This window comes from Juglans microcarpa x Juglans regia, chromosome 6D (assembly GCF_004785595.1).
Source record: "Juglans microcarpa x Juglans regia isolate MS1-56 chromosome 6D, Jm3101_v1.0, whole genome shotgun sequence".
Classification (NCBI taxonomy): Eukaryota; Viridiplantae; Streptophyta; class Magnoliopsida; order Fagales; family Juglandaceae; genus Juglans; species Juglans microcarpa x Juglans regia.
Genome location: NC_054604.1, coordinates 24275497 through 24347585, shown reverse-complemented (window position 1 = coordinate 24347585; position 72089 = coordinate 24275497). Strand labels below are relative to the sequence as shown.

At 36.0% G+C, this 72089-nt stretch overlaps 2 protein-coding genes across 3 annotated transcripts; both read right to left on the bottom strand.

The window, feature by feature from the left end:
• Positions 1–10612: 10612 nt before the first annotated feature.
• Positions 10613–13422, bottom strand: LOC121234053 (protein LOL1). The gene is made up of 6 exons (XM_041129858.1): positions 13267–13422; positions 13024–13178; positions 12220–12333; positions 11936–12049; positions 11711–11820; positions 10613–10968 (listed from the first exon to the last, which is right to left on the bottom strand). Exons 2-6 carry the CDS (start codon positions 13082–13084, stop codon positions 10930–10932), a joined length of 438 nt encoding a protein of 145 aa, XP_040985792.1. The 5' UTR covers positions 13085–13178; positions 13267–13422; the 3' UTR covers positions 10613–10929.
• Positions 13423–33103: 19681 nt separating this feature from the next.
• Positions 33104–42015, bottom strand: LOC121235252 (eyes absent homolog). 2 transcript variants are annotated; one of them, XM_041131581.1, is made up of 6 exons: positions 41860–42015; positions 41090–41343; positions 40718–40885; positions 36311–36404; positions 34889–35083; positions 33104–33664 (listed from the first exon to the last, which is right to left on the bottom strand). In XM_041131581.1, exons 2-6 carry the CDS (start codon positions 41333–41335, stop codon positions 33405–33407), a joined length of 963 nt encoding a protein of 320 aa, XP_040987515.1. In that variant the 5' UTR covers positions 41336–41343; positions 41860–42015; the 3' UTR covers positions 33104–33404. The 2 variants fall into 2 exon arrangements, with proteins under 2 accessions (XP_040987515.1, XP_040987516.1); XM_041131582.1 differs by lacking the exon at positions 40718–40885.
• Positions 42016–72089: the final 30074 nt, after the last annotated feature.

Sequence of the window (72089 nt, the reverse complement as noted above, 5' to 3'; positions counted from 1 at the left end):
TATAGTTTGAGCAGGACAGTAGCTTCCTGTACGTTTGAGATGCAAGAAATCATCATTCCAATTCAAACTTATTTGAAGCAGCATCATTAAGAGCACCAGAAACAATAGCAACAACTTGATAGGGTATGTTCAGTGTCTTATAGAAATCCTTGGAGTTTTTAATCATTTCCTCATGCATTGTCTAGGATTTATTGTTATCTGGGCAATAATGAAAATGCTAAAAAATTCCCAGCACCTCTTCATCATTGCATGTAGATCTCCATCTTCATTAAGTGCTACCCCATCACCTTCTAGATTATAATATGCTGAAAAATTCTACACACTACACTACCATTGCATTTTTGTTCTACTAAGTAAGATGTGACACATTTATCACTATTGAATGATCATTTATTGGATGCTTCTTTATCATCCAATGACGATGAATGTGTCACATCTTACGTAGTAGTATGAAAGTGTGGTGTATAACATTACTTTAAGCGACTAAGGATCTTTATCCTTAACCCCAATATGCTAAGCCCCAATTTGCCCTTTTCATCAACCACGTCGGTGACAAGATGATAAGCCTTTTCCCTCACTCAAGTCTTTGTAATGGTGTGCCTTATAACGACACCACTAGGGTCAAACTCCCATCAGGTGCCCAAAAATTTGAGGACGCCCCTAAAACTAAAGCTGTGACCATTTTCCCCTAAGTTCCCCACACTATCATCCCCTCTAGAAATGCCACGAAACCAGACCAATAATAAGCAAATGCATGCTCGTGGAGTGCAGATCCTTGAAGACCATTTCATACAATATTGAAATCTAAGTTACTGTCCCCAGGGTTGAGCACCAAGCGCTATGTGAGCTTTGATTCCGAAGACTCTGTTATGTCTTCAATTTTCGCCTTCTTTGCTTCATGTCTGTAATCTTCTATTTCCACCAAACCCAAATCAATAAAGAAGATATAACCACTTTCATATACCTTAGTCTCAATCACGGTTTGCTCATCCTTCAAGAAAATATCATTGTATATCAACTCTTGTTGCTCCAATTGGTAGATCTCTCTCTTGTAAGCATATTCAATAATTAACTTCACGTCAGAGATTGTGTAAAAGGGCTGAATCAAGATCTATAACTCTTTATTATCTAGCAAGGACTTCATAGTTAGTATTCTTTCTCTTGGAACCCTAAGAATTTTGTTCTTAATGACAACATGATAATTATCAAATAGAGTTGTAATTCGGTGTTATTTAGATCGGTCATTTTGGGATCGACTTCTCCAATACTAATATGTAATACACCCCAATTGTTTGATAGAAATGCACAAATAATAGCTCACTTCGAGGAGAGCACTTCCGTATGAATAAGAAGAAGAAGATACGAGTGATGAAGAGAAAAGTTCTATTATCATTCCAAAATGTCCCACACAAAATAATGTTTGGGTACATATACCCTCATGAGAATTCTACAGAAGAGACTAAGTAAGGCCATGGGCTCTCAAGTCCACCTAAGCATATAAACATAAAGCAAACAAACATGAAAGGAAATACAGACAACTGGGCCAACGTTTGGCCTAGCCCATTTAAGGAAATGCAACAAAAGAAATAGAGAAATGCTTTTTGAACTTAAAGAAAACGTACACTTAAAATCCCACATGTGATAGCAAACGGAAAAGTGATAGCTGCCTTAAAACTCTACACGTGAAACCCCACACGTTTTATTAAAAGAAATGGAAAAGTAAGAAATGAAAGCAAACTGAAAAAAGTTAAAAAGAAATGAAGAGGACCCGTCGCCTCCAACCAACGCGCCTCTTCAATCGCCTCCAACCTCCAGTGCGTATTTTCAATTGCCTCCAAGCTAGCACTTATCTTCAACAAACTGCTGTCTGCGAACAATCTATTTTTCTCTTTTTGGATTTCAATCTCTCCACTCATAAACATATATACCGATGGTAAGAATTTTTTCTCTCTCATGGTCTAGGCATTTATTTAAATTAATTTGTTAAATTGAGCAAGTCAGGAAGAGGGTTTTTGTTTGTGGGGTTTATCTGAATTGATTTAAACAATGCTATTGTTGTTCTTGTTGGTGTTGGTGATTGTTAATTTTTAATAACAAATCTGAAAGGAGGCTTTTATATGTAGGGTTTTTTCTTTGTCCCAACTTTTACAAGATGTATTTAGTAGTGTATTTTATGGATTTTTATACATTATTAGTGCTACGAACCTTTGTGCATTTTATTTTTATCAAAGACTAATTACCTTTTGGTAGATTGTTGTATTTTTTTATGTTATTAGTAGTATGAAAAGTTATTTGTAATCACTTGAAAATATGTGATTTGTTGTTCTATTTGAAATCTCTCGCGTAGTATATTTATATTGAATATTTGGTTATGTAGAGAACTTGACCATTGACCAAGTGATAAACATGAATGGTAATGTTGGTGATGTAAATACTAACACAGAATGAAATGAAAAGGTGGAAGAACTAATGGTTGGAATGACCTTTTCATCCAAAAATGAAGTCAGATTATACTATACAAAATATGCTAGATCGATGGGTTTTGGGATGTCAAAACGAAGCTCTACACCTAGAGATGATGAAAGATTAAAATACTTCACGCTAGTTTGCTTATAACAACGCCAAACAAAATCTACAAGTTCTAATCCCCTCATGTCAATATCAATTGAGAGAGTGGGATGTAAGACAAAGATTAATGCAACTCTCTGTCTCGATGGAAAATATGTACTTTGTATTGTTGTGCTTGAACATGTACATGAATTGAGTCAAAAAAAAAAATCTAGATTTTTTAGATGCAACAAGAAAACCGATTCAACTACAAAAAGAAGGCTGGAAAATCTAGACAAGTTTGGTATAAGCGTTAGTAAAAATTTTAAGTCTTTGATAGTTGAAGTTGGTGGGTATAAGAACCTTACATTTGGAGAAAAAAATTATCGCAATTAAATTGATAAAGCAAGGTAGCTTCGACTTGGTGAAGGAGGTGCCGAATCAATTCGAAATTACTTTGTGAGAATGTAAAAGAAGAATGATCGTTTTTATTATGTAATAGATGTAGATGATGATTGTCGTCTCATAAATGTATTTTGGGCAGATGCACGAAGTAGGGTTGCATACGAATACCTTGGAGACGTAATTACATTCGATACAACCTACTTGACCAACGTTTATAAAATGCCTTTTGCTTCTTTTGTAGGAGTCAATCATCATGGACAATTCATTCTTCTTAGATGTGGGTTAATATCGAGTGAAGACAAAAGCACTTTCACTTGATTATTTCAATCATGGTTAGATTGTATGGGTGACCAAGCTCCAAAAACAATAATTATGGATAAAGATAAAGCAATGCAAATTGCAATTGCTATAAGGATAGTCCTTCCAATATCTCGGCACCGATTTTGTCTATGGCATATCATGAAGAAGTTACCAGAAAAAATTTGCCTCCCACTCTCAATATGAAGTAATTAAGGCTTGGATACATAATTGTGTTTACGACTCTTTGATGTCTGAGGAATTTGAAGAAAAATGGGAGGTGATGCTTGGCACCTTAAATCTACATGATAATGATTGGTTGGATTGGTTGTATAGGGAGAGGCGTAAGTGGGTGCCCGCATATGTGAAAAATACATTTTGGGCTGGGATGTTGACAACACAACAAAGCAAAAGTATGAACGCATTCTTCGATGATTATGTTAACTCAAAGACCTCTCTAAAGCAATTTGTTAAGCAATATGATAATGCTTTAAAAAGAAAAGCCGAGAATGAGACAGTAGCAGACTTTAGCTCCTTCCATACCCAATATCCATGTATAATCCCACTACTCTATTGAAAAGCAATTTCAATCATTGTACACTAACACAAAGTTCAAAGAAGTTCAAGATGAGTTTCGCGAGTTTTTATATTGTCGATCTTTTTTAGTCAATTGTGAAGATCTAGTCCACACTTATAAGGTTACTGATGAAGTCAAAGTGGCGGATGACTATATTAAATGAGTGGTGTTTTGGGTTTCATACAATGAGAATGATTTTGTTGTTGAATACAATTGTAGATTGTTTGAATTTTGGGGAATAATGTGTAGGCATGCCTTGTGTGTCCTTAAAATGCTTGACAAGACTTTGTTGCCCTCAAAATATATTCTTGATCGCGGGAGAAAGGACTTGAAAAAGAGATATATTCTATTAAAGTATAGTTATGAGGATTTAGTGGATAATCCTAAAGTAAAAATATATGATAGAGTCACAAAAGCATTTTCTGAAATTGCATTGTCGGCATCGGAAAGTGAGGAAAGTTGCAACAGATTAATGGGACGTTTGGATATGTTGAAAGTTGACTTTGTACGTAGTGGAAATCAATGCAATGGCAACACAATGTCTCATGACTTTGTTGATGCATGCCTCAGTGATTTGTGGGGAAGGAATAAAGTGCTAAACCTATTAGTTGTCCGAAGTAAGGGTAGGCCCCCATCTAAGTGAAAAGCCTCCACCATGGAAAAGGCTATTAATAAATCAAAGGAAAAAAAAATAGGCTAGCTTTCATTATATTTCATTTTATATAGACTAATATAATCTATTTGGTTTATAACTTTGTGTGCCTATGCATTCTAAACCGAAGCCTGCTAAGGAAGCAAAACTTTACGCACCTTCAATGCAACATTCAATGTATCAAACATAGCATCAATTAAGTCTTTCTAGAGTATGTTTTAAGATCAATATTTTTTAGTTTTAGGATCACTATTATTTAGTTTTATGATTACTATCAAGATGTCATTGTTCTTTATTTTTAGGATCACTATATTTGGAGTCAAGCGAGTACACATCTTGGTGCACCTTTTGCCATACAAGATGATAAACAACATAGATGTAGTGAAGATGTAAATCTTAATATTGGCAAACACTTTAGTCAAATGTGAAGACGTGGATTGTTTTTGCTCATAACATGAGACTAATATTAATATTACCTTATTTTCAAGTTGGCCCACTCATTTTGGTACTTATTTTATCTTGTGTGTTTTGTAATATTTGCAGGTTGGCCTCATGATTTTGGAAGTCAAGGAGGTGGACACTTGAATACATAATGATGCCCTTGTTATGTAGTAAAAAATATTGGATATGTAATTGTCATGCTATGTATTCTAAGTGGAGGTTATTGCAATTATTAGTGTGTCATGTACTCAACAATTGCACTTATTTTTGGGTGATTTAGTGTGTTGAGGATTGATTTTGTGTACTAAGAATTTAGATTGCTGCTATTATTAGTACGTTATGTATTGATTTTAAAGGGCTCCAATTATACTATTGACTAATTCCTTTACAATATAAACTCAAATCTGGTTCAACTGTAATTTTTTTTTTTATTGTTATTGAATAGAATAGATTCTTAAAATTTACTCAATTTCCCACTTATCATTTTTTCTGATAAAGATATAACCAAGTCTAATAATTCTATTTTAGCCTCATTTAAAAATTTAAGAAAATCTGAAATTTCATTTTGCTGAATTTTGTTTTTTTCATTTTCGTCATATTTCCAGTGAAATTTGAAATTTTACTTTGCTAAAATTTTTCTTCATTTTCTTTGTCAGGAGAGGCGTTGCTGGGTGGGACGATGGGTTATGACATTTTCTTCATGTTTCCTTTTGTACGTTTTTGTTTAGGAAAAATTTGATTATAAGTAGATTTGTACACCAATACGCGCATCAATGCTGAGGTAAAAAAGTAGACTTTAATGAAACGATCTCTTTCTTTTTCTTTTTTAATTAACACTTGATAAAATAATTCGCGTCAATATTAATATATAGATTGATCCACAAATTTATTTGTACATAGAAGAGCTTTTTTGTTTATTTTACTTTTCCATTTCTGATATTTTTCTTTACTTTCAAATTTTTTACTTTACGGTTTACTTTTTACCTCAATCAATTGCACTCGCATGTTGTACGTTTTTCTTAAATTTTCTTTTAAGTACGCGTAGCAGCACATAGTCTATGACCTTTTGAGCCAGTCAAAGTCAGAGAGCCCAGCCCAACTAACTTCTAGATCTAATAAAACGAGATAGTGCCAGTTAACATTTAAGCCCAAGTTGATTGGATTTGTTACATTATTATTTCTAGGGTAAAGGAAGAATGCAAAAAAAAAAAAAAAAAAAAAAAAACTCCCCCGGGCCCCCACCTTCTAAAAAAAAAAAAAAAATTCACGGAAAAAGAAATGATAGCTGCTATGTAAGGGTTGTATAATTATTTTAAAAAAATAAATAAATACGAAATTTATATAAAAAAATTAATTTTTTAATAATAAATCTCGCTTTTTTTTTTTAAACATTGTCGTAGCATTACTTAAAAAAAAAAGTTTATTTCCATCTTTTCTTTCGTTAAATTATTTCTGGCATGCAAGCTATGCGGTACTAACAAAAGGTTCAGAAAATTTGTGTTGCTCATGACGACAGAAATCCCAGTTTCTCATTAATATTTTTGTGTTTTTCCCCTGCATGCATCTTTCCATGTTTGATCTGTCTTCAAGCTCAATTCTTAATCAACAGATATATATCTTCAGCACAATGGTTCAAAACACAACTATCCATTAAGTAAAAGAAAACAGATTCGTCTGTTGATCTGTTCATTTTCCTCTTCTTCTTGGTATTACTGTTATCAGAAATGCTTTTCAGTTGCAGGTCTATTGTTGATAACTTGTCCAATTACTAATGCAAGGTAGATAACAAAAATGAATAACTTAATGTCAATATAAAGGACAAGATCAAGGCTAAACTGTTTTGTCTGAACTCAAAAGTATATCAACTTGTCCTGGGGCCACAAGATTGTAATTGACACAGATATTTTAAAATGACAACAGTTTCTACCTTTTCTTATAGCAGCTCCACATAATTAAAAACTGTTTGGCTAAGTTGTGATAAGAGAGGCTCTAGATGGTATTTTATCAGGATTACTTGATGAGTGGTTCTGTCCGGAGGACATCAGGGAGTATGGTTTTGAATGGTTGCATGAGGAAATTAGGATGTGTCCTCTGAGGATTTGTTTGTGGAGTTCAAGCTGGGCCTACCATGCTGCTGAGTTTGAGGGTAAAGATGCAGAAAACATGGCACTACTTCCTAAGAGGTACCATGTTAAAGTTGACACTTTATTTGTATTTAAATATGCTATTTGGTTGTCTACTTCAGAATGGTGTATATTTGTCTTATACAGAATCATTTAGCATAGTTGTAATAATAATCCTCACCTTTGTGGGGGCACTGAAATGCAGACAAAAATAGCTGAGCTGGTTCTCTCTTACCACATACTGAAAAATCTAGCATTATTAACTATCTAGATGCCACTAAAATGCATTGAGACAGAGATTTCAACTGAAACAGAAATTGATCATGGTTGATCTTTTATTCTTACTGAATCTCAAAAACATGGAATATATGACAACTGCGAAGCCCAAAAATTTGAAAACTTAAACTTCGACAGCAAATTTGATTGCCTCAGTATACCCTGATGAAGAAATTTGCTTTTTTTAACTCTCTTTTTGGTTTATACTACATTTTCATAGTTTACGGCTGATCTGTAAATGAATCACTTGTCTGTTCACACGAAGGTAACTATCTATCTTTGTAAACTCTAGATGGTGGAAAGAAATTGTTATAGCTAATTTGAAGATGGGCGTGAAGTCATTTCATAGCTTGCCTCAGAAAAACAATAGAAAATATTGATAGGAACATCCTTGTGGTTTGCTTCAAAGTGAAAATGACACTAGTATCTTCAGGTTCATCTTATTTTGAGAAGTGCAGCTCTTATATGGTTCCTATAGAAGATGTTAGGCAAATCTGGTTTATACAGCAAACAGACATAACGTATTAGTATACAAAGAAACCCGAACTGGTTATCCTGCAGAAAAGTAGGGAGCCTAGAAAAAGCTACTCTAACCTAGTTCAAATGGAGCTATAAGGTTAGTTACACATATAGATCACTGCCATGCAACACTCCCTGATGCCTCAAATGGTTGTTGTCCGAATCCGAATCCTAATCGGTGATCTTCTAGGAGTTATCTTCAAACATGTTGGTTGAAGTACGCAGCCACATATGATGGCTAATACAACTGAAAGATGGAGAAAGACATTTCTGAGTAACACGGGAAAAAAAAAAAAAAAAAAAAAAAAATCCGGGTTTATGCAAACCGTTGCACATCGGATCTCCTGATAAGATGGTTAGCATCAAACAGGGCTTCATGCACAGAAGTCGCAAGGGATGGTCAGCATCTAACGAGCTTGTAAAAATTGAAGCTGGGTCTAAGTATGCCTCACCAATGGCACTGAAAATGTGGAACTTTTTGCCTGTATTCACAATCTTCCTAGGACAGAAAGGTGGTTCAAGGAATATGACTTGACGTGCCTGGACCAGCAGATGTCAGAAATTGCGTTTAGCCCTTACAAGTTACACATCTAAGCTAGGACCCGAAACTTTGTAAATTGAAGCTAGGCTTAAGCATGCTTCACCAATGGCCTAAGTATGCTTCGCCATTGATGGTCCATGGAACTAGTTGATGTGCCCTGGACCAGCAGATGTCAGAAGTTATTGACATTATAACGTTGATGATAGAGCAAGTCATAGGGAAAATTTCTCCTTGATATCATGCTCCATAAGATCTCAGAAATGAAATTGGATATGAAAGCAATGGTGGAAACCAGATAATATGGAACTCTATAGTTGTTTTCAACTTTTATGGTTGCGCTATAAATAGATACTCATTCAAAAGTAGATGGTGGATTAACCACCACAAGGTATGTCTCGCGAATATGATATCAGTTTTCTTGTTACGTCAAGAAAACAACTAAAGAGAAAAGGTGTTTAGATCCAGTGGACTGCATAATGTAACAAGCAAGAGGTCTAGTGCTAAGTTTCTATTGATGGCGACATGATAGTTATCGTTCAAAAGAAGTTTGCTGAAGGGGTGAATTCCAAGTTAGAATAGTACTTGAACGCTTCAAAGGAAATTATATCTAGACCAAAATGTACGATTTGCAGCTAACTTATGTGAGCTTTACGATCATGTATAATAGAAGGAAAGTTTTTAATTCTCATCAAAACAGTTTTTATTCTATAAAGTGACATTATATATAGAAAATGACTGAAAGCAAAGTGTAGATGGAGATACAGAATGATCATGTCATGTTGTGGTGGGATATGTTTATATGTCAAAGAACCAGTACACTTTCCTTTGTGAGACCTGGATAATTGCATATTTGGAGACAAAATGAGAGGGTCTCAATTAAGATATATCCTTATCATGTGCTACAAAAGAAGAATCATTGCACATCAACAAATACTGACATGTTTCAAGATGCAGGCAGATTTGAAAGAATAGAAAATAAGGTGTGGCTAAGAGCATTGGCATTAGTTTCATCAAATTTATCTCTAGAATTTGATGAAAAGTACATGTTTTTCATAAATCCAAAATCTCCATAGCCATAACCCCACATTAGATTAACCATTAGATTAGTCAAAATAATAATATAATATTATTTTTTAATAATAATATTCTTAATTTATTTTTTTCATATTTTACAATTACACTAACTATATGTTTATTAACAATTTAATTTGATACTTCAAGTATTATTTCTTAACTTAAATATATTGTGGCTCAAAATTTGGAAACAATAATTTAAGTAAATAAAATAATGGTTATAGAGTGTGACCAGTTAGTCTTCAAATTTAGAGATGAACTTAAATGTATTGTAGCTCAAAGTTGAAGATTTTAGTGTATGCTGAATCCAATGCAATGATTTTAAACATAAATTTATCAAATTTTAAATATGACACTCATTTTATGAGTCCAATACCAATGCTCTAAGGTCTCGTCCCCTTATTATTAGCCCCTTATTAGAATACTTTTATAGTTGCAAGGTCTCGTCCCCTTATTAGTAGCTCCTTTGCAACTTATTCAACAAGAAAAACTCTAGACATAAGCTTCACACCCTATACACCCACTTAAAAATATGTCATTTTACTTTTTTACCCCCCACGTAATGAAAATGATTCCAGACATGTTTGTAAGTAAAATAAGATAAAAAAGTAAAATGACATATTTTTAAGTAAATGTGCAGAGTGTGAGGCTTATGGGTAGCATAGCTCATTCAACAAATTGAATACAGCTTGGCTTATTTTAATGGTGAGAGTAAGCTGATACGTGAAAATATGGTGAAATATGCTAGGTATTTTTTTTTTTTTTTTCCTTTTGATTCTCTTAGATAAGTATGACTTTGGATTTAAACCTCATGTTGGATGAGTGCTATTCTTTACCTCATTGGGAAAGCTTTCTTTCTTTATCTTGGCAAAAAGCTATGCTCTTAAATGTTTTCTTGCACATCAGGTTTCAAATCCACCATACGAAAAATTAATGTCATGTTGTCTTTATTCAAAGATTCTTTTTGGGTTCTTTGATCCTATAATCCTTGTGAAGTTACTGATGAAAGTCATGGCCATTCACCACCACCCATTTAATAACAACCTGCTTCTCCAGACAATCCTCACGCTCACCTCAATAATGTTTCTGAAATATCTCCTTGCTTCCCAACACAATTTGCATCGAGTGTTAAGTTCACAAACCAAAAAGCAAAAAGCATCTGATGTAAAAATTTTCTCGTGTACTATGATGTCATTCATTCATACACACATGTCAAGGTAAAACCAAAATAACGTTCATATATATATCTGAACAGTTTCAAAAGCACTCAAAAAGTCTTCTTATAGAATAGTTTTCATACATCCAACCTGCCCATACTTTATTCATAAAAGACTTCACGCCAGGAAAAAATAACTCTATACAAAGTGATTAGGGGGAAAATCCACTGCTTGCTGAAAGATGCACTGATGGGGAATTTTATTATATGCAAAACCAAAGTTGTAGACTTTCTAATATCCACTTTAGTTGTGTGGAAATTTTAATTGTGGAATTTCTGTTCCGTTGTGCTTGCTGAGGCCTGCATCATCCATGACGTCACACTTAAGGAAATATGAATACACAGAAAGGGGAAGGTTTTACAACTATATAGTTCTCATGCTCCTGATATTTTACATAATATATCTCTCATCTCCCATTGTCAGAGGCAAAAAAAAAAACAGGAATTTATTACCCCTTTACATATTCAATATGAACTACATCCGTTAATATCCTCACTTTTTGAAGAATGAACTGCTTGGAATTTCTGTGAGGTGCCAGATATCAGACACACATGCTTGTAATTCTCAACATCATATAGTGAATAGTAGTGAAAAAGTATTTAGGAGTGAAGAAGTGAGGTATTCTGAGGTATAGTGAAGAGTAGTGAATAGTCAATATAGTGAGGTATTTTGAATGTGAATAGTAGTGAAAAAGTAATGATAAAATATTGAATAATAGTAAATAGTAGTAAAAAGTAGGTTAAAATAATAATAAAATAATGAATAGTAGTGAGGTTTTCTCCGAGAATTCCTTGACACCCAAACTAGCTTGGGGAAGGGGGGGGGGGGGGGGGGGTGGCGGGGAATTATTATTCTATATGCATGCCTTGAAGCTGTATGTATTTAGGAATATCTATAGGATTTATTCATCAACCTTAAACAGCTGTTAAATCCCAATTTCCTGATCATCATAAGTCTGGTTTTAGTTTGAGTCACATACATTAGCAAGAAACTCTTTAGTTCAATAAAAGTGTACACCGTGTAAAAGAAATGCATACTGACCCCAACCGATGTCACAAAATTGCAGACAGCACATTTCACAGATCGTGCTCCATATTGGTACATTAATAGCATCCTGCAGTTGCCACAATTGACGTGTGCCACCTGGTTTGCTGTTTCAATACATGGCGTTGCTTTCCCAATTAGCAGTTGCTCATTTGGTAAGGTTTGTGGAGGAAAGAAGATGAATTAATTTCGCGAAACAGTTTATGCAGTCAATAGTTTTACCTTCCAAGGCTAGATTGACAGTGTGACAACAAGAACACTGTACGCTTGTTGCTCCACGGATGTACATAAGCAATGTATGGCACCCTCCACAAACCAATTGGGCCATTTCCGTGCCTGTGAAAGAGTCAAACAAACAGAAAGTGAGTCTTCTTTGGCGTTCTTGACCTTGTCTACTTGCTTAGCTTAGCCCAATTGAGATTAAAGAGACTCAGAACTATACTGAACTTTTAATTGATATAAATATCAGAGCTATATGAGCCAAGAACTCATAGAAAGAAACATACCTGGAGGTGGCACAGCTGTGACTGCATTGCAAACAGCACAGCATACAGAAGTTGCTCCCACCGGATACAGTAAAAGGTTTCGACATCCAGAGCAAACAAGCTGGCTCTGTGCACCTGATGGTCAGCGAAAGTATAGACTATCTCAGAAGTAATAAATAATAGAAGCATGGCAACTTTGTACTAATGCAAAAAACCAAAAATTTTCAGCATCGATGCTGCCCAGAAGAGTAGTTGCTTCGATGATGAACGAGCATGACAGGAGACTAGAATAAATTCAAGTAACTAGCAACTATTGTTAATTTAAGAAGTTCACCATGTTCAATATTTTCAGTTCTAAATGTTATAGCTTCTGATTTGACTGACCCCTCAATATTTTCAGAAGAGTAGTTGCTTCGATGATGAACGAGCATGGCAGGAGACTAGAATAGATTTAAGTAACTAGCAACTATTGTTAATTTAAGAAGTTCACCATGTTCAATATTTTCAGTTCTAAATGTTACAGCTTCTGATTTGACTGACCCCTCAAATAATGTATTCTTCTAATGAACAGCATGGATTTTTCTTCTTTGAACCTATATTCGGAACCAATGGACTATTGAGTCCATCAATTTACAGACAAGAAAGGGAATGAGGGAAAAGAAAAAGAAAAAGAAATGGAACAATCTAATCTTACCACAACTGGCTCAACACCATGTAGTGGAAAGATGCCTAGATTTCTAAACCATTCTCTTAATCTTTAGCAACGAAAAGAAAGAGATTCTACACTTTTAAAAGCTCAATCTAGTGCAGAACTGAGTGAGATACCATTTGCAGGTGGTGTATATGGCGCTGGAGGTGTAGGATATGGTGCAAGCGGAACTGGCATTATAAAATCTGAGAGTTAATTCTTTCCCTTGCAATCTCTCAGTAGTTCACAGCCTGAGACATGCAGAATACTCTCATCCTCCCATTCTTATGTGCTGGATATAGAAAAAGAAAAGAAAATAGAGAGCACCGGAAAGAATGCTACGAATGTAAGATCTAACGAAAAGATCTGCCAAAACACACCTTAAATTGCCGAGGATATAAGTAGACATTGGAGTACAGTGAGAAAAGATGGTGTTAAAAAGAGATTTTTTACCGTCTTTTCCTTCTCACTTCATTGCAAAGACAAACATTATTGCCTCTTTGCTTTTTTTCTCTCTTTAAGATATAGATGCGGTGATTAACTTCCATTCCGTTGGTGGCATATCAAGATCAACTTTGTCTCAAACTCTGGGCCCCCCGTCTCGCTTTGCTATTAGTGGTAATACAATACTGCATGTGAATGCATGATGCAACCAGCCACACGCTCCTTCCTCACGGGAATTGGACGGTTCACAATAACCCACGTTAGGCAGCAAACAGCAATCGGGGCCGTATGCAAGACACCAGTCTCACTCTGCTTGCTCAGAAATATAGATTGTGCGGTCAGCCCTCTTTGGCTGGTGGTCCTGTTTGCTTTGCATTATTATGAGCTTCACTCACATATCGGTTTGATATCCGACCCATGATTCATTGCTGCATTTACCTCAGCGCCATTCTAGAGTTAACTTTGACGCTGTCAATACCCCACATTTTTGCATGCATGCATGTAAGAGTACATCAATAATGCAGCACTCTCAGACTAAGGTTGGTGTTGGGCCAAAGAGAAGGTCAATATATGCAATTGACATCGATTTCAAGTTGCTTACATGGCTGGTCATCAATTTTCAGGTTTGTATGGCCCGACATGCTTAGCTAATCTCGGACAGTATACAGTATGCATAGGTGTGCTATTGGGGTATATTTCTCTCCCCAAGTGTTGAGACAGCTCAGCTCATGATTGTTCCCTTTTGAATTCGTGGCTCGAATTTTATCCCAAGGACAAACAAGCACAGAATGAGCGCAAAAAAAAAAAAAAAAAAAAAAAAAATCAAATTCTGTCATTTGATCATGGTTTTGTGTCAACACGTAATCGGTTCTCTTTGATCTGATTTTGTACATTTTTTATAATCGAACTAGTATACATTAGTTTTGAAATTTAATAACCGATACTGGACCAATTCACTACCGAAACCGAAATTTTTAATTTTTTTGATTTTGGTTTTGGTCCGATCCAGTCTAATCTTTACTGTTTTGGTCCGATTTTTCCGATTTTATGGATTATCAATGTTAGTAATAATGTGATATTTACTATATTAAACTATTAGTCTATTTATATTATAATATAAATACATTATATATATATCAAAAGTAAGTTTATAATAATAATTTAATATTAATATTTATGTTTAAGATTAAAATTTTATGTTATATTAATAAGCAATTTAGCATATAATATTATATATATAATACAATAAAAAATTATATATAATATAAAAAATTATATATATATATATATTGGTTTGGTTCGGTTTAAATCGATTTTTAAAATATGAAAATGGGTACCATATTAGTTTAGGACCAATTTTGATTCTTAAGAACCAGTACCGGTTCGATCTGGTTCAACTGATTTTCTGTGCTTTTTTTTTTTTTTTTTTTTTTTTTTACACCCCTAAACACACCATGTTAAAGGTGGTTGAATTTACACACTCCATCCCTGAAATGAGATTTACACTTACGCTTTTTTGATGAAATGAAATTTCCAAGAGTCTGGAGGGGCCATGGCTGGTTCGTACACATGGACCCTTTTATCATTGTGTATGATTTCTTAAGTTTTAAAGCCAGGTGTAAGCAAATTTGTTGGATCACTAATAGGAAGATTTCCTATTAGGTCTGGTTTTGATAGAAAGACATTTCTATCTTTTTTTTTTTTTTTGTAAGAAAAAGGAGGACAAATTTATTGCAAGATCCTCGCTAAGGCGGAGCAACTATCATTTACACTAGAAAATAAGCAATAAAATTACACGCGTAAATAAAGAAATTCCCAATAATCAGTGCGCAAAAGATCACGTAACTTTTCGGTTCCAATATCTAATCTAGAAAATACCCAAATATTGTTTTTAGCACCCTCCTTGGCAAGGAAATCTACAACCATATTTTCTTCTCTATAAATATGACTTATATTGTTCTTCAAGGATTGAAACAAGACGTTTATTTCTTCCCAAAAATCTCACATATGCCAAAACTGACACATTTCACTTCGAATCCATCCCACCACCATAGAAGAGTCTGATTCCACCATGAGTTCGTTGATTCCCATTTGTTAAGCCATTCTTAAGCCATCAAGTAGTGCACGAACTTCCGCAATAGTGTTAGAAGCCACTCCATAGTGATGTGCAAACCGAGCCAAAACCCTACCATTAGAGTCCCGAATTATGCCCCTCCACCTGCTGCTCCAGGATTTCCAATTGAGCTCCCATCTACATTGAGCTTTAAGCACCCTCTTCTTAGTTTCGACCAAGCCACAACCTTTGGGATTTTTTGAACAATCGGTGATAGAGAACAATTTAATTCCTGGAATATTTTCAAGTCTTCCATCTGCATTTTCTTGAACTTCCGATCTTGAGAAAAAATGTCAAGCAAGGCACCTTTAACCCACAGAACAACCGCACGCCACTCAGGGTTTTTATCTTCCATTCTCACATCGCATCTTGTCCTCCATAATGCCTTGGTAATCAAAATAGGAAGTAAGCCAGACCAGCTTGAGATACTTCTATCTCATTCAATCTCATCTTAATATCTAAACATTACAAATACAAACACTTTTCAATTTTCAATTTTCAATTTTCAATTTTTTCATCTAACTAATTATTACAACTTTTTCAAACTTTTAAATAAATAAAAAAAAAAACTCAATTTTTTCAAATCTCAAAACAAAAATTATATTCTAACAATATTTTAACTTTATAATATTTTTATTCAACTTTTTCTCTCTCCTTTCCCAAAATTCCATACAACATTTTAACTCAAACTAATTCTAACTCATTTCGTCTCAGCTCAAATATCTCACTACTATTCACAAATCATCTCATCTCATCTCATCTCATTTCATCTCAACTCAACTCACTATCCAAATCAGGCTTAGGCTTGGCTATGTTTGGCTGTTAAGACCATCTCAAACTTTTTTACTACTATTTACAGACAGCTTATTACTATTCATAAATTATCCATATTATTACACTACTATTCATAAATTATTTCATTATTATTTACAAATAATATGAGATATACTTAATATCGTAACAATTATTACCATATTTTTTTTGTAAAACATATAATTAAATTGATAGAAAACGAGATAGTGACCAACCTATAAATAAACTGACAAATACAAATGCAATAAAAATAAATAAAACGACATGGAACAATAACTGGGTTGTTTAGATTCAAACCCTCCATTCACCACCTCACGGAGAAAGTCTACAGAGTTCATTGGGTTGTTTAGATTTTAAAATTGATCTCAACTCATCTAATCATTACAACTTTTCTAAATTCTTAAATAAAATATAATAAACAATTCAATTTTTTCAAATCTCAAAATAAAAATAATATTAAAAAATAATATTCTAACAATATTTTATTTAACTTTTAAGATCTCGTTTAGATTTAGAAAGTGTTTCATCTCATCTCATCATCATTACAACTTCTTCAAATTCTCACACAAAATATACTAAACAATTCAAAATTTTTAAATCTCAATTCAATTTTTTCAATTCTCAAAATAATAATAATATTAAAAATTAATATTCTAACAATATTTTTTTAACTTTTATTTTTTATCTAAAATCATCTCATCTCATCTCTGCATCAAACCATCACATCTCAATTCTACACACCATCCAAACCTTGTCCGGAGGAAATCTTGATAAAAGTTTGTCATACCTCCCTGCATTTTAAGATTTTGTTGAAATTGTTATTGGTGCACAAATTCCCATTATATTTTCATTACTACAAACAACAGCTACTTGGGCATGTAGATGCCCGTATTTGAGCGCCCAATAAGCAGGAATATTGTTCTTCTTCTTAGACTATCATCTTTAATCACATTTATTGATATTGAAGAAAATAAAATATCTCAAACTCAATATGATCCATCAAGCCCGGCCCCAAAGAGTGATCTTATAAAAGAGAGAGAGAGAGGAGGAGAAGTGGGACAAAGGTGGGGGAAAGTAAAGTGACATAAAGAGGGAGAGAGGTCACATAAAGTAAGGATGAGAAGAGGATAAAGAGGGATGAAACCAAACGAGAAAATATGACTTTTGGACGATTTCAGCTTCAGCTTCTTTAACCTCACGGCGAGAGCTCTAAAGGGATCTCTTCCAGAAAATAAATCTCAGACTTCTATTGACATTGAGGATGAAAGATCATGGATTCATGAGAGACTGTAAAACAATCATATTATAGTGGATTTATCCTCCAAACGATCTGTAGATTTAGGTCCAGTGTCGAACCATGTAAATCTGTATTTTTCTGTCTCTTTTATTTTTCTTGTATTTATTTCCTCTTCACTGTCATGGATATACATAAGGATGCTGTACAGCTGCACTGAACTACTGACAGGGCTCCAAACCACGCCGATCAAGGCCCAAATCATCACATTCGATTGGGAATTAGGGTTGCACAGAAATTGATGGGACTGGCCATCACTAATGGGGATTGGCCATCGCCAATGCGGTTCGGCCACCGAAGTCCAGAACCGGTCGAAACAGGCAAAGAACTAGTCGGCCGACAGTATAAAAATAAGGAAACCAAAGCCAACCAATTCAGTTTCTATCTAAAGAACCAAACCCAAACCATCGAACCGACCAATTATATATATTTTATATTATACGTATATAAAATGACGCCGCTTCACTTAGTGAAACAACATCATTTTAGTTTCGAATTTTATAAAAAAAAAATTTAGATGAAACAGTGTCGTTTCGACCTTGAATTAATAACCCCCCATCTTCTTCTTCCCCGTCTTCTTCTTCCCTCCGATTTTTTCCATTGCAAGTTCGCTTCTTCCCACCGAAGGCACAGTCCGTCGCTCCCCTCCTCCTTCACAAAGACACTGATGGCAAACCGACGAACCACACTGATTCACGCCGAGACCGAATCTGCCAATTTTCTACCCCAAATTCACCGGTTTGGCGCCTTTCCAAAACTAGTCGGTGCGGCGTCTGTTTTGGACCCAAATTGTAGCTTTATTGGGAATGACTATTTCTCTCCTTTCGGCATGTTGTGCAAATTTTAGCATCAACATTTGGAGTCATTTATGGGATGTGACTTTTTTTCTACCTCCAAAGTGGGAGAAGGATGATTTTCTGGCATGTGCAATAATCTTCAAATGAGTAGATAAAATTTTTCCACTAAGTATTCTCGGCCTTTCGACTTTTATTTTTATAAACAACACTATTGTGAAAAATTGGCCAAGTAAACCTTTCCTCACCCAGGCGGTTAAGTGCACTGTGCACTTAAGTGCTTTTTATGCACCCAACATGTAAGGTCGGGAACCCGAGCTCCTTGACCACTTAAGTTGCAAGTGTTTAGTGCACTTTGAGTGCTCCGTGCAAAAAGAGAGGGGAGAACATGGGTGAGTAATGTGCACTTAAATGCACTATGCACATGCACATACACGTCCCAAGTCCCTAGCACCGTTCACCTACACGTGTTAGGCATATCATTGTGCATGTCCTAGTTGTGCATGGCATGCACAGTGCCATGCATAGTGTACAACGAGTACATGTTGTCGTGCACCTGGGAGGCTCGCGGCAGCCCACCGCTAGTCCATTTGATCCTCCAATGGCCACCACGTGGACCGTTGGCAGTTTTTGTCTACACCATGTCACCCCAAGTCCACAAGGGTCGTGCACAATGCACCTAACGGGTGCACGTTGTTGTGTACCCAGGAGGCTTAAGGCAGCCCCGCTGTGAGCCCCTTTAGCAGGACCAGAGGCCACCACGTGGTCCTCTAGTGATTTCCGTCCACCCCTGAGGCAATCTCATGATAGGGGGGGATGTGCATGCCAGAACAACTGACATATGGCCTAAGGCTCGCAACGCCCAGCTGTGAGTTCATGAAGCACCCAATGGCCACCAGCGAGGTCTTTAACGTTGTCTGTCTCCGATGCAACATCTCCCTTCCGAAACAGCCACGCCAATGGGAGCTCCCGTGGCAACCACCCGGGCATGGGAGCTTGGATACACCTCTCCTTAGCCACTGCTCGGCTTTTCAGCCACTACTACAACACCCAACTCCTCAGGCGCTACTCGGACACCTAGCTCCTCGGCCACTACTCAGCTCTTCAGCCACTGTTGGAACACTCGGCTCCTCGGACACCTAGCTCCTTAGCCACTGCTCGGACACACAGCTCCTCAACCACCGCTCGACCACTCAAAGTCCCTTGACCATAGAGAAGAAGCCTGACTCATCGCAGGCACCCTCCACTGCGCGCTAGCAATAAACAGTCTTAGCCAAAAAAAAAAAAAAAAAGAGAGAGAGAGAGAGAAAAGAAGAAAAATCAGCAATGGACAAACTTAGTCAAGTGAAAATTAGAAATAACGGCCTCATCTCTCTAGTGTCAGCACACCCCTAGAATAGACCTTGTCGAAACTCACCTGTGCAACACGGGGCACTGGATACACAACCCTGCTCAAAATCGCGGGCACCCTAGATGTAACGCCCCAGTCCCGAATGAGTCGGAGAGTTACCTTTTAACACTTAAAATCATATTTCATTGTACAAATGTAAACTCCAATTTCCTCATTTACTCATATACCTCATTGTTTCAAATCATCTACTCTAAAATAAATAACTACGATTACGAAAAAATCTCAAAATAAAAGTCAACTTCCCAAAGTACTAAGTCAATAGAGAAAAACGAAACTATTCCATAAAATTCTCCAATATCAAGTACCCTCTTTGTATATAATAGACTATGCTCACAAAGCCTTATCCATGCTTCCTATTCTTGGACCTCCTCTAAAGTATCCAAAATATCTGAAAAAAATGTTGTGGAGATAAAGGGGTGAGTTATCAACAACTCAGTAAGCAGATGACATATGCTAGCATGCAAACATGAGCATTTACAAAGTACAGCATGCAAAACAAAATATTTTTCAGAGTTATCATGCAGAAAAAAACATGTTTTCAAAAGTAACAGAGCGATGGTTTTAAGACAAGTAAAACCCATCGTACTTTGACATAACATAAATTGAGTATCATCATCACATCAAAACAGAGTATCTTACAGAGCAGAGACCATGTTTCACCCCGTGGTAGGGTTGTGCTAACCCCGGTGGCCAACCCGGGTAGAGACAGAGGTGAAATCTTTTCCTTATTCTTCTTGGAGCCCTGAGTGTGCACACAAGAAAGACTACAATAAAATCACTTTGTTTCCAAAGTGGGTGCACCCAGAGACAGAGAAGTTGGTACCAACCCAAATAAAGCAAAACATAACAGAGCAGAGCAGAGACAAAGTCAGATACAAAAAATCAGTACACCATGCCAAAGGTTTTCATATGTTATATCAAAATAATACAGAGTACCAAAACAAAATCAGATCATTTGCACATACTGAAAACAAAAGCCAGAACATCTTTCTAAATAAATACACAATTTTTTCAAATTCTCAATATCGCTCTTTTTCAAACATCAGAGACCACATGACAGAATTTAGCTCATGTCTACACCATGCATGTCAGAAAATATTTTTCATTTTTCACACAGATTTCATGAATAATGCAAATAAGCGACCGAGGTTGGTTTTTGTTTTCTTAAGTTCCCATTACATCACAAAATATGTAAGTTTTCAGAAAGTCAACCCCAGTCTTATTAACTCATATAAAACCTAGCATAGGAACCCCGCTTACTTGAACTTCTTAGCTTTTCAGAATTTCTCCACAGCAATAGTAAACGAAAATCAATCGTCACCTATAAAATAGTCACGTACTCCCATAAATATCCAAATTTAACACAATTTTTCAATGCTTACAACTGAAACGCTAAGTAATCTATTTTCCTAAAAAAGCTAAATTTCACAAAACCCTAAAATATCCTAAATTTAATACCACCAGCATATAATGTAATAGGAAATCGTAAATTTCTTTAAGCAATTGTAGTTCATAAAATATAGTTAATAATATTTTTAAAAATCATTGCAAACTACTAATCATATCTAATTTAAAACCATACAAAGTTTATTTCATATAATAGGCTTAAAGTGCTTAAAAAAAATAAAAGATTAAAATACTTACAGTTTACTACCAAAAATCAAATTGTAAGAATATTTAGTAATTAAACTGGAATCCGTAAATGTAAATTCTCATGCTTCAAACAAGACCCACTTACAAAAGTTTAATATGAAAACGGTCCAATATAAAACCATCTAAATGAAAAGGGCGTTTTGGAAAAATAAAAACACCAACATGCATGCTTGTTGGGTACGACTGGAAACAAGAAAACAAAGTGGGACAAACTAAAAGGAATGCTTGGATCAAAACTGAGTAACACAGAGGCATACTCACCGGGGGAAGAAGAAAGGCGCGATGGGACAGTGAGCTGGACAGGTATCGACGGTGGTGAGCACGGCGGCCTGGCACGTGAGGGGTGGAGGTCGTGCACGATGGTGCAACCATGGACGGAGGATCTGAGCACGACGTCGGTAGTGGTCAGAAGATCGACTGTGTCTTGAGCCCTCATCGATCAACTGTGAATGGCCGAGCATGGGGACACTTGGAGCAACGACTGGTGGTTCGAGATAGGGCTCATGGTGATTGGGTGGTTGATCGAGTGTGGCAAGGGCTGCACCGTGCGACGCTTGTGGTGGCTGGGTAGCTTGTGGTGGGTTTGCTTGACACAAGGAGTTGCCGTTTAAGGTGGAACTGGTGGTGGGTTGCTCTGTTTTTGGCATAGCAAAACAGAGGAAGTTGCTGGGTAGTTGGGATGCTGTGGTTGGGCTGTTTTCATGGTATTTCTGACCTGAGGCAGTGCCTTGGGAGGTGGTTGAGGAGGAAAGTTGTTGTCTGATTCACGAAGCAGGGATAGACGCGTGACAGTGCTGATTCCTATTTGACGATGATCTTGACTGGTTCAGTCGAGGCCGACGAGTGCATGGGATAGGCTTCGTTGAGGACACCAAGGTGTTGGGCCGTGGGGGCTGACCCGTGGTGGTTGGATGGTAGAGTCTCCAGGTGCCTCGCGACTTGGTGCGGAGAAAATAGATAAATAAAGAGAGTTTGAGAGGATAGAAAAAGAAACAGAAAAGCACTGCAAGTAGAAGACAATAAAAATAGGTGGGAGAGACTCGAGTGCTGGACGGAAACGAAAATAAAAGAAGAGAACTCAAAAAGGGGAAGGAAGTTCAAACTTCAAACTACCTAGATCACGTGGAAATAATGAAGATTGGGTGGAGAAATCTTCGGAAGTGCAGAAACTAAAATTAAAAAACGGTCGAGAAGATAAAATGAGATAAGCTCACTGCAAACAACGTCGTGGGGTAGGAGAGGTTACTCAGCTGCATGAAAACAGGAGAGAAAAAAAAAAACAAGAGACTCCAATGGAACAGCCTTGGGTTTAATTGGCCCGGGTGCTACACTAGACCTTCATCATTGCCAAAGCATGGTTGCCCATCGGCCTCGTCGGCGCACCTCAAACCTTCGCCATACTCTAGCAAAGCGATTCAAGTTTGCAAATCTCGCGTTTGTGATTTAGATTATCTGCACTAACCGGTTTGGTTTTTCCTAGCATGGTCAAGCATTTCTGTCAAACAAAAGATAGGTCACACTTCCCCGAGAGTCAACATGCGAGTTTAGTCTTTCGAGTCCGACCTCCCTCATGGCAAAATCACAGCGGGTCCAGCCTTTCAACTACTCGACCTTATTCATTTCCCATTGAGAGTCAACAGGTGAATTTAGCCATTCGACTGCCCAACCTCCCTCACAACAAAATCATGGTGGGTCCAGCCTTTTGACTGCTCGACCTTATTCATTTCCAGTTGAGAGTCAACAGGCGGGTCCATTCGACTGCTTAAACACCCAGAAGGCGAAATCATGGCTGATCCAGCCTTTCGACTACCCAATCTTATTCATTTACTAGTGAGAGTCAACAGGAAGGACCAACCATTCAACTGCCCGACCACCCTTACGGCAAAATCACACGCAACCTTGCTAAGTTCCTGGTTGAGAGTCAACAGGCAAATCCAGCCACTCAACTATTTGACCTCCCTCACCTAGACAACAACACCAAAACAACATCTTTTCCAGCAAACACCGAGTGTTTACACTCGTGCCATAACCGCCGTCAGCGGGTTATCTCAGGGAACAAACTTCCGAACTCCATAACCGCCTCCCATGGGTCACCTTTGGGAACGAGTTGATGGGCTCAGTAACTGCCTAAGATGGACCCAATGGATCGACGGGCTCCCTGACCACTTAGTGTGGGTTACTATAAACAAACTCTAACATCAATACCAAAATGGAAACTGTTGTGGAATTTTAAATATACTTGCAAGTGCATGAACCATACCGAAGTATAGTTTAGCATGACAAGGTCGAACCCATAGGGACTTGTAAAATGTAGGAAACCAATTAAATATAAACCAAATAAATTCTAATCTAGTTTAGAAAGATGAGTTGTAAAATAAAACAAGAAATTAAGAACTAAACAATCAATTAATCAAAGCTAGGCCTGTAAATGAACCAGTCTGTTCGATAGACCGCTCGGTTAAATTCGAATTGAACTCGACTCTTGAAAAAAAAGATCGTTCGTGAAAGCAGATACCCGCTTGAATTGTAAATGACACGTTCCTGACAAAACGCAACTCGACTCGGCTAAGGCTTGCTCGTTTATGCTCAAGTCGACTCGTTAGCTTGACTCGATTAAAACTCAGTCATATATTGATAAATATATGCATACACTTATGTATATATACATACACATGTATATATGTAGTAACTAATAATATAAGCATACCACTTTTATACTTAAATATATAATATGTAATCTAATTACTTATGTCTATATAGTGAATATACTTCATAAGTATATTTTGTAATTTGTATAATAATTAGTCGATAAAATTTAATAATTTCATATACTAGTATGTGGAAACCATATATGAAATAGATATATGCTATCATATTAAGTGTATGTATTAATAATATATGCAAGCATATAATATATTGTTATTTTGGATAAATATCAACTAGTTAGATATTAATTATTTATAAATTTTTTAAAATTTTATAATTCAATAAAAGTTCTACTTGTTGGTTATATAAATTCAATATTAGATTTTTTTATTAATTATTAAATCTTATTCAAAAAATAAAAAAAATAAACAATTCGAACTCGAGATCGAGCTCGGCTCAACTCAAACTCATTTATGGAACGAGCTCGAGCTCGAGCTCGAGTTAAGAATTTAGCTTATCGAGTCAAGTTCGAACAAAGAATAAAAAAAATCTTGAGGTCGAGTATTTTGAGTCGAGCCGAGCTTGGCAAGCTAAAAATCGGCTCGGCTCGGCTCGGCTCGGCTCGATTACAGCCCTAATCAAAACAAGAAATAGTTAAATTAATAAACTAATCACAATAAAAAGAACTAAAATAAATTCTAAAGATGCAAACTAATCTAAATAACGAATAAACTATTAATGGAGAATGAACTAAAGTTTTGGAATTTACCTCATTAATTCATAATAATATAGAAAATTGATTCTTCCCAAACATCTACATGATAATCTAGAAATCAATCTTCTTATCATGGAAAATAGTATTGTTGAAACCATTTTTTTAAGTAAATATCTAAAGTATGTTCTTCTTCGCTCAAAGATAGAAAATCAAATCATCACTTGTATCTGTTAAAACAAATCACAAAAAATATAAGATTTTATTTTTAACAAAATTATAAATCAGGTTCTCAATTGAATAAGATTATTCTAGATCATGAGAAAAACATGATTTAACACATATCAAGAACTCTATCTCTTTCATTTGAGATGAAGTAAGAATAATATATCATTAAACGCATAAATAACTGAGGGAAAAATCAATCTCATAAATAATACTACTACTCATCAATGACGTTTCATTCTCAACCTCAGTTAAAAACTTAGTTAAACATGTTCATAAAAATAAATTTTAAAATCTGAATGTAAATAAACATCAAAATGATATTTAAAAGAAATTAAAAAAAAATAAAAATTACAGAGTTGTAAACGTAAACATAACTATAAAAGTGGAGGTAGGGCTCCAATTTTATTTCTGTCCAAAAAGTTCTGTGGCGCTAGGTATGTCTCCTCAGATATGAGGATATTTTTATAAATGATATTATTTCTATAAGATGTTTTATAAAAATAAGTTTTATTTAAAATATAATTATATAAAATAATATAAAAAATAATGTGTATAAGTCATTTTCCTTCTATTCACCTTTCGGCGTGCTCGTCTAGTCCGGTTGTTGTTTATTTATAGAGTTGAAAAGCTTTTCCTTTCTCGTACTCCTCTTCCTTTATCTCACGTTACCTTTTCCGTTTCTTTTCTTTTTGCCGTGTCCAAGCCAGCCTTCTAGCGTGTGCAGCGAGCACCACTTTTCATGACCTCTTAAACTTACTTTTTTTTTTTTTTTTTTTTTTTTTTTTTAAATTCTAGACAAAATTACATTTCTGCACACGACTTAAAAATATATAATTTTATTTTTCTATCCTCATATTTCATATTAATACATATCACTTAAAAATATGTGATTTTACTTTTTTATCTTCAAAGTGGTGTGCAGAGTGTGAGATTTATGAATATGAAATATAAGAATAAAATAGTAAAATCACATGTTTTTAAGTGGTGTGCAGAGTGTGAAACTTTTATATAACACGACTCTTTTATTTTTCCTTCTATGTTCATGTCCAAAATTTATTTATTTATTTTTGCAACTCCTATAAGAAAAATAAATATTTTAAAATTAATAAAAATATAAGAATTAATACTATATAATTGTGACAACGCTTTATTTAAAATAATAAAATTATATATAACTCAGCTATTATCAAAAACATCAATAACAATTCACATCAATGGGCGAAAATTTACTAACACCATAAAAACAAAAACATCATAAGGATAAACACTCTTTGCTAATGATAAACATTCATACAAACGAACTCAAACCTAACTCATATCTTGTCGAGAGTCAACAAGCGAGTCTAGCCACTTGAGTGCCCGACCTTGCTCGACCTCACTCACACTTCGTCAAGAGTCAATATGCGAGTCCAACCACTCGACTGCCCGACCTCATGACAAGACAACAGGCAGGCAAGTCTCTCGATTGCCCAACCTCACCTATTGCGCCGCAAAGGTGGGAAAGATCAGGGACCGCCTGACCTCCTAGGCACCCAACAGGCAGGGAAGTCTCTCGACTGCCCGACCTCACCTATTGCGCCACAGAGGAGGGAAAGGTCGGGATCGCCCGACCTCCTAGGAGCTTGATATTCAGACAAAAGCGAGCTTTGCGCTCGCTCCTATTCCAGTCGAGCACACCTCCTGCTTATCTCGCCAAGCCGAGCTCCGCACTCTTACTTAACGCGGTCGAGCTCATCTCTCACCAAAGCTAAGCTTCACGCTCGCACCTAATGCGGTCGAGCTCACTTCCCACTTATCTTGCCAAACCGAGCACTACACTAGCACCTAACACGATCGAGCTCATCTCTCGCCAAAACTGAGCTTCATGTTGGCACTTAATGCGGTCGAGTACATCTCCCGCCTTGCCTCGCGCTCGAAAATCTTTATCACTTAACGCGAGCGTAATGGAAAGCAAGGGATCTGCTCCCAAAATTTATTTCTCTAAGGACTTCTACAGACTGTCTTTGTCACTATTTTATACTAAAGATTCTCAATGCCTTCTTTTGGAATAAATCAACCTTAAAAATCATGAGCAACTGAAGGGAATAAAATTTCTTAGGCCCAATACGATCTACCAAGCCTAGCCCCAAGGAGGGATCTCATCCAAAGGAAAGAGAGAGTAAGAGAAGGGGGTCAAGGGTTGGGGAAAATAAGGTGTGTTAGGGGAAAAGTGGAATGTGACATAGAGAGAGAGAAAGAGAAAGGTGACATAAACCAAGGATGGACGGAGGATAAAAGTGGGATCAAACTGAACAAGAAAATGGGACTTCCGGACAACTTCAGCTTCAGCTTCTTCAACCTCACGACGAGAGCTCTAGATGAAGGATCTCATCCAGAAAATATATCTTAGACTTCCATTATACAGCGCGGATGAGAGACTGTAAAAAATCATATTATAGTAGATTTGCCCTCCAAATGACCCGTGGATGTACGCCTAGTGCCGAATCACGTGAATATGTATGTCTTCATCTCTTATATTTATCCTGCATTTCTTTCCTATTCACTGTCATGGATGTATGTATAGATGTCGTACAGCCACACCGGACTGCCGCCAGAGGCTCCAAACTACTCTGATCGTAGCCTGAATCGCTACAATGGGCCGGAAATGACTCTTTCTCCCATTCCAGCCTGTTGTGCAATTTTTGGTATCAACATATGTGATAGGTTTTATGTGGTTGTCTATAGGAGTGTAACCGGTTCGGTTCAGTCTGATTTTGGACATATTTTAGAACCGAAGACCGAACCTGTATATACTGACTTTTAGATTTGAAAAACTGATACCGCACCGGTTACACTCCTAAACCAGTACTTCCGATTTTACAGGTTTCAGTCCGGTTCAGTCCGATTTTTCCGGTATATTATATAGTATATTGTAGTATATAATAATATAATGATAATATATTGTAGTATATTATAATATATATTGTTAATGTCGTGTTTAGCACACCTTTGGGCCAGGTTTCGACAACTCAGGTCTTCTGAAAATAGGCCTGCAAAAGACGAATGAGAGTACAACTAAGGGAGGGTGGTCTTGGGGCTGGGGAACCTCCAATGCCAAAGTTAGTAAGTATTCTTAGAAGCTTGTAAATAAGTAAAAGAGTCTTTGGATTCGAAAGCTTTCTCGTACGTGGAACTGACTATTTATACCGTGGGTGGGAAAGGCAAAGATCATCTTTGTCTCTACAAGGTTCGTGCCTCCTCTGCAATTCCTACTGTCAGAACTCTTTGATACGGTGTGGCTATGAGATGGCACTATAAATGTGGCGTGTAGCTCGGTAGTGACGCCATTAATGTAGCATGGTTTTCTGATTTCACGTCTGGTGTCTATGAATTGTAGATGATCTGATGCCAACAAATCAAGGGCCACAAACTGCTAGGCTGATCTTCCTTGTTAGCCACTCAGTGCCTTTCCCTGGTAGACGTTCCACCTTCTGCGCAAATTTGGGGGCCCTTGGGCCGAGTGTTGGGTCGCGGCCCAGTGGGCTTTATGAAGTGGAAAAAATCCCCTTACATATATTATAATTGTATTATAGACTATAGCGATATATTATAATATACTATAATATATCGATATAATATATCGATATATTATAGTATATTATAATATATAATATCCCCAAACCTAGTATCGGATCAAACCCACCGGTTCGATCCTGTCCAGTTTACCGGTTCACTGATTTTTTTTTACCCCTAGTTGTTTATTTAATTAGTCGACATATGTAACTACTTATAATGTGTCATATCAATAAATGTGATTCGAAATGACAAAATCTACTATTAAGGGTTGCATTATTCTTTTAGGACTCACTTGGCAAATCTATAGTCCTCCAATATGATCTACTAGATTAATCATTTGTATAGGCTTGAAAGAGTAACATCAATTCAAATCCAAATACAAGAGTCACCCAGAGCAACCTTTTATATTCCCATTTGGTTTTGTTATGACAGTGTTGTGAAAAACAACGATGACGACAAACAAGTGAAAGCTAATAAAAGCAAATTAATCACATGATACAAAATTAACATGATTCGATAACGTGCTTACGTCCACAAAGTTCAAGAAGATTTAATTATGAGGAATCGTAAAATACGCTTTGGGAGGAGATCTCACTGTTTAGATCAGTAAGCGTGTACTAAGCTGTTCATTAATTACATATTTATAGTGTTATATAGTGGAAATCATAATTTTCATTTTTCTATGTTATTCTCTTGAATGGAATGTCGAGCGCGCTCCAAGCGAACTCTCTAGTTGAGTTTCGCTCAAGCGACCTGTCGAACAAGTGTCAAACGAACTTTTTACCAAACGCTTTTTCGATTGCAAATAATGTCAAAAAATTTCGATCTCTTCAGCTTGGGCCTATGAGCCCAAACCTCCTCAAAAATTCGTTAAAAAACTATAAGGCATCTTTGTTGGGTCGAGTCATCAAATCAGACCGATACATCAATAAAATCAGACTTAACAAATCCAACAGACTGTAAATTAAGGAAGTTTTGAGCATATTAAGATTGATATCTGCACCCTCCTAAATGCTGTTTTCATGAATCTTTCAAAAAGGTTAGTGGGTGATTCTGCTTTAAGTCTATGCAACCGAAGGCGTAGAAGGGAGCGGTGACAAAAGTTACGCAATGATGAACAACACTGTTGAGATCTTTACCAAAAATATAAACAAATAGGAAGAAAACGAAACTACAACAAAAACGTTAATGAGGCGAAAGGGACATGACAAAACGCAAGTTGACCCTCTTGAGAAGTACATGAAGTATCGGCAATAAATTCCATAAGCTCCTTTTTTTTATTTTTTTTTCTTTTTTTTTGGCTTCAAACATATCCAAACTTTCTTGTTTTCTTTTTTTTAATAAATAAAATCAAGATTGCATAAACAAACTAAACAGAAACAAGATCGGGTGGGGCCACAAATACCCTGAAACGAATATTGCAACATATTAAAATTAAATCAGAAAATAAGACTGAGTGGAGACCCACATTATTAAGGGTTCTCTTACTCTATTTCAAACATCCATGTATTCAGATTTTAGGCTGTGTTTGTATCTTGAGTTAGCTTGAATTGAATTAAATTTTTTATAAATAATAGTAAGTTGAGATGATAAAGTAAGTTTTGTATGGTCCATTTAAGTTGAGTTTAAATATATTTAGATGTTAAGATGAATTTAAATATATTTATAAAAAATTAAAAAAATTGTAGATCTCATCATTAAAAATCATTGTTCACTTGACATTCTCGTCACTGTGTGCCAAACCTATAAAGAAAAAAAGCCATCATACAAGCTGCACTTGTAACTATGAAAAAATGTACAACACGTGATTGCACTTGCACCCACCATTTTCAATGTAAATAATGAGTAACATGTTGTGGGGTCCAATGAAAAAGAAAAGAAAAAGTAAGGTGTGTGTTTGTTATGCGTGGGGTCCAGATAAGTTATAAATTAAACTGCACTTATTTGTGGGTAAAATTATGTTTAGATATTTAAGGTAGTTTAAAAATGAGCTGAGTTGAACTGCTTCCTGCATCTACGCGAGGCCTAAAACTATTTATAAAATATTTAATATTTATTCTAATACGAGTCTATTATAGTGTATAAAATTAAATAAAGTATATGAATTAGTCCGATCCAAATGGGTTTCGAGGTTCAAAGGGCCCAAAAAAATGGGAGCCACAAAAGTTTTTTGTAGAAAGTTTGTTTGGATAGTAAGTTGAGATGAAAGTTAAAAGTTAAATAAAATATTATTAGAATATTATTTTATAATATTATTTTTATTTTAAAATTTGAAAAAGTTGAATTATTTATTATATTATATTTGAGAAGTTGAAAAATTATAATGATACAATGAGATGAGTTGAGATATTTTTAATATCCAAACAACGCTTAAATGGACCCCCATATACTACTTGATCCCAACTGGATATTCCTCGAATTATTGACTTACTAGTTACTATAGTGTCTCCTCAATAATTTAGCTGTATCTGTGCCTTTCATTTATTCTTTTGTTTTCCCTTTTAATTCACAAATAAAAAAGTTCTTTTTTTTCCAAAAATTAAAATGGCAAAGAACCCCCCCAACCCTCAAAAGCCAATTTCTTGTTCTCTCCCTCCTTAAATACAGCCCATATCATATATATTTTTATGACAACAATATCTGAGGACATAAACGCAACATACCTCTAATTTTGTTAAACTTTAGACCCGTGTAATTAGGCCTGTTCATTTGAAACCGGGATAGGTTCCGGCCCAGAACAACTCTAGGTCGGTATCTTGGTACACCTGTCCAGAGTACTGGATTTTAAACTCGGAACCCGGAGTTACAAACCGGTAACCAGTTTTTTTTTAACAACTAAATGGACAAAAACTTAAAAACAAAATGCATATTATGTTTAATGAATCATCTATTTTATGGTTTTTTTTTACTCTCTTCTCCATGTGGCTTTTTATTAGTGGTCAATGAACATGTAGGCTTTGATTTAAAAAATTAAATAAATAGAGTTTAAATGCTATCTCAACATTTTTTCATAAAAAATATTCCTAACATGTAGGCTTTGAGTTAAAAAAAAAAACTAACCCGGAACCCGAATTCCGGCCCAGGTTTAACCTGAGCTAACCTGGTCCAAGTACCAACTTTGGTTTGAAATCTGGGTTCCGGTATGAGTATACCTGAGTTTTCGGACTGGAACCCAGATGAACAGTGCTATGTGTAATACGTTCCCATCATATGAATCAGGTAAGTCAAGTCATAAATTTTTCACCGATGAAATATGATCCTAAAAATTATTTGCATCTAAGGATTAAAACCTTATCTGGAGGGAGCATACCTCCAAGATAAAAATCCTACTACTCGAACCAATCCCTACAAGTTCAATGTAATTGGAATACTTTGGGTCCGAAAGCTCTTTTTTCAATTTTATTTTATTTTCATTCTTTTAGGTAAACTCAAAATTGCTAATAAAATGTGTTTTTGTACGAAAAAAAAATGGCTTTCATTTGCGGCATCCACAATTCACCTGCCAGAATGGTTGTGGTCCTGTGGAGCCTCCTTGGGGTTGTTCCATATGTTTTCTGGCTACCAAACAAGTCCTACTCACTTTTTACACGTTTAAAAGTTATTGACCTGTTGACAGTACCTACAACTGCAACTTTTCAGTGTGGAGTTCAGAAATGATTGCTAACTTTGCTGCCTGGCCAGCATTCGGGTGGGAGCAATGAGATAAGATGCCAGAGTGCTCTGCTGCTCAACTAAAAGACATGACAAGATTTTTCTTCGACTGTTCCACATTATCCACTTCGTACGTCGCTTATCTAAAGCAATCCACTTGATTTGCCAAGCATCTGCTAAATGCCCCCACCTAATATAAGATAATGAGATAATGCATGCAGTTTAGCCACTAAAATGTTAAAGAGTAAGAACTGAATCTTATTAGATCTTATGTCTTTTCACTTGATTAGATTAACTTCCATAGCTCAAGACAATTTTGATCCACACAGGAGCTTCAAACTGAAAAGCCCTGAATTTGGTAGGAAAAGTTTCCTATCAATTCCAAGGCCGACATCTCATACTCTGGACTGGCCCATAGATATATTGCCGAGATAAAATTTCAGCTATGCCTACACATTCTCAGCCACATTTCAATCTATTCGTGCACAGTAGGGAAGGGAAAGAAACAGGAGGAGAGAAAGTAGAGGGGGAGGGATTCTGTGGACGAACAAATAGTTTGAAACAACAGACCACCAGACATTGACACTTCTACAGGGTCTACAAATCGTATGCACTCATTAGCCAGACATCAAAATATTTCCAGGGGGGTTCAGATGTGGGTCATAGACTCATACGTATCATATGCACCACCAACTCCATTGATGTTCACATGCCTGCCTATTCAAACAAGATATCATGTGCAGCAGAAAGAACATGTAGGTTGGTTTACGACTATGAAATATGTATAAAAATGTGTCCTACTTCAAGGAAAACGTCATGGTAGTCATGTAGGATAAATATTTATAGTGAATATTAGCAATATGTTAAATATAAAGGAGACATTTACTTCAAGAAAGGGAGACATTAGGAACTTAACAAACATTTGATGTAATAAATACAAAAAGCAATGGATTCTAAGAGAGCTCTTAAAGAAAGAGTCTGGCCAGATGACCATAACCATGTTTACAAGGCAATGTTCAGGGAAAAATATTCTTTCACCTCTCTAATTTTCTATTTCAATTAGCATATGGCCTATTAATCGGTTGTGGTCATCTAATTCGCATCATTTATACAAAAACTGAGACTTCCGTGAATGCTTCTTTCTTTCTATATACAGATAGAACTCCCAGAAAGGAAAACAGCTTACTAGTGCACAGGATGAGACTTAATCTTTGTCATCTTCAGCATCGGGGCTTCCATATACAACAGAGAAATAGTAACCTACTGTTCTCAATGTGAGGCCAGGAAACCTGTGAGAACTGCCTGGTCGCAGATCAATCTTAACAAATGGCCATCTCATGGCTTGTGCAGCTTCACATTCTTCCCATCCATCCCCAATTACACAAAAACGAACATTTGAACAGCTAAAACGCTCCTTGATCCATTGAAAACATTGGACTTTCCCCACTTCCCATGAGCTGTAAACTGAAGAAATGGCAGATCTGTCACTACCTATTACTTCAACTTAAGCTAATGTAAATGTAAGAGATTCGTATTACCATAATCAAAAAGATACAAGCCCTAAAGTATTGTGTGAATGAGGTTTCACATATTGGGTTATTAAGGGAGAGACTCATATGAACATCAAATAAAAAAGATACAAGCAACAAAGTATTTATGCAAAGTCAAGTTTTGTATATTGGAATAGTATTAGAGGCAAAGATACATAACAATAAACAATAAACGAACATTAACTGGCAGAAAACATGAATATGTTGTATCACTAGATCATCAAGCATAGGTGATGCTCTTGTATATGTCTTGTGTACTTAGACTATTGCTTATCCTTATTATCAATAAAAAAAAAATACACAGTTAAAAAACAAAACTGGCAGAAAACATGGATTCATTTGCTGCATTACATTGCATGTCTCCACAGTTTTCCATCAAATATCACAAGCAAAATAGGTTTTTTCTGATAGGTAAAATAAAATTTTATTAAATCAAATAAAATAGGTTTCCTGCACTAGAGGACATGTAGATCGTTTATGGTAATTCTGAGGCATTACTTTGCCACGTTCAGGAAATACTCTATTCATGCAAACCAGAAAACCAGCAGGCCGACCTTTAAACTGTTCTAAATAATGTGGAGCTATGGAGCTATGCTGCTTATAGAAACCGCAATCATATGACTAAGAGGTTATTATGCTCTTCTAGTTGGCTGATGATATACTTTTACCCATCTGGTTCATGAACTTCGACAAAAATGGAGTTTCCACATATTGTATACCATACATGTGTCTGGCAAAAGGAAGATAAACAAAAAGAATGTGAAGGGCTCACTTAACTGTAGCTTGATTGTAAAAAATTCTATCCTGGTTATCTGGTCAGCAAATGACTTAGAAAATACCATGTTTAAGCATTGAGAAACTTATTCTGAGGCTCCCACTTTAATGGTGCATAGTATTTCTCTTCAACATTGATAGTTCAATCATCTAAAATACTATGTCATGTATTGAGGAAGCTTAAACTGATACGCCTTCTCTAAACAGGCAATGGAGATTAGTATACAGCAGACACGTTACTGTGATAAGGTCAATTAGGTAGAAACAGCTAATGGCAGTTCAGATACCTACAAGTCAAAAAACAAGCATAAGCTGATCAAAAGTGTATTTCAATTAAACATCAAAGAGAGGAAAAAAGACTTGCCATTTCCATGTGTTATTATACCGTCAAGACGAAAGAGCAAGCATTTGACAAGGCTGGGTATCAGTGACCCAGAAGTCACTAAAACATTAACCTGCTGATAATTTGAATCAGGAGAGTCAAGGGCCCCGACAGCAGAGGCAACAGAAGACGTTGCGTCTTTCTTCCCAATCAAACACTGCTCCAAGAAGGCCCGTGCTATATATATATATATATATATATATATATATAGAGAGAGAGAGAGAGAGAGAGAGAGAGAGAGAGAGATAGAACTGTGTAAGTAAAAAGATGTCATGCAATAATAGTCGGAAATGAGATAGCAAAGCACAGTACAAAGTATATCTCAGACTCCACAAGAAGATATCTTATCACCAGTCAGCACAAAGGTAAAGGAAAACCATGTAAAGTACTTACATAACTACAAGAAAGAAATGTCTAGTCTACATACACCATGGAGGGCATGTTTGGTTTAATTATCAGGAAGATGTGCATGAAAAATATTATTGAGGGTAGAAGTAAAAAAACTAGCTCCATCTTCCACATCCTCAATTCCAATGTCAAGTACATTTCTTCCCAGGGACTCATTATTATTTCGCTAAGCAGCCATTATAGAGTAATTGCCAAAATTTCTGGTTCTCAGGCCAAGAATAGTTGTTGCATTGATTAGTTCCCAGGATGCATACTTATCATCAAGAAAAACTATTTCCAAATGTAGATAATTTAATGTTTCCATTCCCCATCATTACGAGACAATTAAAGAATGTCATTCTAGGACAGTGTATTGGGCCAAGCATACTGTAGATATGACTGGTATCCCTGTTTTTCGCTAAAAGTTCATTGATTATAGAACCCGTATTTTCAGTATGGCTAATGATCTTTTGCTTCCACTTTATTTGGGGTTATTGCGCAAAAAAAAAAAAAAAAAAAAAAAAGGGCTGCTAGCAAGATCTGAAATTTGTGCCATGTAGTTATTTGGAGCAACATGATAGACAGACATTTATCGTTTTGAGACAACTTAGAATTCACCTTTTTTTTGTTTTTGAGATCAACGTTTGACTGAGTACTGCTTTGGAGTGTATCTGCTTTTCATCGTGAGGAACCCATCTAATATTTTCCTCGTGCCACCCTCTTTTCTTAAAATGAAAGAAAAAATTGTGGCCAATATAACAAGACCCTGGTTCACTGCCAATTAAACCATTAAAAATATCTCTATACATGCAGATGGCTCTCCCTTAATGGTCAATTGTATTTCTTCATTTTTGCCTAGGTGTGGTGGAAAAAGTAAAATAATATACAAAAGACAGCTAAATATGTCAAAGACTTCAGCAACATGAGACAAGATGTCCAGTACTAAACCAAAACATCAGAACCTTCAAAATAAATGATTGAATCACTATGAAGAAGCACCGTTATTAGATAACATACCTGATGAAAGCCATCTATCTGTATACTTATCAGTGACATCATACAATTCATCCCAGAGTTTCATTGCCTCTTGATCAAAAAAGTTATGCAAGCCCTGAAATGAGAGAGAGAGGGAGAGTTATCTCTTGCTGATGATACTATAACTAAGATAGCTACAGGAAGTAAATTAGCTCTTCTACGGTGATGCTATGTGGATCTATGTAAATGAAGGAGGCAACTTCATAAAATCGATTCATTCCATTTGGTAATAGTCTTCAAACTTATATGCGAATGAAGTTTAATTAGGTTGAAAAACAAACCTAAAGTTAATGATTGAACTTCAACCTGGCAAAACTATTATCACTATTGCTAAAGACATTGTAAATAACAATTAATCTGCACCAAAATATCATAAGATAAGAAAAGGAAAGAACATTATTTTGTTCAACTAGGAGAGGCATAGTAAAACTAACCTGAATTCTCATTTAAACCCTTAGATATGCAAATGTGGGAGATGGACCTAATTGACTTTGCTTGTTATGCACTTGTAATACCAAATATAGACAAGAATATGCATATTTACAAAGAGATTGTCCCAATTTATGCTTCCGTATTTGCATCTTTTCCCAAGTTTTAGGAATATATACATTTGGTACATGTTCGTTTCCTGTAGTCTCAAAAGGCATGGTGGTCTTACCATCATAATTAAACATTTTTTTCGTTAATATTTTTACCAATTACCTCTGTCTATGGCCAAATCTTGCATTATATTCTAGGTCATTAGGTCTATTATTATTTTTTTAATAGGACACTAGGTCTATTATAATATACTGAACCAACATCCTGTTTGGCCATCCTCTCAATCTGGTAGAGGCTCCAACTAGAATCACATCAGACCACACTGGTGGAGTCGAAGGTTTTGTTGCACAACTAGAGCATCTTAAACAATTTTTTATCATCTAAATATTGCCAACTATCATCTTTCAGTATGTAATATATATAACTATATATTGTTTTTAAGTAATCTCGAAATTATATATTGATCAGTATTTATCATCCTTTTTATTGCTGCTCATTTGTTGAAACATCTATTTTTTGTAGGTAAACAAAAACTTTATTGATAAATGATAAGTAGGCCTAGCCCAAATACACGGGACGTATACAAGAGAAAGCACCTAGCTAAGGATCATTCATCTGAACATCTGACAAATGCACCAAAAAAGGCAAACGGTAACCATCTTCCACACTGCTGTAATTTGGGGTATACCATAGAGACCTCAACAGCTAGCAATAAGATCAGCTACCTTCCTAGGTATAATCCATACTAACCCAACTCTGGTGAAGATATCATTCCATAGCATCCTGGCAACCTCAAAATGGAGTAAGTGATCCATTGTTTCTCCACTATTTTTGCACATATAGCACCAGTTGATGATAATGATCCGGCATTTCCTTAGCTTGTCCATGATCAAGATCTTCCCAAAGGCAGCTGTCCATTAAAAGAAAACAGCCTTAAAAGGCACCTGGCACCTCCAAATGCTCCTCCAAGGAAAATGGTTGTTAATATGAATAGAAGTGGCCTCATAGAATCAACATACAGTGAAGTTCCAGAATCCTCTATTCCCCCCCCCCCCCCCCCCCCCCCCCCCCCCCCCCCCCCCCCCCCCCCCCCCCCCTCCAGCGTTTCATTACTTACCCCAGCTGAATACAGTAAATTGAAGAATTATGTAACTTCCCAGTCGTGTGCGGCCCTTATAAAGCTAAATTAATATTGTGAACCATTGGAAATTTCCCTTAATTCTACCACAGAAGGCTCTACTCACGTGCAATCCTGAAGAATCCCTGAGGGCCCTATATCCACACCTTATATCATGCCAAAGGCTAATCCAGAAGCCATCACCCAGCACCAATTTGCTATTTCTAGAAAATGCCCCAACCTTTCCTAATGTTTTTCCACGGCCCCACTCCATGTGCCCCTTGAACCTCATTGGAACACCACTCCCCCTCCCCTCCCTACCTTGGTACTTAGAATCTATAACGCCCTTCCACAAGACCTCTCTCTCGTAGTTATATCGCAACAACCACTTCCTTAGGAGAGCCTTGTTGAAGGCCCTCAGATTACGAACCCCCAGCCCACCTCCTCTAGTCGGAGAACAAACCTTGTCCCAACCAACAAGGTGAAACTTAAACTCCTCACCTAGCCCACTCCACAGAAATTCACATTGGACCTTCTTAATATGAGACGCCACACAATTGGGGAGAGGGAATAAGGATAAGAAATCAGAAACGCTTCAGAACGGAGACACCTAAAATGTGGGTTTGTCGAAGACCAATCAATTAGGGGACACGTAAGCCTTCCATGCCATGTTAATGTGGGGACGCATACAGGGTCATCTTGTTTTGTCCTTCCCGATCAAGTCTCTCTCTCCTTCGTTCTCGATTTCCTCTGTTTCTCTGTTTTTTGTTCCTTGGAATTCCACTGGGTTCAAATCTCTGCAGTGGTTTTAGAGTTTCAGAATGGAGCAACTAAGTTATTTTCCTTTTTAATTTGTTTTGTGTGATTTTCTTTGATTTTTGAAAAGGTGGGTCTTTTCTAGATTCCTCAGGGGTATGTCTACGCCCAAAAAGGTATTCTGAATCCTTTCAAAATGCTTCTTGATTTAACACTGATATTATTGCTTTAAAACCTCCACCACTCTGCATTTTCGTGTCTGGGTTCTACTTCTCCCCTCTTGCTCTATCTTTCTTCTTTTTCACCAATTCAAAATCTTGGTGGCTTCGATGAGAGGCAGTGAGGGTTTTCTCTTTCGGATCCAGTGAGAGAGCAGAGAGAGAGGGAGTAGAGGTTTTCTCTTTCAACAGAGAGAGAGATCGAGAGCAGAGAGAGGGGGAGGGGAGAATCGGATCCAGTGAGAGAGCACAGAGAGAGGGGGGGAGGGGGAGGTCATGTGCGCTCGCTTACGTGTCTATTTCTTACTGGTCTTTAATATTCTAACTTTATAGGAGTCTCCGGCCTGAAGTTATTCTCATAAGAAATATGTAGGGAGTATTGATAGTCCACTATTTCATTATATGATGGCCTTCTTTCAAATAACATCCCTAGCTAAGAGGTAATTTCCAGTATTTTATTACAAAATCCATGACTAGTCATCCATACTATCCACAAGCAATCTCACCCCCTCCACGGATAGTCAATTTAAACAAAGGGTATCGTTGGTGGGTATTTGCTTAACCTTTTCCTCTATTTATCCTCTTTGGTAATACCTTTCCCATGTTCCATATAAACTATGTCATCCTACTCACCTTAAGACCTTTGATTCTTAAGCCTTCATCAAATCTTGTAACTAATTTTTTGTTATTGTCACCGGGTGTTCGAGAACAACATCCTGACTAATACAAGGGGTGCACACACCCTCGGCAAGGAGTTTCCTGCAAGTGTACCTTGGGTAATTGTTACTAATAATAATGTAATCTTAGTTTCATCTAACAAATTTATATTTCAATCTATAATTATAGTGACATAGCAAGGTATATACTTTGAGTTTCTAAGGTATTGCGCCAAAGTTCTAACTAATAATTATCTTAGTTTCAGGAACAAGAGTTGTCACTATGGAAGATAAATGACTGTCAGAACCAGCGATTATCTCTCCTTATATAATCCATATCCTCCACACTTAATCAGCATTTGATAGACCTTTTTTTTCATAAGAGCATCTGATAGACTATCTAACTCCAAGAAATCTTCAAAAATAGAAAAAAGATATGCACGCATAAAACCTTTTCAACATATATCCAATAAACCTTTCCAAGGTAGATGCATGAGCTAAGTGAATCCATAAATATAACCACAAGAAAGCCCTTGCATGCACACACAAACAAGCACACACAAAATTTCAAACTAATAATTATCTAATTTTCACATACCAAATTTATATCTTCACCACTAGAGAATAAGTACACTAAGAAAAAGCTGCCTACATATGTCTACTAAAACTTCGCTTAATATGCCAGCTACTAAAAACTGTATCCATTGTGAAATTGAAGAGCGGTGCAAGAAACACGCATAAAGAATAAATAAATAAATAAATAAATAAATAAATAAAAAAAAAAAAAAACTGATTTTGAAAGGCATATGGTTGAGAAAAAAAAACCTTGACAAATCATAAGCATACCAGTACACATGCAAACATATAATGATAGTGAAAGTAATAAGGAAAATGTAATAATCATCTTGAGTGCAAATCTCATATCAGTTTTTTATTAATCATTGCTTACATAAGCATAACTACACGGAAGCAAACAGCAAGGAGTTGCAAGTAAATAAACAATGATTGATAAAAAACAAAATTGATCTCAATTTCCTTCTTATTTTTTCCCCTCTTTGAGAATTATCCCCTCAGATAGAGTTATGAACACCAGTTTTTATACCTTTTCATACTTTTGGGCTATGTATCTGTGCCTGTAAGCAAGTTTTCTTTTGTTGTCATCATCATGTGGTGGACCAAACCCATCTTGATCAAATTTGTAACCAGAAAGATCCTTCCCGTCATCATATTGGAGCAAGGCATCAAGAAATGGCTTATTGTAGTTCTCAATCTGTGCGTACAACACCAAACTCAACAAACAAAATCTCAAAAGAAACTCTCCAGGCATAAAACAAGTCATGAAGGATTCAGATCAGATATCAAAAGAACAAATTCAGAATCGCAATGCAAGATAGAACACACCTAAGCAAAAAGGCAAACATACATGTTCATAGAAGAAATGACTGTCTACACCTAAGCAAAAAGGCAAACATACTTGTTCATAGAAGAAATGACTGTCACACAAATCAAGAATGTGTTTCTCCCACATCTTCCCGATTTCTACACCCTTCTGGGCGTCCTTCAAACCGTTGAAAGCCTCAGCATACATCCCATTCAACAAGGACTTGAGCAGTATAAGTGTCTCATCCATGTCCCATATATACACATCTAGTCTCCCATCCACGGTGTCTTCAACAATCCCTTTTGTTTCTTCGTGTGGAACATGCAGATTATCACCCATGATGTTCTCTATTTTGGTATCAAAGAACCAACTTTAAGAAAGTCCATAAATAAAATCACATATATTATATCATATAGAAATATAGCTCATTATCAACAACCACAACAGAGGGGTTTTATGGGATTAACTACAATGACTTGTAAACCAAATATTCAAACGGAGTTATTAGGAAATGGGAAACCAACAGAAACTTGAAGGCAGCTAACAACTGCGCATACTTTATAGAATTGAATCAAAATAATGGGAAAAAGGATCATAACAAAACGTCATCTGATTCAGCAAACGAAGTACAGTAAAGTAGATATAGTTTCTCAAAGACCTTTATTTCAAATAAGATTAGATTTTTCTTTGTGAGTATTTTTACAGAACTAGCAACTCATTTGCACTGAAAAAAGGGTGCCAAGAGATTTTCAACATGATAAAAAATATCGAAGTCCATCGAATATAAACATAGATACGCAAATGTAAACATCGTAAATATAAATCTATATAAGATATGTATATATCTATCTTTGTCTACTTACATGGAGCGGAGGGAGTAGCTGGGGCAGCTGCCTACGAAGCAAACTTCTGATTTATGAGGAGGAAGAACAAGCAGTTGAGCGACAACACTGAAGGGCAACAGGACAGGTTAAAGGCCATATACAAGGCACAAAAAAGGAGGGCTGTGGTTGCTACGACGTCGTCTCTGTTGCAGATTTGTTTTTGGCACCCGCACGCGTATTCGGGTATACCGCTATATTGAAATTCGGATATCCACTATCCAAAAGCCGTCCCTTTTTTGTTCTTTTAGAAGCTTTTTCTAACTAAACTTTTTTCAAGAAAAAAAGAAAAATGTTGGAAAATAATAAAGACAATGAAATAAATCTCTAACCATCAAATAAATCTCAAATTGTCCATTTGTCCATAAAAATAAAAATATATCAAAATGTAAAACTAAATTTTGTGTCAAAGGAGTGAATAAAGCTAATAACAACTAATTACACTTTTAACTAAATGAATGTAACAAAAATAATCCAATATTCATCGTGTAATGTCAAAAGCACCAATAAGAAGATAAAATAAAGAATGAGAGAGAGAGAGAGAGCGAATAAGTGTGATATCCCATATGATATGGATAAGAGTGGGTGGTATATGGAATCCCATATTGTTTGGGAATGAGAAGTTCTTGCTCTTTATAAGGTTCCAATGAGGCTCCAATTGTATCGTTGACTAATTCTTTTAGAATATAGGCCATGTGATTTGGATCTTCTATTGGGGCGTTACAAATGGTATCAGAGCCTATCCCAACTCGAAATGTGAGACTTGAGCCGTGCCACCTATAATGGACAGGCCCGACGAGAACGTTGGGAATCTAAGGAGGTAGATTGTGATACCCTATATGATATGGATAAGGATGGGTGGTGTATGAGATCTCACATTATTTGAGAATGATAAGTTCTTGCTCTTTATAAGGTTCTAATAGGGCTCCAATTGTATCATTGACTAGTCCTTTTAGAATATAGGTCATGTGATTTGGGCCTTCCATTGGGGCGTTACAATAAGAGAAAATTGAGAGAGAAAACTAAGAATCAATGTATTATTTTCTTGTATCTTACTATTCCACTCGTAGCCTTTTATACAATCTTGGGTTTTACTCAATTGGTAATTATGAGTTTTGATAACAATTGTGGGCATTAATATTTCTTACAATAATTACGACTAACTAAACCCATCTCCAGCCTGACTAACTCGGCCCATATGCTACCCGTCATACTACCCATCCTTCCATGTGTGTCTAAGTTTATGTTACCCTAAGAAAACCTTGCCTACAAGGTGTGGGTAGGCCACCAACATTGATTGAAACTCCTCCCAAGTGGCATCCTCAGCCGATTGTCCCTGTCAATGGACTAGTAACTCAACCAAGGGTTGATTGCGGTGCTTGCGGAGTCATCAATTGAGGATTTTGACTCGTTTTGGTTTAAGGACACTAGGCGAATCAACCAGATAAGTTGAGGCACAAGCACTACTAAAGACCCAAGCTTGCACTTCAATTGAGATACATAGAAGACCGGATGAATCTGAGACAAAGCAAGTTGCTAACCGGTAAGCAACTTTCCCAACCCTAAGTCACTTGGAAGGGCCCATAAAACTTTGGAGCTACTTTAAGAGACCAGCACTTTGACATTAAAGACTTTCGATATGGCTACAATTGAAGGTAGAATCAGTCCCCATTTGTAAAATTTTGTTCCTTTCTCTTTAAATCGTCAAATCTTTTCATGCAATCTTGTGCATGGTGCAGGTTGTCTTTTAGCAAGCAGAGCATCTGCTCTCTGGTCAATAGTTGTTGATCTACCTTAGCAACTTGGTTGGTTCCATGCATGTACAACAAGATTCAAGGAGGTTGAAATCCATACAAGGCCTGGAAGGGGATCATCTTGGTCAAGACATTCACGGAGATATTGTACTACCACTCTACTAATGAGACCCATTGCACCCAGTCCTTAGGATGATCCCCAAAGAAACATCTGAGACAATTCTCTAGACTTTTATTAACAATCGAACTGCCCATCCATTCGTGGATCCCATGCAATTTGAAAATATGTTGTATATAAAGCTAGACAATAGTCTTAGCAATATAAGGATGGGATAATGAGACAAAATGACTACATTTAGTCAATTTGTCCACCACAACCCATAGAACTAAGTGACCCTTAAAACTGGCGAACCCTCAATGAAGTCCATTGAGATGTATGTCCAAGGCTGATTAGGAATAAGAAGGCTGAAGCAATCCACTGGGCACAGACTGCTCAACTTTAATCCTTTAATAAACATCACAGCCATGTCTGAACTCCTTAACAGCACCCTTAAAGCTTGGTGAGAAGAAGTTTCTCCTCACCCTGTAGAGGGTTTTATTAACCCCAATATGCCCTCCTTCAACACTTGTGAAGTAGATGCAACTTCTTAATAAAAATGGGGTCATTAGGCACATAGAATCTACCTTTATAGAATAGCAGATCCCCTTTGATAGCAAATTTTAAAGAAGAAGATTAACCCTCAGCTACTTTCTTAAAAATCTCCTATAATTGGTGACCATTAGAATAGCTTTGTTTTAATTTTGATAACCAGTTGATACTAGGAAAAAAGATAAGAAACAAAGAATCAGATTCTTTCAAATTTTTTAAAAAGGGAACCTACCACTTGATTATCCTGCCCCTTATTATACTCTACAATATAGTCATCCACCTCTGTTGCATAAGGGTGCCCACCCTCTACTCCAACAAGTATTTCAAACTCTGATGGTCAGTTTTAATGACAAAAGATTGATCCAACAAATATGGCCTCCATCTTTGAACTATAGACATTAGGGCCAACAATTCCTTCTCATAGGTAGATAAGGCTACAATCCTACCCTTCAAGGGTTGGGTAAAGAAAGCCAAGGGCCTAGATTCTTGCATTAAAACTGCCTCAATACGCGTACCTGAAACATCACACTCAATGACAAAAATTTTTGAAAAATCTAAAAGGGCTAGTACTAGGGGTTGAGTGACTACCTGCTTCAGTTTCTCAAATGTTGCTTGAGCTTCTGTAGTCCACAAGAAACTGTTCTTCTTGAGTAAGGCAATGAGAGAGTAGTAGTACCTCCATAATCTCTAATAATTTTTCTGTAATACCCAGTAAAACCCAAGAAACTTCTTAACGATTTAACTGAGGTGGGCACTAGCAAGTCAACCATGGCTTGTAGTTTAGTTGAGTCTACCCTAACTCCATTCACAGAAACCAAGTGCCCAAAATAATCCACCTCACTGCATCCAAATCTACATTTAATCAGCTTAACAAATAATTGATTCTGCCTCAGAATCTCTAGTGTAATTACAAATGTTTAACATGTTTAACCTCATTTTTGCTATATACTAGGATATTATAAAAAAATATCAAAATAAATTTTCTCATATAGGGCTTAAAAATGGTATTCATCAATGACTAAAACGTAGAGGGTGTATTAGTCAAACCAAAAGGCATAACTAAGAACTCGTAATGACCCTCATGTGTCCTAAAGGATATATTAGAAATGTCTTTAGTTCTGACCTGGATCTAATGAAAACCAGATCGTAAATCTAGCTTAGAATAATTATTAGAACCAAATAATTCATCCAAGCAACTCTTGTACAACAGGAATAGGAAACTTATCTTTAAAAATTTCATTATTCAAAGCCCTATAGTCAATACACATTCTCCAGCTACCATCTGTCTTCTTACTTAAAAAATTGGAGAAAAATATGGACTTTGATATTAGTATCTATTTTATATTGTTGTTATGATATCTAATGTTTTTATGGAATATTATTTTGTTCATAGTGTTTGTTATCATGATCTTTAGGATTTAAAATGTTTAGATTATAATACAAGACTATATATATACATTGGATGTTAGTATATATACATATGTATAGTATAATTCACATATACTATTATACAATACTAGTAACCATTACTAAATGTATAATACTAGCATAATACAATATTTACAATGCTATTATAGTATAGTCCTATATTATAGTATGGTGCTATTACAAAATTGAGTATGGTATAATAATATGCTATATAGTATAGCATATTATATAGTAAAGTAAAATATATAGTTTAGTATAATATATAGTATATTATACTGGTAGTATATATTATAGTATAGTCTAATAGACTTAATGCATATATATGTAGTATAATACAAAACATTATAGTATAGTATATATAGTATTATAAAACTATATATTATATATAGTATGTATAGTATAATATATAATAAACTATATATTATATATATAGTATTATATCATATTTTAATTAACTAGCAACATACGTTTGATCACGAATAGTTGTACATTTGAACGTGAATAGTTGTGGAGGGAAATGATTGTGAGAATTGAAAATGTGCAAAATACGTAAGGTACTCTAGATTCCAATCAGTCCAAATCTTCAAGCCGCATCGTTTTTTAACAAATTTTCCTAAAAAATCCAAATAGCTCAATTAAGGGTTCTATAATCTTCTTAGGTAATGATCCACGCAATGCAATTGGCAGAAGTTGTTGCATCAGTATAATACTCTGTTGAAGTTTGACACACAGTGAAAATTTGAAGTATAACCATCTAACACTTTTACACTTTTTATTACCTTCAACAAGTTTTCTCTCTTTGTTATTCATTATAAAAATAGCCGGAGGCAAATATGTTTTATTTGCAGCTTTGATAACCGGATGACATTATGGTCTCAAACCCATCTCTTATAAGTCAAGGCATGCCTGTAGGCCATCTTTTGATTTTGTATCAATATTTAACAATGTGCCAACAATATTATCCACCACATTTTTTTCAACATGCATCACATCATGATTATGATGCAATAAATTATCTTTCTAGTAAAGCAAATTAAAGAAAATGCTACGTTTCTTCTATGAGTGTTCCTTAACATCAGTGGACCCCACAACTCTATTTCTTTTATGATTTCTTCTAGCATTGCATCCTTCATCCTCTAATTATTCGAAAATCTCATAAGCTATTGTCATAGGTGGAGGATCAATTTCTCATGTACTATAAAATGTTCTTGCCATAATTTTCCACCTATGATTTCTTGGCAAGAATCGTCTATGCCTCATATAGGAAAACTTTTTTCCATATTTCATCCATCTAGATTGTGTATTACCCATACAACAAGGACATGCTAAATGACATTTCATACTCCATCCAGACAAATCACTATATGCAGGAAAATTATCTATCGTCCTCATTAAAGTCGCACGCATTGTAAATATATCTCTAGAGCAAACATCATAGGTTGGTGCTCAAAGCTCCCATAATTCCTTTAATTATGATATTAGAGGCTCTAGGTATATATCTATATTCATTAAAGGTGATGATAGGCCCGATATAATCAACGATAACATGAAAGTTAATCTTTTCATGCACATCCAAGGAGGTAAATTATAAGGTACCAACATAGCTGGCCAGGTACTATAGGAAATGTTTATGTTACCAAAAGGATTAAAGACATCTATAGATTAACCAAGCCTAACATTACAGGGGTCAGAGGCAAACTTATAATGTTGTGAATCAAATGTCTTCCAAGTCAAACCATCTACTAGATGCCTTAGTGCCCATCATTTGTGCGGCCTATAGCATGTCATTTCATTTGTGAAAAGGTCTTTAATATCATAAAAAGCCTTTGCAATCTTGGTTTTAATGGAAGCCGCCGTAATACTTTCCCTGGAATTCTATGATTTCTTTTAGACCTTTCATCCATAGACTCTTTCTGCTTCCACTTTGACGCTCTGCATATCACACATGTTTTCAGATTCTCATTGTCCTTCCAAACTAACATACAACCATTGGGACAAACTAAGATCCTCTCGTATCCAAGCTCTAAATCATTTAGCACTTCTTTACGTCGTATGTATTCTTAGGTAATGATGCTCCTGGTAGGAATAACTCATTCACGAATTCAAGCAATTTTGTAAATATGATATTACTCCATTCACCCAAACACAACATATTCTAGAGACATATGACAGCACTAAACTTAGTATATTTTGTGCACTCTTCATATAGTGGCTCATCGGCATCTTTCAACATATTATAAAATTTATTAACTCTCTCGCTAGAACCTGATCGATTTTTATCTTATACTCCAGCTTCTCTAGCTTCCACACTTATTTCAGGTTCACCTTCAACTATTTCAGGATCAAACATAGGAAAAATGTTATGTAACATGGTTGTCATCCAACTGGAGCCTTCATATGTTTTCTCATTATTGTATTGGGCATCAGTAGCATGGTAAGATGCTTTCCATTTTCTCTCCCCATGAGCATATCAAATGGTGTAACCTTGAAAAATTTTATAGCTAATCAAATGATCATATTCCATGTTGGGCATGAATAGCATACGTAATCCACATTTTCAAATCGAAGAATTTGTAGGACAACTCTCACATGCAAACTTCAAAAACTCCTTGAGACCATCTACATACTCTTTTGTATGTCGAGGTTTTTTTATCCAACTTTTGTCCACAGTTTAACTATATTTGAAATATGAAAATAGAATTGAATATGAATGCAAGATCATCAATAACTTAAAACTTAGTATGGAAAATAATATTGAACTTTGAAAAGTAAAGCAAAATAAAGGATAAATTAAAGTATCAAAATTTATGAACTCAAATAAAAATTTTAACATAAAGCCATTTCATGCAAATCCACTCGTTTTTTTCCTAAATTTTTAAATCATAATACACGAGTTATATCCAAATAAATCTAGGTGAAGAGTTGCAGAAAGCAATTCCCTATTTTGGGTTCGAGAGAGAAGCTCACAATTTTGATTGTCATATATTTTTTTTTTCTATCTCTGTTTGTAGGCACTTATTCTTCCTAGGCTTATATGCTTATGCTTATTTTGTTATGGTGTTATCCTTTTGTGTTGATCCAATTAAGAAGTTTTTTTCCAGAATATAAGTGGATCGAGTTTATTTCTAGAAGATATGTAAATCAGTTGGCATATTGTGAGTTTCTTCTCATTCAAGCATGTTGCTTCTTTCCTCCATTTTAGTTTGTATATTCTTTTATCTTCTTATTATATTTTTTCTTTTTGATAAGGTGAGACAACATTTATATTGGATTCGGTAACCTTGTGAGTTTCTATTCTTATTTCTCGTATTAATTTATATGTTATTGCCTTATGGTTTTCCCAATCTATTGATGGTTAAGATTATTTCCAATGTTTTAGTGGTAAATCTTGTGACTTGTAGAGGACATGCACAATTTATTGAGAATTTTTTAAATAATGAAGTTTCTAACCATGAGGACTAGGAAGTGGGTGGACTAGAGTTTGATAACTAATTTTGTACTCATTGTTTGAACTTTGGTTTACCTTTGTGGGCATTTAAGTTTGATTGAAAAACTAGACACAATACAGTATATGAAATGGGTGATTGGAGATGATTATATCTTAAAAGCAATAGTGTTCATGTTGAGATGATGCTTAAGCTACGTATAATATCAGGCCATGGCTTTATCTACCAGCAATAATTAACCATGGTTGGTAGACTTTTGTGACAAAATTTAGACTATTTCCAGCTATATATATCGCTGCAAATATTGATTTTTTTTTTTTTTTTTGTGCCAAAAATAAAATCCCTATAAAAGAACTTTTGAGACTTATTATTATCGTCCACCTAGAGGCGAATCTAAATGGACAAGAAAAGTTATTTGCAAGGCATGTGCTACTTTTCGTGTCTATTTTAGGCGCCTCAAAAAGTGATATTTCTTGTAGTGCTAGTCAGTTTTTGTGTCATACTTGTATGGTATTTCATCAATATATTTTAATCAACATACGATTCAATCAGGCTTACAAAGGTTCAACTACAACATCTCAAATTCCAATTTAAAGTTTTGAAAAACTAAATCTATTGCAAGCTGGTTTATCTATCTATACATTTATAGATAAACAAGTTCAACTTTGTACTTATGATTTCTAAGAAATAGATTAATACCGTAAATGATGATTTTGAAATTAAACTATGAGGTTATGGCAAGGATGCAGTTGTTGAAAAAACCCTCGAAAGCAGTGGACATATGAAATCCAGAATTGGTGTAGTGATGTGAGAAGGACCAAAAGATTGAGAGCCTAACAAATGTCTTTTGTTTAGTTTTTCTTTTAACTTATTTTGGTTTAATGTGATTATATATGAGTTTGTAATTAAATAGGACTTCGCAGAACGTGATTCTATAAGAGTTTGTAATTAAAGAAGACTTTGTAGTTAAAGAAGGTTGTTCAGAAGTCTTTTTATTAGTTTTTCTTTTAATTTGTCTTATAAGCATGCAAGTGCCACTATTACTTACATACGTACGTGACTCTATCTCTCTCTGTAGGAATTTAATTCCCTCCCATATAAAATAATTCATGGATTACTTTTCTACCACAAGTCATTTCTCTTGCTGAATTTTTCTCTCTGTTGAACTCTGGTTGTATCATCTGGTCAAGGAAATTCAAGAAAACAATAATATTTTTTTAACAGTTCCTCTTTGGACAGGTCCATCCTATAGATGGAGTTTAATGAACACCAATAGAAAACTGTCACTTCAGCATTTCACAAAAATATAGTCTACACATGCTCACACCCACCCCTCCCTCCCTTCGACGGAAACACAAAAACACTCCCAATGGTCTTCGCCCCCCCCCCCTCTCTCTCTCTCTCTCTCACATTTTCTTCCTTCCATCTTTCCAGAATGCAACCTTCATCCCCTCCCCCTCTCTGAAACATTTCTTCTCACAGTGAAGTTATTCTCTTAAAAAATTGGATTCCTTTGAATTTTACACAAGTCCTTTCCTCTTGTGTATACTCTATTAAGGATAAGGATCACTATGCTCACGTGCTAGCAGATTTAGTTGGTTAGGATAAAGATCAAACAAGATAAACCGATCTGTTCAGTCTTCAGGATCTTCACGGCTTGGTTATTTGATTTATGTAATCTGTTAGCTGGCTTATCTTTTTTAGTCTATCTCTTATAACAAACTTGTAAATTATCTTTATCTACATGTAACAGCAACGTATATAAATATAACAAAATATAGTCTGTGGCTGGTAAGTTTTCCAGAACAGTTTTTCAGTTCTTTCATGGTATCAGACGAAATCTAAAGCTTACGCTTCTTTCGATTCTATGGTTGTTTCTTCTGCTGCCTTTCATCTTCCAGCACAAGTTATATCCATCAAGCTTGATGGGACTAACTTCCTTGCCTAGAGTGCTCAATTACTTCCAATTTTTAGGAGCTATGGCTTGATGGGGATTGTTGATGGTTCCGATCCCTATCCTCCTAAGTTTTCCAGCGATGAACTCAAGGCCGAGGGTGTCCTTAATTCTGCTTATGTGGTTTGGCAGTACAAGGATCAAACGGTACTTGGCTGGATAGTATCATCTTTATCTCCTTCTATTGTTTCTACTATTTATGGTCTGGAAACATCTCGGCTTGCTTGGCAGGCCCTTGGCTTGCGTTTTGTTGCGCCTTTGACTTCTCGCATTGCTCTCATCAAGAGAAAATTGCAGTCCTCCAGCAAGGTCCTATGTCTTGCCAGAATTTTCTAGATGAAGTCAAGGCTCTTGCAGATGAATTATCGGCTGTTGGCAAACCAGTTGAAGACTCTAATTTAATTCTCTCTATTCTTAATGGACTCAATTAATCATTTCACTCCTTTGTCACCACCTACATGCTGCTTGCTAAGGAAAAATCCATGCCTTTCTCTGATTTTCATGCAGAACTATTAAATTACGATCCCATGCAAAAGTTTCACAAACAATCTATTCAACCAGAAACTGGATCTTATGCTCTCTACTTCAATAAACCTGGTGCTAAGTCAAGTTCTCGCAACAATAATAGGTCCCGATTTACGGGATCTTCCAAATCAAATGGGCATGTTACAAGTCAGTTTCGGCAACTCCTACCTCACTTGCCTACTTCGACACCTACATCTTCACCATCGGAATCCCGCTCTCGCTCTCCTTGTCAGATCTGCAAAAGGGAAAATCATCAGGCTCTTGACTGTTTTAATCGTATGAATTATGCATTTCAGGGACGCCACCCTCCTACAGAATTAGCAGCCATGGTTGCTGAGGCGAACACTACTTATCTGAATCAACATCAATGGTATGCCGATAGTGGTGCCAATGTTCATATTATTTCAGATGTTACTAACCTCGCCACTTCCCAACCATATGAAGGCGAGGACTCCGTGGGTGTAGGTAATGGGGCAGGTTTGATCATCTCACGCACTGGAAATGCTTACATAAAAACTCTCTCTTCTACTCTTGCTTTAAAAGATATTGCTTACTATCCTCAAGCATCAGCTCATCGTCTTTCTATAAATAAATTTTGTAGAGATAACAATGTTCTTTTTGAGCTCATCGGTTCAAATTTTTCTGTGAAGAACATCTCGACGGGGGTCACGCTCTTGACGGGGCCAAGTGATAATGGACTATACCTAATCAATCTTCGTCAACTATCTTCATCTAAGCTCCATGCTCTCACAATGACTATTGGTGTTAAGGCTCTTACCTCCACTTGGCATTACCGCCTGGGGCATCCATCTGCAGCTATTCTTCATCGAGTCCTTACTAGTTTTTCACTTCCTGTTAGTAATTCATTCAATAAACAATCTGTTTGTGTGTCTTGTCAATTAGGAAAGTCTAAGCAGTTGCCATTCTCTGATTCTTCACGAGAATCCACTACACCTCTAGAATTAATTCATTTCGATGTTTGGTCCACTTCCACTCACTCCTTGAGTGGTTGTCGTTACTATGTAATCTTTATTGATGACTTTACTCGTTTTTGTTGGTTATTTCCTATTACAAATAAATCCGATGTTTTCTCTACATTTGTGAAATTCAAACAGTTAGTGGAAAAGCAATTTAACTATTCCATTAAACAATTTCAAAGTGACAATATAGGTGAATATTGTTCTGCTAATTTTAAGGAATTTCTAAGTTGTAATGAGATTTTTTATCACCTATCGTGTCCTCACACAGCTCAACAAAACGGTCTTTCCGAGCGAAAACATCGCCATATCGTTGAAATGGGTCTCACACTCCTTGCTCAATCCGGGTTACCCAAGAAATTTTGGGTGGATGCCTTCTTAACATCTATTTTTATTATAAATCGTCTACCCGCTCAGGTTCTTAATTTTTCATCTTTGTTTGAGCGTTTTTTCATCGTTCCCCTGACTTTAGTTACTTTAGGACTTTTGGTTGTCAGTGTTTTCCCTATCTTCGTCCCTATATGCCTGATAAACTTTCCTATCAAAGTACACCTTGCATCTTCATCGGCTATTGCTCCAATCATAAAGGGTTTCGGTGTTTTGATCCCTCATCCCAACGTGTTTATCTCTCCACGAGTGTGGTGTTTGATGAAGCTGTGTTCCCTGCTCGTGGGCAGTCCCTTATCACTGACTCTGACAGTTCCATGACTCCCTCAAGTATCACTCCAACTTTACTCCTCTCTCCTCCACATATTTTATCATCTTTATCTTCTGACCATTCTCTAGTTCCCAACCCACCTCTGTTTTCTTCCCCTGCTGTTCATATGCCCACTATCTCGCCCGAACCAATTTCTTTCCCTCCTTTTACGCCGATTTCCATTTACTCCACTGAGCCTTTTGTAACCTCCTCTCCAACTACTGCCCCTTCCCTTTCCAACACTTATGAACCTCATTTATCCCCACCTCCCTATCATGTTGTCACTCGGTCTCAAACTGGGCATCTTCAACTCCGTTCCCTTTCTTCTATGCCGATTTCCATTGACTCACCTGAGCCTCTCGTAATCTCCTCTCCAACTACTACATCTTCCCTTTCCAACCCTTCTGAACCTCAACTACCTCCACCTCCATATCACGTTGTCACTCGGTCTCAAACTGGGCATCTTCAACCCCGTTCCTTTCCTGGCTTTAAATTATATCACTCTACACAACACCCACTTCGTGCTTTGCATGCAGATGCTATCATTTCTGAACCCCGTAACTATGCTCAAGCTGTGTCTATGCCTGAGTGGTGTGCGGCAATGGAGAGTGAATTTCAGGCTTTACTGAGGAATGCCACCTAGACTCTATGTTCACGTCCCCTGGTAAGAATGTTGTCCCTAACAAATGGGTTTTTAAATGCAAACGCAGACCTGAGTATTGAACGGCTTAAAGCATGGTTGGTTGTTGTTGGCTATCTCCAGCGTAGTGGTCTAGACTTTCATGAAACCTTCAGCCCAGTTATAAAATCTTCTACTGTCCGTATGGTCCTTGCTCTTGCTGTTTCTTTCAACTAGGATATTCGGCAACTTGATGTTTCTAATGCCTTTCTCCATGGTATTTCGGAAGAAGAGGTGTATATGGCTCAACCAAAGGGATTTGAGGACCCTGAGCATCCTGGCTTTGTTTGCAAGCTTCATAAGTCCCTATATGCTTTAAAACAAGCCCCTCGGGCTTGGTTCAACAGGTTGTCAACTATACTCTTGTCTCTTGGCTTCCAAAGTTCTCAAGTTGACCCTTCTTTGTTTACTTATCACCATGATTCAGTGCATGTTTTCTTGCTAGTATACGTGGACGATATACTTGTGACCTCTAATGATCGATCATTTGTATCTTCTCTAATATCCAAGATGCAGTTGGATTTTGCTATGAAAGATCTTGGTCAGCTATCCTATTTTCTAGGCATTGAAGCTACTCGTGATTTCTCAAGTCTTCATCTTCGTCAGACAAGATATATTATTGATCTTCTAGAACGAGTTAAACTTCTTGGCATTCGTCCCTATCATGCTCCTTGTGTTTTCCGGATCCAAATTATCCAAATTTGATGGAGACACTTTCCGATCGTTCAGAATATCGTCATACTGTGGGTGCATTACAATATGTTACTCTTACACATCTGGATATAGCCTATTCAATGAATCAACTATGCCAACACATGCAGACATCGGCTACTGCACACTGGACAGTGACTAAGGGCAGGTTTGGAGGGTGAGATGAGAATTTTGTGTTTTGTTTTAGAGTTTAAAATATTATGTTTTAATATTATTATTGTATTGGGATTTGAAAAAGGTGATTTGGGATTTGAAAAAGTTGAATTGTTTATTATATTTTGTATGGGGATTTGAAAAATGTGTAATGATGAGATGAGATGAGATGAGAATTTTGTGTCTCATCCCATCCCCCAAACCTGCCCTAAATGAGTACTGCGCTATTTAAAGAATACTCTAGATTATGGTCGCCTCTATAAATCTGGTCCCTTTTCAATCAATGCCTACTGTGACTCCGACTGGGCTGGTGACCCTGACAATAGAAGATCGACGTGTGGTTATGGTGTCTATGTTGGTCCTAATCTCATCTCTTGGTCCGCCAAGAAACAACCTGTGGTCTCTAAATCTAGTACTGAGGCTGAATACAGGTGTTTAGCCTTGGTTACGGCTGAAGTATATTGGCTGCGTATGCTCTTATGCGAGTTACAGGTTTCTCTTGATTCCCCTCCTGTCATTTGGTGTGACAATATCAATGCACTTGCTCTTGCTTCTAATCCTATTTTTCATGCACGATCTAAACATATTGAAGTGGATTACCACTTTGTGCGTGAAAAGGTGGCAAACTGAGACATTCGACTGGAGCACATTCCCACTACTCTTCAACCTGCTGATATTTTTACTAAGGGCCATACTGCTAATTGCTTTTGTTTTCTACGTGCCAAACTGTCGGTTTGTGACCTCCCTCTCAGTTTTCGGGAGAATATTAAGGATAAGGATCACTCTACTCATGTGCTAGCAGATTCAGTTGGTTAAGATAAAGATCAAACAAGATAAACAGATATGTTCAGTCTCCAGGATCTTCACGGCTTGGTTATTTGATTTATAAAATCTGTTAGCTGGCTTATCTTCTCTAGTCTATCTCTTATAACAAACTTGTAAATTATCTTTATCTACATGTAACAACAACGTATATAAATATAACAAAATATACTCTGTAGCTGGTAAATTTTCCAGAACAGTTTTTTAGTTCTTTCATACTCTTCATCCCCTACCATGTTCTCTCTATTATTCCCATCTTCAAACTCTCTTTCTTTTTTGGATCTTGAAATTTCTGCTTTACAATCCCATCTTTAATTTCATATATATCTGAGTTCCTTTAATTTTTGGCTCCAAAACGATATACTCTTACTTCGAAAGACCCAACTCTAAGTTTAGGTGTACCCATTTTTTTTTTCATTCCATCCATCATCTAAAGCACCAGACCAATTTGAAATCCACCATTAATATTTAGGTGATTAAGCTCTAGACCCAAGTCTCACATTGAATTTAGCTGTGCAATTTGATGGTTTTTATTAAAATAGAGGAAAAATGAAAAAATTTACTTTATTATTATTATTATTATTATTATTATTATTATTATTATTATTATTATTATTATTATTGTAATTTGGAGGTTACCTTACCAAGTGGAGACCGTTTCTAATAGTTGGATTTCAAACCAAAATGAACTCAAAATTAGAGCTTGAATGGATCTGTTAGCCAAGTTTAGACATGGAACGAAAAAAATGCAGTATGGGAAAAAAGAAAATGACAAAGAGAGGGTGAAGAAAATGAGAGAGGGAGAGAGGGGGGGGGGGGGGGGGGGGCGCAGACTTAGCAGAAAGACATCCTCTTAAATGCATACCACATGCCAATCCGTGTATGGCGTACGTAGCACCAGTCTTTTTATAAACGACAGAATAATTATATTTTATTGTTGGCGAACAAATTAGTCGAACGTTGGATTAATTTGAAAGAGAAAAAGTGGAATTGACATGAGAAAAGTATAAGGGAAAATTAATTGATCATATGACTTTTTATGAATATCAGAACAATTATATATTATTAACGGCCTAACAATGTAAACACCGAAAAAACTTCTTATTTACAGATGCATAATTGATAAATTTCTGGAGTTTTTATAAACGCTAGCACAATTATATGTTATTGCAGGTGTAACAATGTAAACGTTGGGAAAACTTCTAATTTGCCAAAATATAATTGATAAATTTTTGACATTTTCATAAACCCGATACAATTATAGATTATTATCGGCGTAACAATGTAAATGTCGGGAAAACTTTTTACTTACCGGCGTAAAAATTAAGCGCTGACAATAATTTATATTTACCGGCACATACATAAATGTTGATAATGTAAACATTGGCTAATCATGATTTTTTTGTAGTGATATTTGTGTTTGGTTTGTATGGTGAGAATCTTTTGAATTTAATGTGTTGATGATGATGTGTTAAAAATTTTGAAGGATTGGTTTTTGGTTGTGTAAAGTTAAATGTGATGTAGTATTTGGTTTTGTGAGAAGTTAAATTTAATGTAATTGTGTTATAAATTGTGTTGATGATGAGTTGTTAGAAACATGTACTGGGTGGTTGGAAAAAAAATTAAGAGAATTGAGTAAACTTTGTATGGTGTTTGATTTTGTGAGAAGTTAAATTTAATGTGATTGTGTTGTGAATTGTGTTGATGATGGATTTTTAGAAACATATATAGGGTTGGAAAAACAATTAAGAGAATTAAGTAAACTTAGACGATTGGAAGAAGTACTAAGACCTTTTGCAAGTCCAGATTATCAAGCAATTGAGATTTTTTCCTATAACTTATTTAAATAATGTCAATATCGAATAGGTTATATTTAACATTGTTACCTTCTCCTACAACACTTAAGTTCTATCAGTGCACAAAATTGGTCATCTTTGAGAATCCACCATCGCGCATATTCAAGGTTATTTCAATGTCTTACAGAGAAAATAGTAATTAGTTATTATATCTAAATCTTTTTCATATTCTATAATTAAGTGCTAATTTGATTTAGTTTTGCTAATGTGGCTTTATTATAAACGAGATGATCCTGAAAATTTCTCATAGATTCATGCATATTCTGCTACGCATACTGATGCCAACTGCGAGTGGATTAATCCTGTCGCTAGAGATAATTACATAAGAAAAAATCAATTTTGTGAATAACTATGCCAACATAGATATCATTTTTTTTATTATGTTTTAGTTTGTTACTTATTGCAGTTTCTGTATTTCTTGTAGGTGAAAATGATGTTATAGTCTGCCTCTAAGGAATCTTCTCCCAATGATATCGACATATTTATGCAAGTTCTTGGGACCAGGTTTGGTTTGGTCAAAGGGCTGGGATGTTCTTTTAAGTGTGTCAGTTCATCCTCTACGACCTCAAGTTCAAAAGTTAATAATCTTATCAAAGATTTGGACGTCGCGCGACAAGAAATTAAGCAAATGAAATTAAGATAACAGGAGTTGGAGGATCTCCTATCACGACAGTAAGATTTAGATACGTATTTATAGGAGCAATAAATAGACCAGAAGGAAAGAATACGCAATGAAGTTTAACAACAGATACGGAGAAAGATGTTGTTGGTCCACATGGAACGTGTCATGTCTCTGCAGTAGGATCACGGTGATTGGGGAAAGAAGAAAGATTGAACTTTAATATTTGGTCGAAACATTTATCATCTAGTAGATACAATTTGAATTATATTTAATTTTACCTAATTATTAGTTCTGATTGACCATTCGTGCGAATGTAAAACTTATACTTGAACGTGAGTTCACATACGAACGTGTGATCATAATTGAGAAAATATTCGATCATAAATACGGAACGTGCAATAATAATGTTCGATTGTACACTATCACATTCAAACATATATTGTTCTCAAATATGCAAACATATCCTTCCACATCTTAACGTATATCCCTTTACGTTCGAACTAATGACAACCCGACATTTGAACTATATGGTACCATTCAAACGTCGCATTTAAAAAAACGTTCAAATGTATTTTCAAATTGTCAAAATGTGTGTTTTTTCACATTCAAACTTTTGTTGATGGACGTTCGTATTTAAAATCCAAACATCATGTTTCAAACCTTCGAACGAATGGTACGTGTGAACTAAAATAATCTATCATTAGAAAAAATAACGTTCGAATGATACATGATCAGGTAAACGTTCGAACGGAAAACTTCAAAAAAAAAATTCTCGTGATGGTTGTCATTGAAATTGGGTTGCATTTAATATTTTAGTAATGCTACATATAGTCGTAGAGTACGCAAGTGCCGTGCAGTCGCTTTGAAAAAAAGTATGGTTCACTATTAAAAAATTAATTTCTTTTCATGTGGGTTCCATATTTATTCACTTTTTTCAAAGTGATTGCGCGGCGCTTGTATACTCACAACTGCAACTATCATTTCTCTTAATATTTACCATACTTGCATTTAATATTTACCATACTCACTCCAGTTATAAATGGGTAGGGTCCTTAATAAAGACATTCATGTGATCCGTTAGATTTATTTTACAATAAAAATAACTTTACAATATGATGAATCACCTATGTTATGTGATATATATCTATTATACTATAAAAGTTGCCATCGGCATATGATATATATCTATTATACTATATATATGGTATTACATTGTACCATTATACTTTTTATTTTCATGCATTGTAATTATTGAAATGTGTTGTTTGTTGAATCCATTTAAGGTTAAGGTCGAGTAAAAAATGCATATTATAGTTCTAACACTAGTGAGAACAAAATAAACTATCATTAGGAAGAATCAAAAGATGCTCCAAAATATCTAAACAATTAGTAAATATTAAGAGTGTATATATAAAGAAATGTTGTTATTTATCTAAATCATCTGAATCACATTAGTTACTGCATTACATTTTAAATGGCATATTATTTAAGTGATTGACTTATAAATGACTTAAAATGTGTCATATCTTATTATCTATAATAAAATTAATAGTAAAAAGGATTGCTACTCTTATGTATATAACATTTTTCTATAAATCTCGTACATATCTAGAACTATAGAAAACTATTAAATAATCTACACGCACACATGATGTGACATTCTCTTTCTATCAGGCAAGACGAAGCTAGGATGTTTATCTCAGGAGGGTCGGATATGATGCTAAAATGTAATAGGTAAATATATATTTTGATAATTGATTGACAACTAATTCTTTTAAGTTGTTGTATCATGCCATACTATCGATGCCTAAAAGTTATAATATAAATAAAAAAACATAATAAAAGGAACTAACATGAAAAATGCACTTAATGCTCCTTCAATTAACTTAAGTCATCAAATAAATATCATATATATATATATATATGTTAGAAAAATTAGATCAAAGTATACAGTGGAAACGATATTACCTCGTTGGTAAATTATAGATCTAGTGCGATTTTTCCACAGAGTCTTCATTATCGTTGTTGTTCTTCCAATATCCTCCCAGCGATAGTAGAGTGTGCTATGTGATAATATCAAAGCAATACTCAATAATTTCATAGCCTAGATGTCGGGATTAGGGAGAACCATTTGAGAGAGAAATTTTTCTTGATGCAAGTCAGTCATCCAAATGAGGGAGGGGCTATGTAAATAACCCATCTAAGTGTAACCCCTGGCTAGCCATTATGGATTAGCCATCAAATCTCATGAAATGGCTCTTAAGCCACTTCATAACCCCTAAGGGAAGGGGAAATCGTGCCCACTATGGGTGCTCATTTCTTACATCTTCCACTCGCATATAGTGGGCAAGACCTCAGGTCTACTTCTCTCAATATGTTCTCGATCTTGTTCATACTGATAAATAGGCTATGCGACCATCGAGCATAGTTGTAAAAGAAAAATTGGAGCACTATACCAAATCTCTATAAGAGAAGACCAGCATAGCAATATCCCTAAAAGTGTCTCGTTATGTCTCGACTCATTTGGTCATATCAGACTAAGTATCCCTAATCCCTCTCGAGTCTGAATGACTTAAAGCAATGCTCAATCTCCATAAAACGTGATGTACTCACAATTATGTTGCAACTCCCAACAAGCAACATAACTTGCCGGCAATGAGTATGCATCATTATCGAGGCGTTATGGAATAGTCTTCCCTTCACCCTTATGTCATTTAGTTTTAGTTTAGTAGCTTTCCCAGCAATATCTCTTTAGACCGCATCATTCATGGCCATAGATAACATGCCAAAGTAGCAGATACTAAAACATCAACCTTCTGACATAGTCAAAGGTCTCCTAAGAGCATAAATAAATTAAGGTAATCAGTTATGACCTATAGGACTCGCACGGTGAAGAAGCATGGATTCATTCACTCACATTTACTATTGGTCGCAAAAGCACATGTAGTATGAAATACATATTACGATGAAGTTCTTTTTTAAAATAAAGAGCGTATATCTAATCTCAATACACTGTACAGTTCTTAGTCTAGTCGATATCTCAAAACCTAACCCGAGTTCCTTCATTTATTCGCTATCTGAAGCGCTAAAGAAGATCTCACATCTGGCTAAACCACAGGCTACATGGATTGTGGGTAATCATGCACAATCCTTTTAAATATGATGGGCATCATCTTAGCTCCTACTGAGGTGACATATCTTTTGTGTCTTACAACTTATCCCTCTCTGGACAAGTACCGAATGTCACATTGCCTTATCTTTGCTCGCTAATCATTTCTAGCGCCAAAGGCGATCACTCGTGTGAGTGGACCAATTTATGCCTGTTGATATACCTTTTTCACCATAACTTTCAAATTTATGGTAACTGTGTGTGCTTACCAAAATATGCTTCCAGTCATACCATATGATCATAGAGCACATCAGTGTCATGTGCATGACGAACAAAACCATGACAGAGAGAAATTACATGGTCAACTAAAAATAATCAAATCACAACTCTCAAGTGAAGTTTTAGGACCATTTCTCTCTGCACACATTTTCATGTGTAGTAACTTTACAAAACATGCACCTACCAAGAGACTATATATAAAAGTTCTTTACACAATCATGAAATTAGCAACGACTTATCACAAATCTCATTTAAGATCAAATTCACAATATCAACCTTAGATTCTAGTAAGCAAGTCATACTGCGACTTTTAAGAATCTGCAAGGTGACCATAAATGCCATTCAACAAACTTAATTTGTAACTTCAATGTTTCATATAAATCTCTCATACTCAAAAAAAAGTATGTGAGATAACCATCATTCATTTTTTTAAGGGTAAAGCGATTAGGACATTTGCCCCCAAAGATAATCATAATAGTCTAGTCATTACTTTTAACGACAATCGCATCACAAACTCACTTAATTAAGTAAGCCATATTTACTCTCTAACAAAATCTTAACATTTAACTCCCATGAGCAAACCTTAAGGGAAACACTAAATAGTAAAGGCAAAACTAGATTCTTTCTATTATCCATCTCATTAATTGTCTATGGATTTTGAATAAGAGCTCATATAAACTGTTTTTCTTATACACAGTCTCACAAGACGTGAAGTCTTAGCAACTTTTTACAAATCCATGTCCATTACTTCGTAGTATGGAAAACATCTCATTATGTGACAATTAATAATTTAAGACAACCATGTCATCATATATCTTAGGACACTTTTAAGAATGTCAACAGCGTTTAAAGAACCCCATTTTATTCAATATGTCACTAATAAGAAATGACTAGGTATATTGGATATCTTTGAATATATGATTCATTTAGGTTGCATATAAACAGTACCAGCATCATTCATTTGCTTTTTGTATCAAAATGGTACAAGCAACAATCATGCACTCTAGTACTTTGTTCCTAAATATCACAAAAAAATAACCATCTAATTCTCCTGCGAAAATCAACTATTTGACTCTTTCTATAAAAGTTTCAATAAATGTGCGATCAATGGTTATCTAAATGCAACTCAATTAGTGTCAAAAGATGGATTTATACCTCTTTCAACTCAACTTTTCCTTTTATCAATCAGATCAAGAATCCCAGGTTGGATCATATAAGTGAAGTGAATCTCAGATTCTATGTTCGGATTCTGACTATGTGAATTCAGTACCTTTGGCAGAACAATATTAGAAATATTCTCTTCTAATCTCTAAACAATGAGAGAATACTGATATATAACTATTACGCTATTTATGAGGATCTTTACATTCTAAGAATTTTGTGAGTCACTATCACTAGTGGTACACTAGGACTAAACCTGGTTTTTTTTTTTAATGTTTTGCATTGCTGATTATATACAGTTTTGTGTATATCATATACGAGTTACACTAGAAAATGACATGCTGCATCGACTTTATGAGTTCTAGAAGCTAGAGAGCCAATAATTATGTCACATTCACAATTGGATTGGTATCTTGATTATCTCCATATAAAAGCAATACTTGGTTTTTGGTGTAAATCCTGCCATTTCTTTTCTTTAGATAGAGGTTACTTTCTTCCAAGAGAGAATTCTAAAACAGAGAAACTATAATATGAGAAAGCAGAGGTAACATTCCCGTGGTAAAAGACACAGAAAAGGTGGCCAAAACATGGATGACAAAAGTCAAATCAATGGGGTCCAAGTTGAGTGCATTGGGCAAAGTATTCGCGGGACCCTATGCCTAACATAGAGTGACTTAAAAACTAGGTAGTAGTGGGAACCCGGATGAATCCATGCAAAACTTTCAAACGAAAAAAAAAAAAAGAATCGGGTGAACCTGGGTTCACTGGATCGAGAAAAAATCCGGCCCAGATGAACAGTCCTATGGTACACCATTACTCAAAATGTATACTTACACTAGTTTTTTTTTTTTTTAATTTTTTTTAAAGGAGGGCGGAACCTCCATAATCTTTATTACCCCTTACTTATGGCAGAAGAAAACTTTCAAACAAAACAACCAATCCTTCCAACAAAGAAATAAACTATCCCCCATTAAAAAACTATACACTTTCAAAAATTACTTCTAACATAAGTCATACCCATTTTGTCCAATCTATACAATCCTCTAGTCAATTGAGAAAGCTGAGAACTAGCTGTGAAAAATTTATTATCTCCCATCGCACCCTGCCTAGCCAAGGAGTCCGCCACTTTATCCCCTTCTTTATAAAAATGCCAAATAGAGAAATCAAATCCCTCTAACAAGACCCTCAATTGATCCCAAAAATCCCAAACATACCACACTGTACAATTATTAGCCAAAACCCAAGACACTACAATAGCCAAGTCGCACTCAACATCAATAGCAGAATAACCCAACTGGTTGCAAAGCCTTATTCCATCCATTAACACCCTTAACTCGGCTTCATTATTAGAACATGAACCAAAGAATTTTGAGAACCCAAAAACGAAATTACCACAAGAATCTCTCAAAATATCAACTCCACTTGTTGGACCTGGGTTGCCAATGCTACTTCCATCCAGGTTCAATTTCAAACGACCAGGCCAAGGCTTCATCCATATCACCACTGGCATTTTACGTTGTTTTTTATTCACAAACGGAATCTCCAATTTTTCCAAAACCCGAGCATCCTTATCAGTTAAGTTTTGGACTTCCTTCATTCTACAAGCCACTAATCTCACCCAGTGTTTAATCGAGCTCCACACCTCCATAATACTTTCATATCTCCCCTCCATCCGAGCTGCACACCTACATTGCCAACGCCTCCACACAACAATGCATGGAATTAGACCCATTAAGGTCCCTAGCTGCGACAACCTTGAAGCTCTATTAAACCACACTTGTGCCCTTTCCTTCCAGCTTTGTTGTCTGAAGAAAGGAACTCCAATTTCTGCAGAGACAATCCTCCATACCTCCACTGCAAACTCCCTCTTGCACAGGACGTGTTCCAAATCTTCACTCTTCCTCTCCCTGCAACAATTACACGCAGACACAAGTGAAATTCCCAATTGCTGAATCTTTTCATCTACACTTAAACAGCTAAAAGCTGCCTTCCACATACACAAAGCAATTTTTCTATGTAATAAAATATGCCAAACCCATCTAGCCCACACAAACTTTGGTAATTTAATTCTGACTACCTCCCAAGCCTACTTAGAAGAGAAATTCCCACTCTTCTCAGGTAGCCATAAAAGAATATCATTTGCATCCCGCAAGTTCCCTATCGCCTCCATTACTTCTAATGCTTTTTGACTCCCCAACAATATATTGAGCCTTTCAACATCTCACATATCATTAACCACCAGATCCTTCAACCTGATATTCATATGCTCCACCCCAATCATCTCGTCTAATAAAGGCCCCAAGCTCTAGAACTTGTCATACCATAAAGAAATATTTCCTTCCCACACCTTCCACTTTGAGTGTGACATTAATTCCGGCAAACACTCCAGAATTTTCTTCCAAAAAATTGAACCTGATCTATTTCCACAAAGCACAACATGACCCTTTTTAACATACTTAACATGAAAAAATCTGGCTCAAAGAGAGTTATGTGACAGTAGCTGCCATCCAAACTTCATAAATAGAGATCTCTGAACATCCACCACATCCCGAACTCCAAGTCTGCCCTCTTCCATAGGGATACACAATTTCTTCCAAGCCCTCCACTTCCTTTTGCCTCTAACATCATGTTCACCCCAAAAGAAATTTGCAAACAAACCGTGTAACTTACGAATCACAGTTTTTGGAGCATGCAGTACCGACAACAAATGCAACGGCAAACTTGAACGAACATGCCTCAAAAGAATTAAATAGCCCCCTTGTGATAGCAATCTACTCTTCCATCCTAAAATCTTCATGCTAGTTTTTTGAAGCAATGATCGAAATGGCTCACCTTCAACATGCCATCTATAATCGGCACCCCCAAATAAGTAAACGGGAAATGACCTTCCTTAAAACCTGCTTCTGCCTACAACTCACCCTTTCTTCATTGATTCAGTTGCTTCGAAAAGAAAATAGCCGACTTCTCGTAATTTATCCTTTGCCCAATCCACTTTTCATAGTAGTCTCTCAATACCTTCAAGAGGCCCCGAATGGATCTCTTACTTGCATTAGCAAAAACAACGACGTCGTCATCATTTAACAAATGAGAAGTAATGGGAGCACCACCCAGACAAGAAAAAGGAATAATCCTCTTATCTGAGATTTTCTTATTTATCAATCTTGAGAACACCTTCTCCACAATGATGAATAGATACGGAGACAGTGGATCTCCTTGTCGAAGGCCTCTCTTAGACTTAAAAAAACCTTTGTAAGTAACATGCATCATAATCGAGAACCACAATGAATTCACACAATTCATAATCAGTTTACAGAAAAACTCTGGAAAGCCAAAAGCACGTAAAACATGTTCCAGAAATCTCCAATCCATGTAACATCTTTGTCAACTCCTGAGTAAGAGTAACATTTTCAAAAATACTCATTCTTCACAAAGCCCCTTGTTGAGGAGAAATAATACCATCTAACACCAATGACAGCTTAGCAACCAAAATCTCTGAGAAGACTTTATAAATAACATTGCAAAGACTAATTGAATGGAACTTATCGAAACTCTTAAGGATTTTTTACCTTCGGGATAAGCACAATGTAGGAGGAAGTAAAAAATCTAGGAAATATCTCACCCATATAAAAGTCCTGGACAACCTCCATCACATCTCCCTTAACAATATTCCAACAAGCTAAATAAAATGCAGAACTGAACCCATCAGGCCCAGGCCTGCTATCTGCCGAAATATAAGGCAATGCCTCATAAACCTCATCCTCCATAAGCAACTCCGGCAACTTGCTAACCATGTTATCCAATATTACAGGTTGGATCAAAGAATCCAAATCTGGCAACTGCACCAAGACATCCTGGGCAAGGAACTCCTCAAAATGATGCACAGCTCCCTCATGCACCATTTCCACATTATCAAACACCGAACCATCCGGCAACCACATAGTTTTTACACAAGAATTCCGCCTTCTTTAAGCAATAATAGCATGAAAAGACTTGGAATTTTGATCCCCCTCTGCTAGCCAAGACTTCTTAGCTTATTGTGCCAACCTCATATCTTCCCTTTTATACCAAAGTTCCAGTTCCAGTTCCACCTTCATAATCAAGAACTCCTCTTTGGACGCCTAAAAAAAAGAAGACTGTAAAACAGCCTCATAATGTTCCAACCTTTCTTCTAACTCCTTAATGATACTCCCAACACGGCCAAAAGTCTCTTTATTCCATACCCACAACCTCTGTTTCAACCTTTTTAATTTCCCAGCCAACCTGCACAAACCCGAGTCACCAACTACAGAATCTATCCAAGACTGCTCTACAACCTCCAAAAAACCCCCCATATGAAATCCACATATTCTGAAATTTGAACGGAGCTAACCCATACCTACCAACCTCATCAACCAGCTTTAATAAAATAGGCGAATGATCTGACGTTCTTCTACTTAGCAAACAAGCAGTTGTGTAACCATGCTGAGAGATAAATGCATTGTTAATCAGTACTCTATCAAGCTTCGCCCAACTTCAAGCCAAACCTTGATGTCCATTACACCAAGACAGTCGTCTCCCTTCTAACCTTAAATCCATCAGACCACACCTATTTGTACAGGCATTAAAATCAGCCACAGTTGAAGGAAGTCTCGGCCTTCCACCCTTTCATCATCTGAGTGTATAATATTGAAATCACCCATCACCACCCATGCAACATCAACACTCGAAATACCCTCCAAGTGCTCCCTTAGCCCATTACGATCAACTTGAGAGTACTAAGCATAAACAAAAGAAACCAACAAAGAACTACTTACATCCAAAAATAAGGTCGTCAAAGACTGATTCGACAAACCCACTACACCCATTTGAACGTTGTCCTTCCAACACACACAGATTTTGCCACCTTCTCCCACATTAGAACATAAATTATCAAATTGCAAACTATGAGCCCATAATTGCAACCGAGACACATCTTAAAAAGGCTCAGAGATAACCAACACTGAGATATAAAATTTTCTTACCAACTTTCTCAATCTTCTTTTCGACGTACCCTACCCCCTAACATTCCAAACCAAAATTTTTTCAACCATAAATTCAATTTTTAGGGTTGGGCCTTCACCCTACGAGACTTCCTCACAGTCATATCTTTAAAGTCTTGCACACCTGAAGCACACTGAGAATGAGCACCCGGATCCGAACAATAATCCTTTAGATTATTAATAGTATCCTCATTTTCCCCTTCTGATAAAACAGCAAAACTATTTCTACAAACCGCACCCTCCTCATCCTTATCTTGATTCCCCTCCACCACATCTAGTGATTTCTCCCCTCCAACATGACCGTCTTCCTCCTATGCCTCCTTTATCTCCACCAAAACATGAACATCCTCCTCCTCAAGGCCAATTTTAGGACCCGAACCTTCCCCCACCTCTACCATAAAAGGAATATCCTCAGACCTTCCTGCTTTCAACAACTCCCCCCCTTAACATTATTCACACAACTAACAGGCACACTCACTTTGCCTATCTCCTTAATCCTCAACCCATTAGACTCAGAGAACAACACCAAAGAATTATCCTGATTCACACAACCCAGTCCCTGCTCATCCTCATCCTGGTTCCCCAACCCCTCAGACAATAAATTTTTCTTATCTCTCTTCCCCACTTCCTCCCAAATTTTTTCCTCTCCCTCCTTTCCTCTCCCCACACCCTCCTTCCTACTAGGTTTGGGCTTTGCTCTCTCACCAGCACGACATACCACAGCAGTGTGGCCCTGTCTAAAACATTGAGTGCAATAAAATCTCATTTTCTCATAAACCACCTGCTGCCATATCTGTTTCTTCCCTACAACGAACGAAAATCCACCAATCGGCTCATCTTGCAAATCCACTTCAACACACAATCTAGCACTAGTAGCCCTCATTTGGCAAAGAGTTGCATTATCGGTGCCAAGAAATTTACAAAACCTAGATGCCAAAATTTGCAAGTAGTCCAATCAATAAAGGTGTAATGGCAAACTTGGCAAATAAATCCACTGAGGCACAATCGAAGGTTCCCTCTTCACATCAAAATCCACTAACCAATTGAACAACCGAAACTGACATCCAGCAACAACCCTGCCCTTTCTCTCCCAAGCATGGAGATAATTTTTCTCATTCGCCAAATGCAACAATACATGATAGTCATCTATAAAACTTATCATCGAAATTTCATTGAAACCCCAGACCTTAATAATTTGCAACCGTAAATCATCAATAGAAGGCCTTGCTAAGAGGAATTTCGTAACTAGAGCAAACTTCAACTCTTCCGCCACTATATCCATCTCCACTTTTGAAAAAACGAACTCCAATTCCCCATCAATCCACTCTGGTTTCCTCAAAGGAAACCTAAGTTTCGTAGTCAGCAATGGTCTATGTAGAGCTTGAGCAAACGTACTCCACCTCCACTTGAGAATCCCTCACCTTTTCCATGCAAAACCACACCAGAACCATCCTGCAACTTCCCAACTCCATCCTTCAGAGCACCCCCAGAACCAGCAACAAGGGCCACCACCTCAGAACCGGCAATAGGGGCTGCCATAGGGCCACATAGAGTGGCGAAAGGCCGCAGCCTGAACACCCATGCGACGTGACAGCCTAGTAGAGGAAAAAATTTCACCCTGCCACGTCAGCAAGATTATTTTAGCAAAGATAATTTCTGTAGACTTGATTTATACTTATATTAGTTGTTGAATTACTTCCACTATTTTCGGCGATCTTTTTAAAAAAATTTTGAAAATATTAAGGATAAGTTAATGTGGAATGAAACTTGATGAAACAAACATTCTAAACTTTCTTTCCAAAAAATAACTATTTCACAAAAATCTACAATTCCCCACCCTTGCTGAAAATACGAGTAGATTTCTTGACTCAACAAAAAATGTTCAAACTTAGATCCTCTATATTTTTAATAGAATTCACGTTTGCACAAAATAGTCACTCAGCCTTTCTCAAAGGCGAATGAACTCAAACTAAGGACAACAAATCAAAATTAAGGCCGCAACCTCATATTACATCAACCCAAGTGTGATATAACAACTGTTTTGCGACATAATTTATTTATAATTACTTTCTCTACAAGTCATTAAACTGCGAGATAACTGTTCTCATCATATAACTCATACGATTGCAATTTTGAAAAACTATTTTAATTGAAAAATATATTTTCCTAAAAAAGATTTTGAATCACATTTATAAGATGAAACAATATTTTTCATATCCTATGTCCCTAGTGTGCACGTCTAGGAACTTTCACATATAAAATGCTCATATTACCATTTCTCTTTGACTCTTCTAAACAAAGGAGAGGGATCTCATTAGCAAGAAAAATTTTAATTTCTCAAACTTCACAACCATCATCCTATGCCTCCACAACATATTTTATCATATAATCTCTCCTCTCAAGAAATAATATCACTGAGTCAATGAATGACCATCCAACTCCTAAACCTTTAGGAATTCTTACTAACACCACTGTTTTCAATTAGTCTTAAATCAAATTAGGTATAGACTTCTCTAATATCGCATTAAAAGTGCTAATAAAAGCATTGCTTTGTGCAACAAATGTAGTATGCCCATTTTTCGTTTTCTCCAATCCACTATAGGAAAGAAAAAGAAAAAAAAAAACTTTGAGAGAAATTATCTTAGCCTAAAACCTATCTTGCATCAGCGCAACCACAAGCAAGATTTTTAGATTTAATTAAGTTGTACCTAATTATTCAGACTTTTGCCACAATTACCATGCAAATCTCTAAGATGCTTGGTATTACTCTCAAGAGGCGCTCCTAAATTTATATATCTACAAGAACATATTTGTTCTCACTAGAGAAAAAAATAAAAATTGAGCAAAATTACCAGTGCTAATACCACATACTGGTGAACTAATAAAACCTTTAAAATGAATGTGTCATTCAAGAATGTCATCAACACACTTGCACACTCATATTTTAATGTCCTTAATTGACAGACATACTAGCAAGTAGAGAGGGTATGTGCTTATTTGTGAGTTAATCGAAGTTACTTTAAGATTATAATGCTAAACCTCAAATATATGAGCAATTAATCTTTGCGTTACAAAAACAACATGCAACTTCTGTTATCACCCACAAGATTCAAATGTAAAATAGTGGTTTAGCTCTATCTGACAGTTAATCCCATCAACTTCTATAAAAATTGTAGTGCAAGCGTTCCACGCGCACTTCCAATTTTACTCTAGACCTTTGAGAGGTTTCACAATAATGATGGTCTAAGACTATCTGACACTCATAATAATCTTCATTCGTTTCCAACTACTGCTCATAGAGGAGATTAATGCGACCACTAAGTCGCATACATAATCTCTAAACTTTATTCTCGGTTATACCAAAGTTATTAACCTATGCGCATCTAATTGCACACACACATAAGAAATTTTACGTGTTAATCTAAGTTAGAACAAAAATAATTAATATATGTCGTAAGATAAAAAATTCGCTAAACTTCCTAATCATCTCTTACACCACAATGCATAATTATTAATTTTTAACTTAATTTTTGCGTAAATTTATGTCGTATAGGAGATTAATTCGAAATTAATCTGAACCATACTCCCACTAGGTTAAGCAATCTACTGAGTTAGTCACATGCAAGAAACTGTTTCTTCTAGGATCGAAGAAATTCATTTGGGCTAATCATAACCATAGACTAATCATACTCGGATTACTTAATCTTCTATTTTATCACATCTAAAAACTTGAAGACTAATTCTTAAAAAATAGCCTAACAATACAAGTGATAAAATAAGCTCACAATTACATGTAATCATAGTACATGTAGAAATAATATCACATTTCATCCAAATAATTATTATTCACAAACAAAATGATATAGGCAATTTATAACATAAAATAAAATACCTAACAAATGCGGTAAAATATCTCATAATGTCATGGCATGCAAGTATTCAATAAGCACTTGCAAAAATATAACTCAGAAAAAAAATAAATATTTTATGTCATAATCACATGCTGAATTAATCAATAAAAAATAGCAAACAAACTAACAATAGTCTCTAGCCCAATGGTTGAGCCTATAGCCCTTGTGTATGAGGTCTGTACTTACAGCCCAGTCCATTAGCACCTTTAACAGAATATCATATTGGCTGGATTTTAAAAAAGAAAATGTAAAACTGGCTGCATCCTCTTTTCAGCCCAAACAAAATGTTTTAACGCAAAAAAAAAAAAAAAAAAAAAAAAAAAAATGGTTCTCAACCCAAAGGCTATATTAAAAACAGGCCCATTTCATTTGTAACCTCCAGCCCGTATAGATGAAACACAAACTGTTCATCTTCTTCCTCATTTGTAACCTACGATTACTTTTCATCCAAACAAAAAAAA

Excerpts from the sequence above, each read along its gene's own strand:
- LOC121235252 (XM_041131581.1), bottom strand. The coding sequence starts at position 41,335 with ATGGGTGATAATCTGCATGTTCCACACGAAGAAACAAAAGGGATTGTT. Across the intron at positions 36,405-40,717 it reads TAGCCCAAAAGTATGAAAAG|GGCTTGCATAACTTTTTTGA; the intron begins GTATAAAAACTG and ends CTCTCATTTCAG. Across the intron at positions 33,665-34,888 it reads TATAATAACACATGGAAATG|TTTACAGCTCATGGGAAGTG; the intron begins GCAAGTCTTTTT and ends CCATTTCTTCAG.
- LOC121234053 (XM_041129858.1), bottom strand. The coding sequence starts at position 13,084 with ATGCCAGTTCCGCTTGCACCATATCCTACACCTCCAGCGCCATATACA. Across the intron at positions 12,334-13,023 it reads ATATACACCACCTGCAAATG|GTGCACAGAGCCAGCTTGTT; the intron begins GTATCTCACTCA and ends GCTGACCATCAG. Across the intron at positions 10,969-11,710 it reads ATTTTGTGACATCGGTTGGG|GCCTCAGCAAGCACAACGGA; the intron begins GTCAGTATGCAT and ends TGGATGATGCAG.